The 72,089-nt window shown below is 31.0% G+C and overlaps 5 protein-coding genes and 3 long non-coding RNA genes across 10 annotated transcripts; all 8 read right to left on the minus strand.

Annotated features, from left to right (window-relative positions):
* Positions 1-1,881: 1,881 nt before the first annotated feature.
* Positions 1,882-7,862, minus strand: LOC128189972 (uncharacterized; the record flags this gene model as incomplete). Its single annotated transcript, XM_052861817.1, has 5 exons — positions 1,882-2,725; positions 3,131-3,313; positions 3,994-4,185; positions 7,025-7,077; positions 7,819-7,862. Coding segments are annotated over 5 exons (756 nt in total), but the record flags the coding sequence as incomplete, so codon positions are not given.
* A 2,731-nt stretch (positions 7,863-10,593) lies between these two features.
* LOC128186493 (cell death abnormality protein 1-like) lies at positions 10,594-13,962 on the minus strand. Of its 3 annotated transcripts, none has more exons than XR_008243958.1 (5): positions 13,837-13,962; positions 13,253-13,305; positions 11,708-13,081; positions 11,540-11,604; positions 10,594-11,453 (listed from the first exon to the last, which is right to left on the minus strand). XR_008243958.1 is itself a non-coding variant. In XM_052856283.1 (5 exons), exons 1-5 carry the CDS (start codon positions 13,929-13,931, stop codon positions 11,595-11,597), a joined length of 456 nt encoding a protein of 151 aa, XP_052712243.1. In that variant the 5' UTR covers positions 13,932-13,956; the 3' UTR covers positions 10,594-11,594. The 3 variants fall into 3 exon arrangements, 2 of the variants coding, with proteins under 2 accessions (XP_052712243.1, XP_052712244.1); XM_052856283.1 differs by having other exon boundaries at positions 10,594-11,604; positions 11,708-11,822; positions 12,899-13,081; positions 13,837-13,956; XM_052856284.1 differs by lacking the exon at positions 11,540-11,604 and having other exon boundaries at positions 10,594-10,934; positions 12,899-13,081; positions 13,837-13,956.
* Positions 13,963-18,084: 4,122 nt separating this feature from the next.
* On the minus strand, positions 18,085-23,353 carry LOC128186491 (uncharacterized). The gene is made up of 5 exons (XM_052856282.1): positions 23,173-23,353; positions 22,223-22,275; positions 20,404-20,595; positions 19,537-19,719; positions 18,085-19,131 (listed from the first exon to the last, which is right to left on the minus strand). Exons 1-5 carry the CDS (start codon positions 23,253-23,255, stop codon positions 18,848-18,850), a joined length of 795 nt encoding a protein of 264 aa, XP_052712242.1. The 5' UTR covers positions 23,256-23,353; the 3' UTR covers positions 18,085-18,847.
* A 1,528-nt stretch (positions 23,354-24,881) lies between these two features.
* Positions 24,882-26,570, minus strand: LOC128186494 (uncharacterized). Its single transcript, XR_008243959.1, has 3 exons — positions 26,427-26,570; positions 26,103-26,160; positions 24,882-25,254 (listed from the first exon to the last, which is right to left on the minus strand). It is a non-coding gene; the product is annotated as an uncharacterized LOC128186494 (long non-coding RNA).
* Positions 26,571-27,437: 867 nt separating this feature from the next.
* On the minus strand, positions 27,438-28,276 carry LOC128186495 (uncharacterized). The gene is made up of 4 exons (XR_008243960.1): positions 28,202-28,276; positions 28,011-28,096; positions 27,720-27,789; positions 27,438-27,555 (listed from the first exon to the last, which is right to left on the minus strand). It is a non-coding gene; the product is annotated as an uncharacterized LOC128186495 (long non-coding RNA).
* Positions 28,277-28,455: 179 nt separating this feature from the next.
* LOC128190546 (uncharacterized) lies at positions 28,456-29,423 on the minus strand. Its single transcript, XM_052862630.1, has 4 exons — positions 29,298-29,423; positions 29,089-29,163; positions 28,757-28,963; positions 28,456-28,595 (listed from the first exon to the last, which is right to left on the minus strand). The coding sequence occupies exons 1-4, from the start codon at positions 29,404-29,406 to the stop codon at positions 28,456-28,458; spliced, it is 531 nt and encodes a 176-aa protein (XP_052718590.1). The 5' UTR covers positions 29,407-29,423.
* Positions 29,424-55,134: 25,711 nt separating this feature from the next.
* LOC128190555 (uncharacterized) lies at positions 55,135-56,182 on the minus strand. Its single transcript, XM_052862639.1, has 3 exons — positions 56,156-56,182; positions 55,700-55,808; positions 55,135-55,586 (listed from the first exon to the last, which is right to left on the minus strand). The coding sequence occupies exons 1-3, from the start codon at positions 56,180-56,182 to the stop codon at positions 55,288-55,290; spliced, it is 435 nt and encodes a 144-aa protein (XP_052718599.1). The 3' UTR covers positions 55,135-55,287.
* A 13,829-nt stretch (positions 56,183-70,011) lies between these two features.
* Positions 70,012-71,001, minus strand: LOC128190741 (uncharacterized). Its single transcript, XR_008244386.1, has 3 exons — positions 70,825-71,001; positions 70,407-70,456; positions 70,012-70,203 (listed from the first exon to the last, which is right to left on the minus strand). It is a non-coding gene; the product is annotated as an uncharacterized LOC128190741 (long non-coding RNA).
* Between the last annotated feature and the right edge of the window lie 1,088 nt (positions 71,002-72,089).

Here is a 72,089-nt window from a genome sequence, read left to right on the forward strand (position 1 = left end):
TCTCGATGTAAATTCAACATACTTGATTTTCCGAGGTCGGTAGCGTGTTTCGGAGAAGGTCTGATATCCGAATTTTTCAGACCCGGAGCTACAGACCTGCAGCTAGCCTAATTAGTTCATGACATATACAAATTACATTACCAATTATGTGAAATTTTAAAAAAAAAGTGTAAAGTTTAAATATATCTTTTAAAGAAAAGAGGTCGCACTGTTTGATTAGGATTTTTTATCAAACAGATGCAAATTAACAAAAAACAAATCTGACTTTTAACCCCGAGCTTTTAACGATAAGGGAAAAGTTTTATAGATTTTATGTACGGTGCCCCTTATTGCCGAGAGAGATGCTGCGAACGTTAACTTAACCGCCTATGGAAATTGTATTAGTGTGATTATACCCATATAACTGTGTATGCAGTAAATAGGAAGCGAACCAATGTAATGTTTTAGTCACGATGCAGAATATTTACAGTTCCTAAAACGTTTCACTTTCCCACTTGAACGGTGAGTGAACGGTGAGCGCACTCAGAGCGAACGGTGAGCGCACGCTTACCGGAATTTGGTGTAGACTAAAGAACGGTGAAGTATCAGGCACGTAGCATCGGGGGGGGGGGGGGGAGGGGGCAGGGGGGCCTCCCCCCCCCCCCACACACACACACTTTTTATCGCAGAAACAAATTTTTTAAAATTTCTATATAAGAAATTGAATTATCATGGAGTTTCCCCCCTCCACTTTTTTGGGAGCATGTATTAAATTATATGAAAATAAGGAAATTATGATGGAAATAGAAGTTATATGCGATGCCCACCTCCCCCCCCCCCCTGGATTAGGATTTCGACGATTTTGGGAAAGTCATAATTTCCTTTTTCTTTTTTGCTTGTCAAGATTTTAGGATGAGTCGCCCCCCCCACCCACTTTCAGTAACGATGCTACGTGCCTGAGTATGAGCGAACGCAGAGCGCAACGTGAACGGTGAACGCATGGTGAACGATATGTGAACTCTTTGTGAACGCAAGATGATCTATTTATTCGGAGTGCATCCGGAGTTATCCTTAATTACATTGTATTTCATCGGTAAGCAGGAAAAGAAAAACCGCATAAACTACATGTACACTGCTTCTACATGTATCGTGAAAGTTTGCGAATCAATCCTATCCTATCCTTTATCTTGTATCCTTCATATTATCAACAAATAATATCTATCCTATCCTATCTAATGCCATATATGCTTAGGAATAAGAGTTAAACAAAACGAAATTGAAGACAATAATAGATTTAGCAACGAATTATCGAAAAATGTGATTATAAAAATGTCTAATAAATACCTAAATCGAAAATCTTTAGTACAAGGTACATATACTTAAAGACCTGGGCATCGGAAATATCAAATCGCGAAGTGTACACAGTTACGTTAACAAACAAATAAGTGATTACATTTTTGTTTTCATTATATATACATGTATGTATTATAACAAATAAAGCAGATAGAGAACCTTTGTTTATTGTTAAAACAAACTTTTTTCTAATTGTAAATCATTTTAGTTGATTTGTAATCGGCTCATTCGCTCAACGATTAAAGTAATCATGATTTGGGAAATTATTATTTTTTTATGAAACACTTTAAAACATCGCATTTATCGATAAATCGTAAACATGTTAGCGTGAATTATTGTATTGGTACATCTGGAATAACTTTGTTGTATTGTCATGGTAACGTAATGACTCTAGGCATTTGATTTGCCTCTGTTTCATAACTACAGTGGCAGGAGAACCTTTCGATTTTCAAAAAGGTCGTTATTTTTAAAATTTCCTAATATCTGTTATACATCAAATTTGATCAAATATTAATGGTTGGGATTGCTCCACAGGTGGCACAGTCTATGCTTTGCAGTCTCATGCCGGGAAGTGATTGATGGTAATGAGTGACATGTGGTATGTTATACGTATTTGTCAGTATAATAATCTTTAGTTCAGATGTTTCTTTTACATTTTGAATAAATGTAAAACAATGAACGAAAAAGAGAAATAAATACTTTGTAAGAGAGTATGCTGTATTAAAGACAAGAACATTTGTGAAACACCCATAATGTTGGTTGTAAGCTGCGCTCTTAGTTAACATATATAATAAAAGTTACTGTATTTATAGCTATTTTAAACTTTAGAATGTACAGTTTTTTTCATATTAATTAGTCAACAATCTATACAAGAATAAAGCATCAGCCAAGCAACAAATATGTACATGTATAAACATAAACAGAGATATAAGCGACAATGTTGTTTTAATCGAGACTTTAAATATTCTCACACTTGTTTTATATTGTTTTACAATATTATTGTAAGACGATGTTTGCACTATTACAATAGGCATTATTGAAACATAATTCATGATTACATATATTGAATCAAATCAACAAAACGAACGATGTTTCAAACTAAAGTGCATCTAAGATGCAATGTCGTCAGTGCAGACATCTCTCTTGTGGATAGGCATACTTGCCAAGCTATATACTTGATCACTCATTAACGTTCCGGTAAAATCTGCCTGCATTTCAACCAGATAAACATCTGGTGAGTTTGGCATAACGTTTGATTGGAAGAACAAAGCAACTCCTTGATCTCTGAGTGAAAGATTGTCGTACGGATATGTGGAGTCAGGTTCCTCATACAATTGATTCTCTCCGATACAACTTCTGCTACTCAAAGATGCAGAAACACGGCTTGTTTGGTCTAAAAAGAAACATAGTTTGATGAAAGTGAAGAACATTAATGAGATTTTAAAAAACAGGAAATTGAAACGTCATTAATTTACATTTTGCATATAAAATGTAATAAATTGTTTAATCTATATATTTGTGTAAATCTATTTGAAAACTTTACTAAGAATATATGATGTAATGTAAGTGGATACATGTATATTCTAAGTAAATTACATTGGAGTATTTACTCAATAAAATTGTTTTGTGTTATATCAGAATCAGAAAAAAAACCATTTATTTCAAACTTACTCTATTTACGATACGCTTGGATATTCTTTAGTTCCACTCATTAACGGAAATTAATATATCTAAGATATATTTTTTTTGTATAGCCACATGCACTTTTTTTCAGGGAAAGTTGTGTTTAACATCCCACCTGTTTCATATACAATTGATGCGTTTTCATTGCCTGTTCTGTGTCGAGCTTTAGTTTTCCCATTAAAACCCGATACAAATCTGGATTTGATCTGAAGAGCACCGATCATAGCAATAAGTATCAACAAAACCCAAGCGAGAATGAATGCAGTGTTGCGCCATGCCAAGTCTTCTTGGATGTTCCCTAAACATAATTATCATCGTAAAAAATTAGAATCGTTTAGCATTTTGATAGCAAAACATAATCTACAGTACGAGAAAAGTAAATCATTAACACAAGAAAAAGAACTGCAAAAAAAAAAAAAAACCCAAAGGACACATGAAGAAAATATAATGAACAGTAAAGCAAAATCTAAGAAGTGAGTAAAACTTGATATTAGTTTAAAATTTGGAAAATAAACATTTTACATCTGAAACAAGTTTATAGCAAAAATAATAAGTAATGCTCTGAAATTAATTGTAAATAAAAATTTAGCATCTCATTTTTTTACTACATATTTTTTTACATATGAAAAATTTAAAAAAATCAGTGATTTTTTAAAATGTGAAACATGAGATAAGTAGAAAAAGTGTAAATCACCGTTATCTATAAGGCAAATAACGGGTTGCATTTCACGTGTTTCTAAAGAAAAAGTTATAATTCAAGTTTTACTTAAGTATCATTTTCCTATTGATAAAAGACTAAATCACATTAAACCAACTAATCTTTTATTGCTAAGTGTTGCAAAGTGGCTTATGTCTGTAGCACGTTTATGGTATTGAGTAAATGATTAAATTAACATTTATTCTATCAAGTAAATCACAATGATGAGTTTAATCAAATGATAAATGATTTGTGTTTTTAAAAAAAAATCAATATCATACCAACATCAACGGGTACATTAGAAACGTTTTGTTTAGTAATCGAAAGGCCAGAACTTGAATTGTTAAGACACCCCTTGACGTTGTCACAGTATTGGTCAACTGAACTCATACACTTCGCCAAGCAGAGTCGACCATAAAAATTAGTTTTGCAGGGGCTGCTACAATTCAAGCCAAACCTCCCAGCAGGGCATTCTGAATATGTAAAAAAAAAATTCTATTTTCCTGCTACTTAAGAATGAAGATCGGACATTTGGTCAAACTATGTAAACTGAAAGGTAGCTATTTGTGATAGACAGATCTATGTCATTTTTTCACCTCCCCGTTGTCTATCAGTCAAACGTTTGCTGGTTGAATATAAATTTAAAATGACAATTACAAACTGTCAACCATCTCAAAAATCCGCAAAGCGACATAAAAATTTAAATCAGAGCAACATAGACCTCTTAAAAGATAGAGGTGGAATCAGGTGCCTAGGAGGAGTAAGCATACGCTGCCGACCGGTCGAATTCTCCGTTTGCTCAGTGTCAAGATCATAAAAAACGAAAGAAACCGTAGTGAATCCGGTGTATAAATAATGGTCTAGCAAGTATAAAAAACGTCAGTCATCATTTGTCATTAAAAAGCATTGTATTTGCTAACAAGGTCATTGCATGAACCATTGAACTTGCATAAAGATGATTTTAATCGAGGTTCTTAATAATCTTGTCCCAAAAACTTGTTTGTAAGTAACATGCCTCGTTTAATAAATTGTTCGTATGAAGAGCAGGCTCTGGCATAACGAATAAGCTGAGAGACATAAACCCCATAAGCAGATGATGATGGTACATTGCTACATAAGTAAGGGAAGTTGACGATGGAAAAACTAAAAGCATCACGTTTATCAGATAGTTTTCTTATTTGGTTACTATTAACGTCTTTTTCTGGTAAAATATCCAAATATGAAAAAAGATGTTTTGGAATCTGTGTTATATTTTATTTCAAGCTCACTGGGATTTATTGAGTTAACATAAGGGTGAAAATGATAGTTGTTAATGGATAAAACATCATTAATAAATCTAAACGTAGAGTTTAAGGCCACACCAAGAGCTTAATACTTTTCTTTCTGTAAAAGTTTAATCGTGTTTTACCCTGTTTACGTCTTCGTTAGCCAGGGGTTTTAGGTCCGCAAAAACTCGGTGACAAGATCCGTTTAATGATTGGCTGCAACTGCAAGTAGCTGATCCAATCGCATCGTTGTAAACAGCGCTAATAGATAAACTTTCAAAGAAACAAACATGTGATTTTTGGTAAAACATTCTGCACTTTTCACAAAAGTTGAGGCTAAAGTGCTACAGACAATTGTTTTCAAAAACCCCCCGATGGCAGCTTTCAAGCGCCCTAGAAACCTTAAGGACATGGTGGTAAGAACCAAACTAAAGAACCCTCTGCCTAATGGTGGCTTTAGAACTTGTTCTGACACCAGATGTCTGTTGTGCAAACACAGCTCTGGTGCAGACGACTTCTCTAGCCCCATTACTGGCCGTACTTACAAAATTTTCGCAAATACTTCTTGTCGTTCGGACAATTGTGTATATCTCATCAATTGTAAATTTTGTCAGAAACAATACGTAGGGGAAACAGGAGACCCCCGCAGGCGCATCAATAATCATCGTTCCACCATCAAAACTAAGAAAATTAAAGAACCCGTCGGGGAACATTTTAATTTAGATGATCACAAATGGGAGGACATGATGGTTTTGGTCATTGATCACAACCCTAACTGGACAGATGCGGAGAGAAAAAATAAAGAAAAATTTTGGATGCATAGACTGAAGTCATTCCGCCCTGACGGCATTAACAAATTAAGTGACTTCACCAAAATGAACATCAACTAAGTACTGATTTGTTTTCGTAGCAATATCACCATCTTCATCTTTTTCGGTCCATGTACAAACTATTAATCATGTTACTTATTCAAATTATTAGCTATTTCCTTAATCAGTTTTGGTTTTTTTTTTGCTTTATTTCACTTCCATTAGTTTTTACATTCATGATTATTTATGTGGTCTTTTACAGGGCCAATCTTCCCTACAAACTTTCACTACGAATTATCTTACTAGTACAACTTAATTAACAGCAACCCCCAATTAGCAAGTTAATTCGTTCGCGTTATCTTTCAGCACTTCTTCACAGACCGTCCGCTGCGTCGGACGGGATTTTTCTTTCTCGGGCTCGAATTCTTAAATATAAAGATGTAGCTGCCACGTTTTGATCCGGTGTTTAAACATTATCTAGTTTTTATATATTATTTAGTTTATTTTAGTGCTAGTTTTGTAGATGTTTTTCTTCTTTCTTATGTAGTTTTTATTTTGTTGTCCTGAAGAAGGGACGGGTTGTCCCGAAAATTTGACAATATTTTACTTTATTGTTCGTGTCGTTGGTTATTTTTAGTGCTTTTTTATATTTCATCTTATAACCTTGTATCTTTTGATCCGACACTTTAGATAACGAGTGTTGTTGGTTTGCTAGTGCTTCTTATATATATATATATATATATATATATATATATATATATATATATATATATATATATATATATATATATATATATATATATATATATATATATAGATAGGTTATATCTAGTCAACATGTTTTCAAGTTGTATTTATTCCGGAGTGTGTATATAACCCGTTGTTTCATTCGATGCTAAAAAATGTAAATATACAACGGGCGCAACTCAAGGTGCTCGTTAGATAGCGCCACCGCATCACCAAGTTTTCGTAATGAGATCTGCCAAGGGCTTATGGGGAGAAAAGTAGACCGAAAACCCTTGGCTATCGAAGATGCTCTGTTTAGGATAATGCATCCAATATGTATAAGCTTCATTGCGCGTCTTATCAAAACTTGAATTGATATTGATTATATGTAGGAAAGTTCAATATGTTGAATTCCCACATTTTCAAAACAAAATACAAACAATTCCGTGATGCTGGATTTTATAAATTGATACAAACACTTTAAACTAAGATTGAAAAACAAGATTAAATACCTTCACACGTGCCATTAACTCCAAGGTAACCAGCACAGCATCGCGTTTCAACACTAAAATAAATCAAGCTCATTAATCAATTTTCCTCTCATTATTTTTGTTTAATGAATTGGCTGCAAATACTGTAAAATGGCTTTTTTAAAATCATTTAGAATACAATCTTTGTGTGATTACTATTCTAACTTCTCTATACAAATAAACAAATTGGAATATATTTGTATGAAAATGGTCATTACTTCATTTATGAACAATGTTCTTTATTTACCTATTTATTTCTTTTTTGACAGAGATATATAAAGGTTAAACAAATTCTGTTTAAGGTTTATTATACGACTCATTATTTTGATTGTACATCTATAAGGAAAGCATGATAGAAGGTTGAATACTTTAAAATTTTGAACTAAAAAATAACTTAATTAACGTACCTTTTTTCTTTTAAAATGCTTAGACATTTTTTCTATAATTCAGCATCTAGTTTATCATTTTACTAATAATCTGTGATTTGTTTATCACTTATCAATATATTTATTTGAGCAATTATCTAAGAAACAGAAATACATATAGCACAATACTATAGATAAACTTTTAGGCAATAATTACTAAATGGTAATAAAATTGAAAAAAAAAATGCAATTTGATTTTTATTAGGATTCAGACATCGCGAGAAATAGAGATATTGCAAAATTTGAACTCCCGGTTAAAAAAATAACCGTTGTTTACCCAATCAAGTTAACGACCATTAGGCATGAGGAAAATCTATCTGTCTCGAGACATATTACAAAAAAATACATTACCTCCCTTCACATACTGTGCTTTTTCCATTACTGCTGCAGGTAACCGTTGTGTAGATTTAAGGAAGGAGTCTTTTTATTATCAAACATACATCTTATAATAAGAAATGCATGAAATTTTGACACAGTCAAACGGATCATATTACTTAATGATTCTATCAGTTTAATTAAATTTGACCTTTTTGTTTTCGGATAAAGGTCAGGTCAAGGTCACTACCTTTTTCCTCAACGTAAAGAGTGATAAAAATAAGTGTAGCTCTTTATAGTTCTGTAGACATTTGTTTAAGATTTGAAGATTCAAATCTTCAATGAAATCATAGACCATGAGAGTGTCTATCAGCTTATACTACTAAATTGGAATAAATGTTTATACTAAAATTGATATTGCTTAGCCCGCATTTCCTCTAATTTTCTTAAATTTTGAAGAAATTTTGATTATTTTTTTATGCTTCCAATAATACAATATTTCTAATTTTTATGTATTATGAAGACTTTATATAAAGACATAAATTGACAGAAAAGCTAATATATTGACCGTTTCATAAGAGAGAAAAACTGATTTTAGTGATTTTTTCACAAAAATCAATGTTTAGAATGGGCGCTTTAAAAAGCTAATAAAAATGTTAGGCAAATCATATTTTAAAAACATATTCTGAAACCCAAGTATCATATTATTAGTTCACATTTGTAAAAAAAATCCAACATTATTGTTATTGTTTTTAAAATGATAAAACAGACTCATTATATATATATAATTTGCAGCAATTCTGAATTGCGCAACATGTGATATTTTCCTACGCTAAAAATATAGTCCTTGTTCCATTCTAAATATTGATTACATTTTTCTATGCCAAGTTGTATGATAGTGAAAAAGAAAGAAAAATATACTATTTTAATTTCCTTTCATCTTGATTTAATGAACAGTTAATCAAATTTACGTTTGACAAGTCGAAAACCAGAAAAGACTCCTTCCTTAAAAGCGTTTATTTCTCTTACTACTAAGGAAAAAGTACTTTTTCTGTTGCGATAGTCAAGTCCTCTTTCTGACCATATTTAGGACTATATTTGGTATGGTCGAATATCTGCCCCCAATTTTAACCAATTTCTAAGTAGTGTGACATTAGTTTCGGATGAAAATCAAATCTTCATAATTCATTGTACAGAAGATGCCTATTATTTTGATCTTGATTTTAGTCATCACTGCTCAGTCGCTGTCAATCTCTGACGTCACCAAAATAACAAAACAAATGAAAATATTGTCATTTTGTCTTTATATTTTGCTTTCGGAAGTATAGAGCGAAGGCCTGCTCAGCTTCGATTTTAAAATATTTTTTCTTTGTATAAATATACACATCATACTAAAAAATGGTACTTGAGCAAGCCTGCGCTCAGTGGTTACAAGTCGAAAAACCCTCGGAAAACACCCATATTTTGCTACAAAACATTGATTTATCAAAATAAGACAATCTTCATGACGTCATTTCTACATTATGACGTCACTGTGGTGACAACTTTTTACGCACTTTTTTCCACTATGATTTCAACTATCTTCTACATCATTTTTAAAATGCATTGAAAAATGGTATAATACCGCACAAAGTCCTTTGGAGAATATCAGGCTTGTAATGCGACAGGAGTAATCGCTACAGGATGTTGTTTAAAGCAATCTATTATCATATTTTAGCAATCTTAATCTAGTAGAGATCAAAACTTGTTTAACGTTTTCAAAAGATAACACTTTGTGAAAAAACAAATATGTATAGGATACAAATTTTACCAGCTGTTATAACTGGGATGATGAGTTTAGATATCTATGATTCATTTTACTTAATTTCTATGTGTTTATTTTGGTATTTTTAAAATTAGCACAAATAGAATATATTCCTGTTTCCACTATAAAGCGGAAAAGGACACATTTTGAACATTTCCCTGTCTCCTATATTAAGGAAGATTACATTCGGTGTCAAATATTAGGGTTAAGTAAAAAAACCCTTTTGGAAGAACTTGGCAAAGTTTTAGTCATCTTTTGCCCTGCTTTGATGTAATTTTTCTAAATTCTCACAATAAATTTAAAAGTTACATTTATTACACATATATACATTATGATTAAGAACCTATAACAAGGTTACCTAATTAGACTTTCACCGGGTAATTGTAACGTCATAAACAGTGCCTTTTCTCATCTTTTTCTTAAAACTGAACAGAAAACACCAAATCAGCAGTAGTTTGTTTGAAAAGAATAGAAAACAATGTCCGCAGCCGTTGACCAAGATAAAATTCACATTACAACTTAAACATGTTATCGTTGACAAAGTCTGAGGAGACATATTTTACTCTTAAACAATTATGAGACAATGTGTCGGTTTTCATCATTTTTGACTACATCTTGAAAATATGCCAACATGTTGGAGTCATTAATTATTCTTTTTTGAAAACAGGGTAAAAATGGCCTACATGGTATTTTATATACAGTCACGTTTTCAAGATGGTATATGTGTATTTTCATAAGATTTAAACACCTTTTGAATTTATGGGCAAATGTTGAAAGAAACTGTTTCTTCCTCTTTAATATTTATTAAATGTCAATGCTTAAAAAGTGATTGTTATCGTTCACAAATAAAACGCGGTTTGAGTTACATTACATGATGAACCATTGAATGATAAAAAAAAATCATGACATAAATGAAATAAATCTTACTTATTTAACGCCCCCCCCCCCCATTAAAGATAATTCAGTATAATATAATAATGTACTAAATTGGTATGTAACTTGTTTATTAACAATTTATTCATTTTAACGCATTTCATCATAATAGTCAATAAATAATATTATAATATTTGGCAAATATACACATAAACATCGTATACATGCAACAAAAAATCCGAGATGATTTTGTACATGACCAAAATATTATTTTCATTTTGTTTAGGTACATTGTATTATCCGCTATTATGAAACTGCAAAAACAACGCTATAACATAATCATTTACAAATGAAATTGATATTGAGGTATAATTTTTGATTGAAATCTTAAATATCTTGATATTTATGATATAAATTTAATATTTAAAGGAATATTACACATCGTGTACCAAACTACCAATATATCTCCCAATATCTGAAAATAAAAGAAAAATTTCTTATATATCATCACCATTGTCTGCTTTTTCTCTTGTTTCAATGATCTGCGAACAAGAACCATACTCTGGCTGACTGGCCTTTGAATTTTTTTTTTCATCAATACAAACAAATTCCACAAAGTCATATTCATCGTCAGTTTTAATCTTGTTTGGATCGTAGAGTTCTGCAGTTGACGGATCTAAATCAACTTTTAAAGACAGAATACTGTACTGAATAGGCACATGCAATTACCCATAACTTGATACTGAGCCATGTCCATCATCTGTTTCTATTTCCGAATCCAAATTCATTTACTGATGTTTGTATGTATTTATTATTTCCTTGTCTTTAAAATATGGCGCCAAATGAATACTTTCAGCGGCACTGATTAAATCCGTATCTATCGTTTTAGAAGTCCGTGAGTCGCCACGCAAATTATCCGAAATATATTTTGTTTTTCGTGGGGAATGCTCAAAAAATGATTGAGAAGCGGTTTCTTCAATATTCCTAGAAGCAACTTAAAAAGTATTCTATTGTATATAAATTATAATATTTCGACTCACACATTTATTCATTCTTATTTATTATTTGATTTGAAATTACCGCATTTCTTGTCATGGCCTCCCTTCACGAACTGAAATTGCGAATGGAATTGAATCTATTTTGCTCTACAACATAAACACAAGCACAATTTTGTTTTAAATAGCTTTTTGAATGCTAGTTCTTTTATTTTTCATATTTTTTAAAAACATTTCCTTAAAAATACTAGACCTTAATTTAAAACTGATTATTCCTGTCGTAGACAATCCAATTACAGTAGACAAAAGAAAAGCAAATATTGTGATTTTCCACCCAGAAGTGTTTTGGGTGAAGGCCTGATTGGTCGCTGAAAAAATTTTATAATAAGAATTACCAGTTGGTGCTTTGCTTATCAAAAATGTTCGATCAAGGTTTCTTACAGTTTGTACTAGCATGCTGTAACTAATAATACCGAGCGCAGCGAGAGGCGGGCGAAGCCCGCCTCGCGAAGCGAGGATTAATGGTAACACGTATATGTAAGAGAATCAGTGAAAAATGAATGTTGAATCAGGGGTACTAAGGCAAAAAAAAAATTCTTCCAGCCATGGGCGCCGCCATATTGGCAGCCATTTTGTTTTTAAAAAGTTAATTCGATCATTGATTGACTGGTACTTACCGATGTTTATTGCCCCTAAACTCGATTTAAGAAGTTCCAGTGTTTCAATAGAAGGTAATTTGAATTAAAAGAAATTAAAAAGGAAACCAGATAAGTTTCAATGGAGCTTTTATCAAGAAACACGACTTGTTCTATGTATGTCTTATCCAATTATCAGATGGAAAATAAAAACATTAACGTCAAGGAACTGATCTTTTAGACACTGAACAAAGTATGCAATTTTATTACAGCGGCATTCATATGAATTAAATTGATGAACAATAAATAAAGAAACAAAAAAAATTCGGAATCACGTAACTCTCTTCGGCTATTTCCAAAGACAAAACTTGACCGTTTTACGTCTGAAATATGACGTCATAATGTAGACTGAGCACGCGACGTTTAGTTTAACTTTGACGAATAATGGTATGAGTAGGCAGGCGGGTCCTACTGTGTGCGTTTTAAATAGATTTTATCATACAAAAATCAAACTGTACTGTGTTAAATCTGCGCTCGGTCCAACGGTCACACCGTTTACATATTAATAAAATGTATTTATCACCCGTTTCACTCCTACACATCGCAATTCAAAAATTAAAATAACAAATAGCCTGCATGGTGTAACAATTCCGCTTACATAAACACGTTTTCATATATAGTTTGTTCTTTAAATATTTCATGCAAGTTAACTGCAATTAAATTTATTGTCTTACTTATTCTTAAAAACTACTTCAATCATGTAAAGTTGTAAAACATATTTTTAGAATTTCGTAATATGTTGTTCAAACCTGCAGTTCTATTTGATACAAGAATAATTGACTTTTCTGTGACATTTTCTTTTTGTACACATCCAAAAGCCGGAGAACAGTATTGATGAATGGAACAGTTACACGATTTTTTACAGAATCGTCCAAAGTAATCTTGTGGGCACGCCCAGCTGCAGTTTACACCATATGTTCCTAATGGGCATTCTATACAAGAATATTGAAGAAAGTAAAGATCAATAGTAACATTTTAGATTATTGAAATATTTATTTTATTGGTTTTATCTCCTTTCCAATTTTCTTATGATTAATGTAAGTTCTTCAATAAGTTTAGAAAACATAATTGGTTTTATACAAGGACCTTGTTATTGCATTTACCTTTGCATTGGTGATTTTCTCTATAGTAATTCGCACAACACAAACCACTGATGCTGAAAAAATATTCAAAATGAATTTTAAACCTCAATCTAAATGAAATATTTATATCAATTCAAAGTAAAGTCTTTACTTATGTTACAGTAAAGACTTTTGAATCACTTCCAATCATAATGAATGTAAGTAGTGAACTAAATTAACGGGTACAATTCCGCCAATCTCAAGAATTTGCCTGCATTTTTTGTAAAATTCACTTTTTAACTTTGTTTTCCTATACTACAATTATTAAGCAAGTTTGTGAATTAAACTGAAAGCAGTGTTAGTTAAATAATTAATCTAATCATTATACACATAAAGTATATACAAGAAAGATACATTGAACAAAAGGCTAAATGGTATTTTCAGTTTTTCCATTTGAGTTTAAGGTACAGATAACCAAAGTGTGCAATTTAGTTTTACACAGACCATACAAAGACATCACAGGATGCAAAATGCAGGAAAAAAAAATAAAAAACAAGAAGGAATAAATTGCAAACTTGAATAAAATGATGGAATAAAAATAGAATGTTTGGTGTTCTTTTACTTACTTGTCACATTCTAGAGAGCCCGTCAAATTTCTGATATGAAATATAACAAATATAAAAAAAAGTAAGAGAACATGGGGAAAATGAAACTCCATCATACTTCTAGACACTGCCTGCACTATGTTTCATTTACACGGAAGGTATTGTGTTTAATGAAATAATTGAGGAAATACTAATAAAAATAAGTGTTATTTGAAAATCATTAATTATAGTTTATGAAAACAATAAAACTATTAAATTCAGTATCAGAACTATTGATCTTTAAACTCAGGACAAATCATTTCAAGTTGTAATAAAATTTCAAAATTTGAAATCAATTTAAAGCAATATGAGCTGCAATTTTGATGTTGATTTTTTATTTCATGAAAATGATATTTTCTTAACTGAACAAAAAACATTGTTTTTAAATTTCTTTTAGCCATATTTGTGTGGAACTTGCCATTAAGAAGCTTTAGTTTTGCCTTCAGAGCAAAATTTAATTATTGTATTTTTGTACAAAAAATTGATTTGGTATATATTCCTTAGAAGAGAAATCTTTCCTTCGACAAAAATTAATGATGTTTTCAAATCTTACTTATCATAAGAATTTAAATTATATGCAGACTTAACATACTAGCAGGTTTTTACAGCAAAATAATATTCTAAAAAATACAGCTCATATTGCTTTCAATTTTTATTTTAAACCGAGATTATTTTTTTTCGCGCATGCTCACTATGTGATACGATTGAAATGTTTCGAGGGGTGCATATTTCTGCCGAAAAAAACAAATTTTAATGCATTTATTGATCCCAAAATAGTAAAACTCATGTTGAGAGATTAATGTAATGACTATGTGGTGTTTTGCGGTGATTTTATGATATAAAACCTGATATAAAACCTCTGAATTTTTTTAACAAACTGAAGGTTCCTTTCTCCGACCAAAACGCGGTGAATTTAACTCATACTAATATTTCAATGTCTAACTTACAAACCAAAAACATAAACACAAAAAACAGAGCGCAACGGGATAGCATTTTCCACCAATAAAAAAGAAAGCGGAAGTCTCGAATGATGTCAACTAAATGAGATAATGGAAACTTATTTGGAATAATTTTAATTTTGAACTTCTTTGTATTAAATTTTCAGTTACACTAGATGAAATGGAAGACTTAAATTATTTACCAAAATTATTTAAAATTAGAAAATTGATAAATCAATGGAAGTCATGAAAATTAATCCTATTGGTCAAATAACGATAATCAAGACACTAATAATATCGAAGTTAAACCATCTAATACTAGCATTACCAAACCACAAACCTGAACACCTAGTTCATTTAATCAATTCTTTTAAGATGCATTATAAGGTAGTTCTTATTTGGTTGAACAGTAAAACAGACTGTTTTAAAAATACATTTTGTAGTGTGTTTTTGATTTATAAATAAAAATCAAACTGTACGACTGATTTACTTGAAACCGCCTGACTACGCATCATCAATGAATAGCTTAACCAAGTGAATTGATCTTGTACCTTCATTTAACAAAACAGATGGACATTTAAAAACTCAGTAGTTACCCGCCCTTTTGGTCATGTTTGCTGTGTTGTTTAGACTTTGAGAACACTGACACTCATCCTCACAACACGACCGGAGAAATAAACTGGACACAGGGCGCTGGAGTTGTCATCGTATGTTCCCGCCGGACACTCTAAAATAACTAGAATTTGTGCTAGAGCTGCAGAAGTTGGAGCTTACAATTGTGCAATCAACAAAGCCCGTACAAACTTGAACGCAGGTATGGCGGGCTAAAGATTTTGAAAACCAATTAGAGAAATTTAGCGTATAATTGTGATTTAAGTTGATAAACATATACTGATAGCCCTGTTTACGTAGGGAAAAAAAAGTTTTTAAAGGTCCAATTGAAAATATGAGATAAGGCATATTAACGAAACCACATTAATTTTTTTCCTAGGATACAACGCTTAGACGTATAATATAATCTTGGATGCAGTGGCGAATGAGTAATAACTAAAAACGCAGGTTTTGAATTACTGTTTTGTTTAGAGTATAATGTAGAATAAAATTAAAAGAACCAGAAATTATACATACACGTCTTCATCAGTGAGGGAGAAGGAGGTACATACCCTGAAACGTACTACTACACCACACGCTTGCTGCACGCTCGCTACACGCTCGCTAAACGGTTCACACGAAACGCTGAACGGTTTACACGAAACGCTGCACGCTTTGCCCGAAACGCTAAACGATTTACACGAAACGCTGAACGGTTTACACGAAACGATTCTCGCACGAAACGATTTGCTCGCTTTTCACACGCTTTGGACACGCTTTTATCCTGATTGATTCGGTTCCTCTCGGATTTTTACCCTGACTCTGTTAGTAAGAATTAATTTGAAGAAAACACGAAATAATAGAAATACCGATATTAGAAACATATATGTACATAAGTGTTGAATTGATTAATTAAATTAATTTGGTACTTATATTTAAAGCAAAAATTATTTATTCACAGAATTAGCCAAAAATATTACTTCTATAAATATATTTATTGCTCAAAAGAAATATCCATGATTCTTATTAGTGCCGTTAATAATAAAAAATTCCAGAGAAAAAAGTTACCGTAACACAATATTCAATACCAAAAATAAAATCCGTATGATTACAAATTGAAATCGGGTTTTCAGCATTCGGCGGGATTTTTTTTTCTTCTCACATTAATATTTTTATTGGTTTCAGAGAATACAATGTAAAAATACTAACAGTAAATAAACCTGTAATTATTTACATTGATAATTTTGAAAGTTATGTAAAAAAAATTTAGTCACATGAGTTAGAAAAATGCTATAAAACAACCGATCAATTTTTTTCTTATGTCAAATCATTCGCGTAAATAAATGTTCCGTACATAATATCACAGAAAAAAATCAATCGATTAAACAATAAAGAAAGTTGTCATTACTGTTTCGGATAGAACAAAAAATAAAAAATGATTTAATTTTTTGTCTCAATATTCGTATACATAACGGGCGCCGCGCATAACGGTGTACAATATACATCTATCTATCATAATCTACTTGAATTTAGTCTCCTTTCAATACGCGTACTTTTCTTTTGTTTGTTAAAAATTAATTCAATTTTGTGAAAAGATAAGTATATCATTTCTTATATTTTTTTTCACGAAAATATCTCATAGGAGTTTTGCCAATCACAAACAGTTTTAAAGTAATGTAAAACACGGGCGCTATTTTGAAACAATTAAATTGTCAGCGAGTTCCGAATGAAATCTGATGAACGTTTCACACGGTTCTCGCACGCTTTGCCCGAAAGATTTACACGCTTTGCCCGAAACGCTGCACGCTTTCCCCGAAACGCTAAACGGTTTACACGAAACGCTTCACGATTCACACGAAACGCTAAACGGTTTACACGAAACGCTAAACGGTTTACACGAAACGTTTCTCGCACGAAAGTTGCACGCTTTTTTGGTGTAGTAGTACGTTTCAGGGTCTGTATCAATCAGCGTGCTATAGAAAGGACCAGAATAGTTACGTCCATAGTGGATACTCTTCTAATAATGTATAGGGGGAGTGAATCAGATACGCTGAACTCTGTACTCCGTATAAAGAAAATATTTACATACTTTGCAAAGAAAAGGTGCAGGTTTCCAAAAACGGATATGTAAGCAAATTTCCTGGATGAATTACATCCTGCACTGCAAGCATTTTTGAGTGATTTAAGTCAAAGTGTCGTTTAGAGTTGTGCAAACTAGACAAAGGTTGTGCTATAACTATTTTCTGGGTCATAAAACAGCCTAAATCTACTTATTTTACGATATTTGGCGAAATATAATTTTTCAACATGTTAGCGTGAATTATTGTATTGGTACATCTGGAATAATGTTGTTGTATTGTCTTGGTAACGTAATGAGTCTAGGCATTTGATTTACCTCTGTTTCATATCTACTGTGGCAGGACAACCTTTCGATTTAAAAAAAAGTTATTTTTAAAATTTCCTCATATCAGTTATACATCTAATTTGATCAAAAATTAATGGTTGGGATTGCTCCACAGGTGGCGCAGTCTATGCTTTGGAGTCTCACCCCGGGAAGTGTTTGATGGTAATGAGTTACATGTGGTATGTTATACGTTTTTGTCAGTATAATCATGTCTATTTCAGATGTTTCTTTTACATTTTGAATAAATGTAAAACAATGAAGGGAAAAGAGAAATATATACTTTTTTAGAGAGTTTGCTTTATTAAAGACAAGAACATTTGTGAAACAACAATAATATTGGTTGTAAGCTGCGCTCTTAGTTAACATTTATGATAACAGTTTTGTATTGATGGCTATTTAAAAATTTAGGTCGTTATTTTTAAAATTTCCTCATATCTGTTATACATCAAATTTGATCAAATATTAATGGCTGGGATTGCTCCACAGGTGGCACAGTCTATGCTTTGCAGTCTCATGCCGGGAAGTGATTGATGGTAATGAGTAACATGTGGTATGTTATACGTATTTGTCAGTATAATAATCTTTAGTTCAGATGTTTCTTTTACATTTTGAATAAATGTAAAACAATGAACGAAAAAGAGAAATATATACTTTGTTAGAGAGTATGCTGTATTAAAAACAAGAACATTTGTGAAACACCGATAATGTTGGTTGTAAGCTCCGCTCTTAGTTAACATATATAATAAAAGTTACTGTATTTATAGCTATTTTAAACTTTAGAATGTACAGTTTTTTTATATTAATTAGTCACCAATCTTTACAAGAATAAAGCATCATCCAAGCAACAAATATGTACATGTATAAACATAAACAGAGATATAAGCGACAATGTTGTTTTAATCGAGACTTTAAATATTCTCACACTTGTTTTATATTGTTTTACAATATTATTGTAAGACGATGTTTGCACTATTACAATAGGCATTTTTGAAACATAATTCATGATTACATATATTGAATCAAATCAACTAAACGAACGATGTTTCAAACTAAAGTTCATCTAAGATGCAATGTCGTCAGTGCAGACATCTCTCTTGTGGATAGGCATACTTGCCAAGCTATATACTTGATCACTCATTAACGTTCCGGTAAAATCTGCCTGCATTTCAACCAGATAAACATCTGGTGAGTTTGGCATAACGTTTGATTGGAAGAACAAAGCAACTCCTTGATCTCTGAGTGAAAGATTGTCGTACGGATATGTGGAGTCAGGTTCCTCATACAATTGATTCTCTCCGATACAACTTCTGCTACTCAAAGATGCAGAAACACGGCCTGTTTGGTCTAAAAAGCAACATAGTTTGATGAAAGTGAAGAACATTAATGAGATTTAAAAAAACAGGAAATTGAAACGTCATTAATTTACATTTTGCATATAAAATGTAATAAATTGTTTAATCTATATATTTGTGTAAATCTATTTGAAAACTTTACTAAGAATATATGATGTAATGTAAGTGGATACATGTATATTCTAAGTAAATTACATTGGAGTATTTACTCAATAAAATTGTTTTGCGTTATATCAGAATCAGAAAAAAAACCATTTATTTCAAACTTAATTTATTTACGATACGTTTGGATATTCTTTAGTTCCACTCATTAATGGAAATTAATATATCTAAGATATATTTTTTTTGTATAGCCACATGCACTTTTTTTCAGGGAAAGTTGTGTTTAACATCCCACCTGTTTCATATACAATTGATGCGTTTTCATTGCCTGTCCTGTGTCGAGCTTTAGTTTTCCCATTAAAACCCGATACAAATCTGGATTTGATCTGAAGAGCACCGATCATAGCAATAAGTATCAACAAAACCCAAGCGAGAATGAATGCAGTGTTGCGCCATGCCAAGTCTTCTTGGATGTTCCCTAAACATAATTATCATCGTAAAAAATTAGAATCGTTTAGCATTTTGATAGCAAAACATAATCTACAGTACGAGAAAAGTAAATCATTAACACAAGAAAAAGAACTGCAAAAAAAAAACAAAAAACAAAACCCAAAGGACACATGAAGAAAATATAATGAACAGTAAAGCAAAATCTAAGAAGTGAGTAAAACTTGACATTTGTTTAAAATTTAGAAAATAAATATTTTACATCTGAAACCAGTTTATGACAAAAATACTAAGTAATGCTCTGAAATGAATAGTAAATAAAAATTTAGCATCTCTTTTTTTAACGTATTTTTTTACATATGAAAAATAAAAATAAATCAGTGATTTTCTAAATGTGAAACATTAGATAAGTAGAAAAAGTGTATATCACTGTTATTTATAACGCAAATAACGGTGTTCATTTCACGTGTTTCAAAAGAAAAAGTTATAAATAATTCAAGTTTACTTAAGTATCATTTTCTGTTGATAAAAGACTAAATCACATTAAACCAACTAATCATTTATTGCTAAGTGTTGCAAAGTTGCTTATGTCAGTAGCACGTTTATGGTATTGAGTAAATGATTAAATTAACATTTATTCTATCAAACATTTTATAATGATGAGTTAAATCAAAGAATAAATGATTTGTTTTTTTAAATAAAAAAAATATCATACCAACATCAAATGGTACATCAGAAACGTTTTGTCTAGAAATCGAAAGGTCTGAACTTGAATTCCTAAGACATCCCTTGACGTTGTCACAGTATTGGTCAATTGAACACATACACTTCGCCAAGCAGAGTCGACCATAAAAATTAGTTTTGCAGGGGCTGCTACAATTCAAGCCGAACCTCCCAGCAGGGCATTCTGAATATGTAAAAAACATAATTTCTATTTTTCTGCTACTTAAGGTTGAAGATAGGATATTTAGTCAAACTATGTAAACTGAAAGGTAACTATATGTGATAGGCAGATCTATGTCATTTTTTTCACCTCTCCGTTATTTATCTGTCAAACGTTTGCAGGTTGAATAGAAATTAAAAATAACAAACTGTCAACCATCTCAAAAATCCACAAAGCGACAAAACAAAAAAATCTAAAGCAGAGCAACATGGACGTCTTAAAAGATAGAGGTGGCATCAGATGCCTAGGAGGAGTAAGCATACCCTGCCGACCGGTCCCACAATTCGTGTGCTCATTGTCAAGATCATGAAAAACGGAAGAAACTGTAGTGAGTCCGGTGTATAAATAATGGTCTAGCAAGTATAGACAACGTCAGTCAGCATTTGTCATAAAAAAGCATTGTATTTGCTGACAAGGTCATTGCATGGACCATTGAACTTGCGTAAAGATGATTTTAATCGAGGTTCGTAATAATCTTGTCCTAACAACTTTTTTGTTAGTAACATGCCTCGTTTAATAAATTGTTCGTATGGAGAGGAGGCTCTTGCATAACAAATAAGCTGAGAGACATAAACACCATAAGCAGGTGATTATGGAACAGTGCTACATAAGTAAGGGAAGCTGACGATGGAAAAACTAAAAGCATCACGTTTATCAGATAATTTTCTTATTTGGTTACCATTAACGTCTTTTTCTAGTAAAATATCCAAATATGAAAAAGATGTTTTGAAATCTGTGGTTTATTTTATTTCAAGCTCACTGGGATATATTCCGTTAACATAAGAATAAAAATAAAAGTTGTTTATGGATAAAACATCATCAATATATCTAAACGTGGAGCTTAAGGCCACAACAAAAGCTTAATACTTTTCTTTCTGTAAAAGTTTTGTCTTGTTGTACCCTGTTTACATCTTCGTTAGCCAAGGGTTTTCGGTTCGCGAAAATTCGGTGACAAGATCCGTTTAATGATTGGCTGCAGCTGCGAGAAGCTAATTCAATCGCATCGTTGTATACAAACGCTTATAAATAAAATTTCAAAAAAATACACGTGTGATCTTTGGTAAAACATTCAGCACTTTTCACAAGTTGAGGCACAAGTGCAAGAGTACAGAAGCTCCACAATGATGGTCTAACCAGATTATTTTAAAAACGATATATTTTACTGGATTAAACAAAGTTTTATAAATTTGTCAAGGCTCATGTGATCGTAGCATGGGAAGTAAATATGGCAAATGAAGAGGTTGCCTATCGCTTAATACATACATACATACATACATATATATATATATATATATATATATATATATATATATATATATATATATATATATATATATATATATATATATATATATATATATATATATATATTCACTCCCAGTCACAACAAACGCTATAGATACCCTGTCTAGGATAATGTATCCAATATGTATAAGCTTCATTTCGCGTCCTAGTAAAGAATTAATATTGATTATATGCAGGAAAGTTCAATTTGATGAATTTCCCCATTTTCAAAAAAATACAAACAAATCCATGATTTTATAAATTGATTTACACCCTTTAATCTAAGATTAAAAACAAAATCAAATACCTTCACACGTGCCGTTAACTTCCAAGTAACCAGCACAGCACCGCTTTTTAACACTAAAATAAATCAATCTCAATAATTGAAACATTTTACCTCTCATTAATTTTGTTTAATGAATTGGCTGCAAATACTGTAAAGTAGCTTATTATTATTAAGAGTACAATCTTTGTCTGATTACTATTCTAACTTCTCTATACAAATCAACAAATTGGAATACATTTGTGTGAAAATGGTCATTACGTCAATTGTGAACATTGTTCTTATTAACCTATTTCCTCCTTTTTTGAAAAAAAAAAATATAAAGGATAAACAAATTATTTTTAATGTTTATTATACGACTCATTATTTTGATCGTACATCTATAAGGAAAGCATTATAGAAGATTCAATACTATAAAAATTTTGAACTAAAATTAAACTTAACCTACCTTTTTCTGTGAGAGATTTAAAAGGCTTAGACAGTTTTTTCTATGATTCAGCATCTAGTTTATTATTTTACTTATAATCTGTGATTTGTTTATCTCATCAGTACATTTATTTGAGCAATTGTCTGATAAACAGAAAACATATAGCACAATTATATTATCAAGTTTAAGTTATGAAATTGTGGTATGTGCATTATTACAGAAAAAGCAAACGCAATAATTACAGTAAAACTGTAAAATACATGCATTAAAACATCAATTTAGTATACATTATTTAAAACTGATCAATTTATTGATGAGTTGAAATGCATTATTTTTAAGTTTGCACATTTCATATTAGGTAAACTTAAATATTGATCACATGTTGTTGTACCAAAAAAAGTGAAGTGGCAATATACCATAAACAATACGTTCTCAATGGTAATTAAATTGAAATAAAACTCCCGGTTCAAAAAATAACCTTTGTAACGACCATAAGACACGAGGTAAATCTATCAATCGCGAGACATATTACAAAAAAATGCATTACCTTCCTTCACATACTGTGTTTTTTCCATTACTGCTGCAGGTGACTGTTGTTAAGATTACAGCATTTATGAAAACAAAGAACATTTTATCCGTCGGTCGACAAAAAAAGGAACTTTATCAAAAAAGATATTTTCTCTATAAATACGAAAACTTAATTGCACATAAGGAAATCCTTCTTCTATTAAATAAATCCTTGTATGTGAAAATAAACAAGAACATGCGGTCACAACAAGGAAATGACCATATTGATAAGGTCGAAGCTAATTCTGTTAGATTTATTATATCAAGAGAATACTCATAAAAGTAAACATGCTGAAGAATGCAATGCACGAAAAATACTTTTGTTAGTTTTTAATTTAATATTTGGATAAAAGTCTTGGATGTTGTCTTATATTTTGTTAAACATGATATAAAATTAAATTGTAAAATTTAAAACCAAAGAACCGTTTAAACCACATTTAAACTTACATCTGTGATGCTTCATTATTCTATATTTATTGTTAGATTTCCTGCATGGTTCTCTATTTTTCTAAATAGTATAGTTCCCCTTGATAACCAGATTCTAATATGTTATAACGCATATTTTTACTATTACATGCAGTGAAGTAGAGAATTAAAAGATGATTGAGTTTATTGAAGAGAACGCCTATTCAGTTTTTTGGAAATCAGGGGCTCGTAGCATAAAGCATGCTAAGATTTTGACTTAAGACGGGTCATAAGTTGAATTTCGAGGAATCCTATGACCTGCATAAGTCTTTTTGAAGCATGTTATTTACCATAACAAAAAGCGAAAGTAAAGTTAATATGATTATGTTAAAAAGTAAAACGAATTGTTTCTTTCTTTTATGTAACCTGAATGTACTGATCATAAATCATTATCTTTGGTTAAGGTACTTCACTACACCAAAATGTTATTTCATTTTTCATTACAGTACCAATAGTTAGACAGATATCAAATATCCATGTGATGATAGTAATATCTTAAGTATTTTGAAATAATTTTTTAATGTTTTTAGTGATTTTCATTCTAAAAAATATTTCCAGTACATAGTCAATAAAATAGAAGAAGTAATTGTTTCAAAAGATAGATCATTTCCTAAGACACTTAAAAAAAATACAACACCTCATATCATTCAAATATATTTTTATTAAAATTATTTGTGTTTTTCCTCAAAACAATCAATGTTCGTATCTTCTTAATCTGTGAATGAATAATTTAGAAATTTTGTTAAAAATAGTAAAGAAGTGTAAAAAAAAATGAATACAATATGAAAAATTGAATGAAAAATGTTACAAATAATTGAAATAATTTTTCAAAAAATAATATGGTATGAAAGATCCACTTGTAAGAGTTATCTTTCCTAATTCTACGGACTGAATCACCATGGGACTTTTTCATGTCTAAAACATACTATTTTCAATACTTTGTTTGAAATGATGTAAATTTGCTGCATTTTTTGTTTAATTATTTGAATATAAATCAAAAGTATATGACTGAAAATTACTGGTAATTGAATTTAGAAATTAAACCTTTTGATTGTAATAGAAAATAGAAAAGAAAACAATATATATATATATATATATATATATATATATATATATATATATATATATATATATATATATATATATATATATATATATATATATATATATATCCTTCACACATTAAAAGAAATTTACTTACATATTTCAGCAAGTACTCTTTGCAAACTATTGTACAATGAAGGATCAATAATATGAGTTAAAAAATTATTAAAGAAAATTTTATTCTAAAAAAAAACTCTCATAAATTTACACACAAATGCATGCAATGGACAATACAACAGAAAAAAGGACAATACAAAAGAAAAATAGGAATTATAATAATACTGATATATATTTTATATTTAAAAAGCTTGCATGCAACTACATGTACTACAGACACAGACACAAAGAACACAAACAGTACACCACACATAATACTTACATGATGAACATCAAGTTGATACGCTATAGAAACACAAGCTTTTCAAACCAACATGATCGACATACTTACAAATAGTGTGTTTTTCCTCAACGATGTCACTAAACATGTTAAAATCTGCAATTGTATAATGCATCTAAAAATTTATGGAACAAATTAAAAAATATGTATACATTAATAAATTCTACATATATTATTAAAATCAATGTTCAGAACAAGCCTTAACTATCAAAGTAAGTTTAGCAAAAGTGATCATAAATTTTTCCAACTATAGTTTTGTTTTTTGTTACCCTAACAGTGCCCTGCTCAGTTTTTTCTCCTAGAACCATCTTTAAACTATCAGCACCACCCCTTTCAATAGCAAGTCTAAGATGGTCATAAGACAGTCCAGACAAGGCAATTTTTTAAGCATGTAGCTATAGGGAGATATGCATGAAGAGAGGGGAGCTAGTGTAGCAATCAATTCATTAGTTTTACTCTTGCTCTCAATGGAGGAAATAATAAAGTCTACACCAAAACTGTGCTTCAGCATAATTTCATATGAAACTTTATGATGTAGAACCAAAGATTGTAAGGCCTTAACATCCTCCAATGCTGAATGGGCATTGAAAGCCAGTCCCATAGTATCTTGTACCAGTGTCTGTAGTTTATAGGAGTGTTGTTCTGGCAATATTTCTCTAAATACATGAAGACTGTCAACAAATCCAGCAATTGTTGATTTTAGTCCACTCTCTGGATACTGCATAACAGATCTCATTAGAATTACAGAATCAAATACCTTTCCGTTATGACAAACTAGGATAGGATTTGGAAAATTTTTCAGCCATATATTAAACTCTGTCAAACAAGTCTGAATGTAAACTGAGTTCACTTTTGTTTGTTGGTAAAACAATTGTCCACTGGCAACATGGAGACCTGTAACTGCGGTTGCTTTGGCAGAAATGGGGGATTTGGGAAGAACGTACCTATTAAAGGTTTCTTCTTCAAATATGCAAGCAAGCTGTGTTATTTCTGCTGATGTACCTATGAAATAAATTAATTAAAATGTAGTATATGAGCTATGCTTCCTTGAATTAAATTTTAACAATAAATAATGTAAAAAAACCAATGTTACTTAAAGCAAACTGTTCACATGTGCTGATAAAATTTAGTTTTACTGTAAGTGCCCAATAACAATAAAATACATGTATTATTTTAATGCAGTGAACATATAATAATAAGTAAAATATGTCTGCATGATTCATTCATGAAATGTCATTTCCAGTGTTAAAACAAATGATTGTTCAAACCTAGTCCAGTTGTTTCCAAGTCAAAATAAAGAAGGTTTGAGTCTGTATGGGTAGGCACTGAAACAGGTTTGGAAGCAGGGGTGCAATCTGGGATTTCTTCTATTACAGCATCAGCACAAGACAATCCAACACCTGATTCATAGGTTTTCCCTTCTTTTATTTCTGAAGTTGATTTCTATTGATAAAAGTTTACAATGTGAGTTAATTTGACATTGCTAATAGATCGTTTAAAATATAACAATGTTAATTGATTGTAAAAAGAAATTAAATCTTTACAATTAACAAGAAAAATTAAATAATTACATTTCATATACATATTACATGCATACATTTCTTATTTTGTAACTAGCTGTTATAATGATATATACTATAGTATTATATAATTATTCTATGTAACATCTGATATACCTTTCCAATTGTCAGATGTCCAATATTCTTATGTGCAACAGCAGCTGCTACTCTAAAGAATGTGCTCTCAGATCCACTGTAATATAATGCTTTGGGATTTTTGCAGGCCACTATTTTGTTGAAGTTTTCATTTGCCTGAGTGCTTCCAATATTGGAAAGTTTACTTGCATTTTTTGCTAAATCACTGAACAGATGCTGTAAATCTTTGAGTAAATCAACTCCAGAAAGATATTTTCCATATGGTAAATTTATGGGTTTATAATTTTCTGGGTCCTGTAGATATTTACACCACTTTTTTTCACATTTCTTGTGGTTTCCAAATACATGGAGAGGAATAGAGTCTAAATTTCTCTTTAAAGTGTCTGTGTCTTCGTTGGATTTAACAGCATATGAAAAACATTTTAGTAAATGTTGAATGGATTTTGGACCTAGAAGAGGATACTTTTTCTCCTTTTTGATGTCATAGAGTTTACTTGCCAGATTTTTTTTGTATGATTAAAATCCGAAATTTTTTGGATATTTGGATCAAAAGACATTTTTGCCTTGGCTAAGGTTGTTGAGTCATTATCCATTATAAGATGTTTTACATGGAAGTCACGCTTTTAAGTCATGCAACATTTCTAAAGCCATATCTGGTTCCATTGCCTTTGAGGATTTTTCCCAATTTCTTCTACAATCATGTTTATTCACTTCTGCTGATACTGGTGCTTTATCACAGAATCTGTATTTTAAAGAAATCAATTTATCAGTACATGTTTTTATCTGATTACATCTAAATTCAAGAGAGAGAGAGAGAGAGAGAGAGAGAGAGAGAGAGAGAGGGGGGAGAGGGAGAGAGAGAGGGAGGGAGGGGGAGAAGAGAAGAGAGCACACTAAAAGCCCTACCTGCATTTCTTGCACTGAACAGCATATGAAAGAATTTTTCCTGTCTTCTCTCCAATCATACTCGCATGCCCTTAAAAAGCAACAACACTTTGTCTTATTGCTATGTTTCAATACCAGTAAGTCCAACAGTATACATGTACATGTATTTCCTACTTACAAGACTGTTTATTATCTCCCCTTAAGGGAACTACTTTGTTTTAAATACAAAAACTGCTATACTGTTAGGTTTTATGTAGCATTGGGATGCTTGAATAATTATGCAAAATATAAAAAATGAATGATGGATGTTACCTGACAAACTTGCATAGTTTCGACCGCTACCTCTAGTCTGCCATCCAGCATCAAAGGACACAGAAAATTTTTCGGCATCTTGTGATCTATGTTGAAATTTGTATCAATTTATAAATAATCTTTAACCTATCAAGTCACTGACAAAATATCATATGTTGAAATAAAACAGTACAAAAACTTTTCTACTGAACCTTTTTTTCTCCTCGGCAAGGGCTTCATTACAAGTCTCATTTGCAACAGCTTCAAAAATACTGCCAACCTCCCTCCCTCGTCTTTTAAAAGTTACAGAAGTTACAGTGGGAATATTCAAAGCAGCAAGGAAATTGTTAACGGTCATTTCTCCAAGTCCACAAAATACTACAGCTGCAATGAAAATAATTTTTTTTTCAAGATTCGATATTAGAAATCCATTATTAATTTTCTTTCATGTTTTATAATTTAACAATTATCTATCAATCAATAGAGTTAATATAATACCTGCACCCAATGTTGTATTAATATCCCATGTATTTTGACAATGTCTCTTGCCAGTAGGTACATTATTAATTTCATTGCAATTATTGCAATGGATTTTGAGGAGACTGCCTATAATAAAAGAAATGTTCAACAACTTGTGTATTTTGAAACTGTAAGTTATATACCCTCTCTTATAATTTTAAAGATTGATATATTTTAAATTAAATGATATATTGTCATCTATTCAGATAATTATAAATAGGAGGAAAACTAATTAATGTCTTAGATACCTAGGCCATATCTGGTTTCTCCAACACAGGATGAAAGTTTTAGCTCTGCAGAGCAATTACTGCAGCCTTCATCTAATTTTGCAGCCAAAACACTCAACTCTACAATCCTGCGACCTCCAAGAGCCCCCTCCTCTTCTTCCTCATCCTCATCTTTTTCACTTTCAATCTCTGATTGACATGCATCATAGTTGTCATCAAAGCAATCATCTGCTATGATATAAATCAATATTCAGTCAGATCGAATTTCAGTTGGCCATTTAATTCATTTTTGTGTCTATCATAATACTCAGTAATTGCAAAAATCATGGTGCATTCAAAAGTAGTTAATTTACCTGGTGACAAAGACTGGTTATGTTCTTGTTGACCATCTACATCATCATGTAGTTCCAAGTATTTATGTTTTAGACCTAGATAGAATTTTAGCAAAATGTAAATTTCATGGTTTTCTCTGAATGTATCAAATGTTATGATAAACTAATGCAATATTCTTTGTGCCTATAATTATTTAAAATTTCAAACTTATTTTATATACACATCATACCTCTGCTATAACAGTGTTCTTTACTTATATTCTCAAGCTGTCCATCCGTAACGTCACCTAAAGTTAGTAAACACACATTTCTGTTTGCCGACTCCGTGGGCGTGTCCATATTTCATTGCCGTCTTGTTGCTCTCAATGTAACTTTGTTCCTTTTCGTAATCAATATCTCCCTTTCAAAAACGTTTTAAAGATTAAGATCTCTTTTAATAGTTTTCTTCCTCTTTTTTAAAAGAGCTGTACCTATACAATTCGTCCCCGACAAAAACAACCGTTCCCGGAAATACGTTTTACGAAGTGTATTTTTTTGTGTACTGCGTCATCAAAAACTGATGTAGTGCAAGACCTTAATATAGTGTTTATTTATAGATACTAGTGTTTTGTATCTCTGATGTTAGATGGTGGTAGAGTAAATGTACAGACACAAAAGTCATCCTGGCATACGTATAGTGTACCCTAACAATTTTGGTATAGCCCAAAGCGATGGATCTAAAGCAATTAGTTTATTGTTGTTACTTCTTTGTTGTGCGAGTGTTTACAAGTTTAGTCGTCCTCAAAGACTGCTCATAGCGTAAATATTTATCAGAACTTTTTTTTATTTTGCTCTTTATCACAAATTCACATACTTTGAGCATAATTTCTATATTAAGCCTCCGTTTTGAAATAAGACAATTGTCTTCTTTAAAATAACCAGGTTTTGTTTTTCGTTTTTTTTTTCTTTTAGCGATCTTGTTTATTTTCTCAAGTTTCGCGGGTATATACATGTAGAAAACTTCTTGTAAATTGACAAGTATATATACGTGTTTATGACCTACTAAGCAGCCCCCTTGCATTACATAGAACATGATAAGCTCATTACGATCACTGGTAATATTTGTATAAATAAACCAATATTTTTTTTTATCTTAATAAGCGTCTAAATATGAAAATTATGTGATTAATACACGGTATCTTGTTGAATTGCAATAATAAACAATGGACTTCTAAATGTATTTTAAACAATCCTTAAGATATACTCAAGTCACCTCTCCGGCAGCTTAGGTTTTGGAAAAAAAATTCCTAGCTAAGCACTCTCCTAGTTACGGACTTACTAGTAAGTCTAAGCATCTATTTAAGTCCTTCTTAAGCACTATCTTAGACTTTAATACATTTTATGTTACGAGCCCCAGGTTTCCCAACAATCTGTTGTAATTCTCATGGGTACCAATTGCGCCCAACTGTTAGCAGACCTGTGTGTCAATTATTTCATATTTTGATATTTTTACGAGAAAGGGACATTGATAATAACTCAATTAATCAATTTAACATTGTTTTTATAGTCAACTTTCTTTTCTTGTAGCAGTATACCTTCATCACTTGCGTACGCAGTTTTTCCTCGGTTAATTCGATATGCAAGGACATATTCTACATACAGTTTCTAAAGCAAGGTGAGCTACTGACAAACAAGTTGATAAAACAGGAATATCAACAGTCTCGACTAAAATCATTTTTTCGTATGTTCTATGGTCGATAGAGCGACCTTGTCAGCAAAGTCAATCTTCCAGTGGGTTGCATACTGATTAACGTTTTTCGAAACAAATTGTAAGATCATGAAAATGATTATTGTCTGTCTGCAGATTGTTTTCGTTTATCCTGATTACGCTATTCTTTTTTTTATATTCTTTATTTACAAAAGTAGGTACACACAATTAACAGGAAAATGGCAGAGGGTTCTACATGTTATATACACAGATAGGCTAACGATGTACAATACTATTAATATTTAATCTATATGTAATTATAAATAAGACATGTAAGGGAATAAGGGATTAACATATTAAATTCTCTCTTAGCTTCAAAGCTTTTCAACAAATATTGACAAAGTTTCTGAATTAAAAATACAGTACACGGCTGGTGTGACTGGTCAGCAGAGGATGCTCTTAGACACCTTGTCCTACCTCTTCCTAATCACCACATGTCAGACAGTAACAGCTTCCGAAATTAGTAAAACAATTTTGCTTGTTAATTTAATATTTGCATCTATCTATCTATCTATCTATCTATCTATCTATCTATCTATCTATCTATCTATCTATCTATCTATCTATCTATCTATCTATCTATCTATCTATCTATCTATCTATCTATCTATAGCTTAATGCATGCAGCGTAATGCTTAGCATTACATTAACTGAGCTGACCAATGGTATTACATGCCGATCATTCCTTTAAAAGGAATACCTATTTACACACGCACCTTAAAACTATATATGCATACTGAGATAAAAAAAAAAAGATTGGTCACTGCGCTGAATAAATACTGTCTTCTTTGGATTTAAAATCTATCAACTATTAGGACCTTGACCTCTTGTTATTAGATATTCGAAACAAAAACCGCAATTTCTAGCAGAGTGTTATTTGAAAACATACACTTTTGTCTTTTCATTAGTTAGATTGGCTGTGTTTCTTATGTTAGTCCATTCCATTTATAAACAATATAATAATAAGCCCATTGATTGCAATGCCGAGCATTTAAAACAACAATATAATCTTATAACGTGTTGCCTTGTTTAACACTAAAGAAAAGACAACTGAGATGAGAATTGAAAAATAAATGATCGGAACGTACTTAAAATCAATTTTTTTTTCTACAAACCTGTTGCATTCCGAAGACATTCCATAGCTTGATAACAACTATAACACAAATAACATTAACATTATTTTTTTGGAATATTCGGCATTGTTTACATACCTGAAATGTATATGCGCACTAAAATACATTATATATTAATTATCTAACTTTAAATGTTTTAAAACACTTAATACAACTTGTAACAGGTTTATTTTTTTAATTAGTGTATTTCTTAAAAACAAAAATCAAAAAACGAATTAAAGAATTATAAAGTTAATTGCACTTTAGAATTGCCTTTTATATATGATTATATCTTATTCAAACCAGACAAAAAGTGAATTATATACATCTGACACTAACGTTTCGAAAAATTTGTAAAGTATAATTACACCATAATTAACGTATCCGTTGATTTTTTCAAGAATTTTTTTTATCATAATCCAGGATGTTATTTAAAAGCTAGCCCTTAAAAGAAATTTATTTATTAAAAACAGACGTTTTCTGAGTAGAAAAATAAAGAGGATATTTTTAATTTCATTAACATAGAATGAAGAACCTCTACAGTATTCATTTAAAGGGTATTTGTTTTAAAACATGTCTCTACAATAAATGAATAATATTATAGCTATAACTTGAGATTAAAGTATACAGGAATGAAAAAAAATAACTATCATTTTTAAAAATGAAATTATATATTTTTTAAATACTCATTTGAATGATAAAATATCAAATATTAAGTTTTTCTCTATATAATTTTGAACTTAAAAAAAGAGCAATTATTATATTACTTTCTTAGGATGTTTTTGCAAAGATCATTTTTTAAAAATTTATTCTGAAAGGAATCTGTAGATGATATACCTTATTTTCATTTTTCTTATAAATATTTGTACTGTTACCTTTGAAATATTTACTAGGTAAAAAAATGCTATTGTTAAAAAGATTGTGAAAAAGTCAACATATCAATTCCAAAAAAGTGACAACGATCTGTCTTGATATAGGGACTTTATCAGTGGTAATTCTAAAAAGCTTTATCCGGCATGCTGGTGTCTAGGTTAATAACAGATCAAACTGTTAACTGGTAATGTGTGCAGATCTATTTTTAATATAACCCTGTGTTTGTTGTAAGACTCTGCAAGTAGCATTTCATCTTTTTCTTTAATAATGTTGCAAAATTAGCGTTATTTGTGAATAAATCTTCTCAAGAACAACAAAGTTGATCAATGTTTTACATAGAAATATTTTGAGTAGATTTTTAAAAATCTTCTTCTCAAAAATCAATCAGCCAGGGAAGCTTAAACTTGTGTCGAAGCATCCTCAGGTAGTGTAGTTGTGAAAATCATGACCTCCGGGGTACGGTAGGGCCACAAAGGGGGGGATCACATTTTTACATAGGGGTTTATACAATAAATCTTTTAAAATGTTCTGAAGAACCATTTGGTCAGGAAAGTTGAAACTTATGTAGAAGCATCCTAAGATAGTGTAAATTCAAAAATGTAAAAAATTAAGACCCCCGGAGGTAGAATGGGGCCACAATGGGAGTCGAATTTTTAAATAGGAATATATTGAGTAAATCTTCTTCTCAAGAACCATTATGCCAATAGAGCTGAAAATTGTGTGAAAGCATTTTCAGGTAGTGTAGATTCAAGGTTGTGAAAATCATGACCTCTGACGGTAGAGTGGGCCAACAATGGGGGATGAAGTTTTACATAGGAATATTGAGTAAATCTTAACACTATATTTTTCTCAAGAATCGTTTGGCCAGGAAAGCTGAAACTTGTGTAAAAACATTGTCAGGTAGTGAACATTCAAGTTTATTCATATCATGATTCCCGGAGGTAAGGTGGGGTCACATGGCGAGAGGAGGGGTGATTCGAATTTGTTCAAATTAAAATCAAAAAGTGCAGATCCAGTTGTACAAAGGAAGACATTTTAATGATTTACAAAAATTGAAATGTTACAATATATACTTTTATCTATGTGCAATCATGTTTACATAATGCTGACTCTTTAAAATTGTTTAAACTATACGATTACTGGGCCTCACAAGAGGGGTTCATAGTTTGATGGAGGTTCATATCCTGTATATAGTACTACTGGCTCTGAAAACCCCTGTCCGTATGAAAATCCCCTGTCCTTCCCTGTCAACTCATGTGTTTTCCTTGCCTTCCCTGTGCACCCCTATCATCCCCTGTACACAGCCCCTGTTAACCCTGTAACCCCCTGTCAGCCACTGTACACATCCCCTGTGTGCCACTGTAAGCCCCTGTCACCACCTGTAAGCCACTGTATTTCCATGGCTTTGCTCCTGATACCCCTTGTGCGGTATATAACTGCTTTCTAAAGTAAAAATTTGATTTTAAAAATAAATTTGGGTTTTCTTAAATATATAATAAGCATTTATGATACATAAGGAAATAGAAACCAAGAAAAGTATTCATGGTTTAGACGGTTTTTGTTCTTCTTTGTTTTTCAAAGAGGCCTATATTATTCCAAATGTAAATAATTTTGACTGAACATAGACATAAATGAAGATATCAATATATACCAATTAATCGCTTATTTTATTACATATATTTAAACAAATGATACTGTTTTGTAATTTGTAAAAACAAAATCTAAGTGGAGGAGGGGTGCGGGAAATCTGCGACGTGTTATGCCATTAAACAAGAGTTAAATTGCTTAATAACACACCATGATTAGCTCGTGCAGATAATCACACACTGATCAAAATGAATACCTATATTTGGTGTAATGATTCATATAATAACATCGTCCCAATGACATGCATATTGATTCTATTTAGCACGAAGTTAATTACTTAATATCAAAGTCATGTAAATCGGAATCGATGTTATTTGATGTCAGTCATTTGTTTCTGATAAATTATGAGAGAGCGAGAGAGAGAGAGAGAGCGAGCGAGCGAGCGAGCAAGAGAGAGAGAGAAAGAGAGAGAAAGAGAGAGAGATTTTAAGGAGGGGAATTAGTCCGGACCTTTGACACTTTTAACTTTTTGGAGGGAGCATTGTCCAGTTTAGTAATTCATGTGCATTATTGAATTATCCTCATACATATAAAGCAAAGATACAGTTCATGAATAATTTAATACATGTATAAAAATACCAGCAACGGGTAAAATAAAGACACACATGCATGATCTCAAAACAATATGCCGGGTTTTAGATTAGAAAAATATCAAATGTTTTTTTTATTTGATTTGAAAAATGAAGCATAAAAAGGCAATACAATATATCCATATGATTGTGTCAAATGAAGTTCCGCATTTAAAGCTTTTCCTTTTCATGTTTAATATTCTCAGAACTGATAAATCAAAATTTGTTTTCTTCATTTGACAAATTGGAAAAGAGAGGCATAAGGAGCGTTTAAACAACATATTGCATAATTGTTTAGCAATACCGATCATTCAGATCTTAGGAAGAGTGTGCATATACAGGTACATGTGTCTGTCACCTCATTGTTCCCAACCTCGTTAACGTGCACTTCAAATTGTCAAGAAGGGCTCTGTACAGTAGCTATTATATAATAACTGACCGACCATTCAGATCTTTGTGTATATACATGTATACGCATGTCTGTGATCTCATTTCCCTACATCACTACCGTATTCTACGAATAGTCAAGAAGGGCTGTGTACAGTATATATTACATAACCACTGACCAAGTGAAAAAAAATAATGTTAACATGATCCTCTTCTTTGAAAAGTGTAACTTCAATTTATCAGTTGTTAATCATGTATTTTCAAGTTCTTTGATCTTTGATTTGGGGTAGAATAAGACATTGTTGGATTAAAAATAATATGATCGCTTTAAATTAATCTAAATATTGATGAAGAATTCGTAATGATTTTAGGAATCCATGTTAATTTGATTGGAAATTTATTCCCAGGTAAACTTTTAGTAACTTTAATTCAAAATCAATCCAAACTGGTTTTTGTTATTCACGAGAAAATAAATAAATAAAAATTACAAAAACAGAAGACGTCCTCTACCGTTACATGGCTGCTTATGCATCCACACTCTACATTTTCTGACTGATTACTAATTTTATTATAGTTGCAAATAGTATAATAAATGCAAAAAATCAAGTGAACACCTTTGCTGTGCTTGATCTGTGTAGAAATTATTCACTGTATTTCTTAAAACATACATATTTTTTAAACATTACAATGTAGTACTGTTTCCGACCGTTAAGGACTAAATGCCGTGAATAATTTCACACCTATCGAAAATAATCCCCGCCATAACCTGAGATTTACCAACCGGTGAATCTCGAGTCTTTAGTTGTTAGCATGATTATTAAGTATCAATAAATTATTAATGAAAACTTATTATTTCTAAAATTACGATAAAAGTGTGTCTTGTGAGTCGGCGCTTGTAAGGTGAAAAATATTTATATCTTAAGATATAACAAATTAGAGTTAAATGATTCAATCAAAAAAATAATATTGAGTAAAATAACGGAAAAAACTGTTATGAACAGTCAAAAACCGTACAGGGGATGTCAGGGGCATGTGCAGGGAAATGCAGTGGCTTACAGGCGATAACAAGGGCGTACAGGGGGTGACAGGGGATAACAGGGTGTACAGTGGCTGTGCACACTGGATGACAGGGAAAACACAGGGGGTGACAGAGAATGACACGGGATTTTCATACGGACAGGGTTTTTAAAGATAGTAGTGTAAACAATTGTTTAGGGACTTTTTGAGAACTGCAATGCTGAATGTTATATGACTATTAAATCATCCTGTTAGAAAAGGGACTTGATTATAAATATAAGATTACCCAAGGGAAACGGATTTTTTAATTCGGGATCTACATGTACATGTATTATACCACACTGTCCAGATATTTTATACTATGATTCCATGAAGCTGATTTTATCATGCCTATTGTTGCTTAGGTGAGCGATTTGGCCCATGGACCTCTTGTTTCATATTATGTTTTATTTAATGACGTTCATAGCCGATGTTATAAAAAAAAAATGCTATTTTAAAACTATATATATTGATAATTGTATTTAAATGAGAGAGAGAGAGAGAGAGAGAGAGAGAGAGAGAGAGAGAGAGAATGGTAGAGACAGGAACAGCTTAGAAAAGAGAAGTAAACAGCAGGAGATCGCAAAAGATTGTCTATAGTAGAGTATTTAATGCTGTAATATACTTGTTACATTCAAAGCATCTTGCACAAGTCATGTATTGTGATGTTACAATGATAAAACATTCGCCATGCACTAAATACATTTCACTCTGTGTGTAGCTACAGGACAGAGATAGAGTACATACTGACAAGGAAGATATCTACAGATATAAAACCATTAGAAATGATTTCCTTGCATGAATTTACAAATTGGTAAAAATATTCAATTATATGTTATTGCTCGAAAAATATCTTTAAAAAAGGAACATTTCAAGTTTGATATATAAACGGACTTTGAATTCCTCATTTAGCAAAACAAAAATATCCATCTCCTTCCCTATAATGTAGTTTTAAATTAATAATTTAATGAACTCTGATTTGATGATTTTGGGTAGATTAATACAAATTGATATGAATTTTTTTTTCAGGAAGAAAACCACTAGACAGATACAAAGGTTTCATTCTTACTATTGCTTTTTAACTTAAACCGTGTATAGCAACATCGTAATAATTAAATTTCAATAATATCTTGAATGAGAGGCACACTAAATTGATTAAAGGCTGATGGTGAAATTAACTAGACACCGAAATTGATAACAGTTTACAGCGGTATTCTTAAATATATGAATAATGGAAAAAAATATTAAAGAATGTGAAGTGATTTCTTCGTTCAGCCAAAATTGTTGGTGTTCCTGCAGATATCCTTGACATAATAATATTAATATCTTGTACAGCTTAGTATAAAAAATAATAATAGTATATATAACAAAGGTAAAAGCATTCTAATTATTTATTGTAGTAAATAAGCACTAGCAAGCAACCCAGTCATCAAAAACTCTTGTATAGTAGTTTTTGGAACGTTTTACACCTTTCAATAATATATAGCTTTCTTGGCTCTACTGTTCACTACCTTGTGTAGTTTACAGGCAAAAAGTCTTTGATTATAATTAGGTTTTGTGTTCTGTATGTCTTTCAACATGTAATTCAAAAATGCACCACCAGTATATATATTTTTTTGAAAACGGGGAGGTATGAACTCTATATCACTTTAAACGTACAGATCTGCCGTGGATTGATCTATGTTTCTCTTTAACGACAATGTATTGTATTGGGACGACATTTGAAATAGTTGTACATAATTAATTGGAAGATCCTCTTCCCTTTTGGTTTTTATTAAGCGTACATCTTGTTACTGACACGTAGATATAAGTCCAGCATTATTGATATTGAAAAGTTCATCGTTCTGTTGCTGTGCTTATATTCTCTGTAGTTCTATCTATCAATTTTTAAAATCTTACTTTTTTGTATTGATGATTTAATTATTCTGACGCCCTTCCATGCTTTGACGTTTTGTTGTGCAACTGAAAAGGGAATAAAAGACCCCCCCCCCTAGAATATTAATACATTTATAAACTTATGTAAAGACGATTACAAAAATAAAAAGAGTTATATGTTTTCCATTACGATCATTATCTCTTGAATTCTCCAAAGAATATCTTGTAGATGGATGCATTTTACAACTTTTTCAGTCTACAAAATAAGCTAGAGCTGATTTTTGTATTTAATCTAAAAATAATGACATTTCAATTCCTAAAAATATTTTTCTGCCAAATTACATAACCTTGATCTAAAAGCAATTACTATGTGATAATGAAACCAATAGACGCAAGGAGACTGTTTTCACCACAAAAATCGCTGAAAAATTAATTGTAATTGTATGCTTGGTTTTCATTGATTTTACAATTTTATTCTAGAAGAGGATATATACAGGTTGTGGCCTTTGCAAAAACTTAATGAGATTATAAATAAAATTTGTTTAAATTAAAAAAAAAGGATGTAATTTTATCGCTTGCATTTTAGACAATTTTATTTAATGTTTTCATGAACTCATGTTCCCTTTGTAGAAAAGTAAGTAGACAAGCATACATTTTGACTTAAAACGATTTAAAGAGTCCCTGTATGGTTTCCTTTCCTCTGTTTACGTAGCGAAAAAAGAAATATTAAGTTTATACTGTGAAATCATTTAATTTTGTGGGAGTCAATTTTCGTGGATTGTGGGTTTTTCGTTTATTCGTTGGTATGTAGTTTATTGGATGCGTTGGTTTTCAGTTTCAGTAAGTAAGATAACTCTACAAAATTGATATGTTACGTAAACTTCCATGTTTTACATAGCCTTTCGAATAAGGCATGATCAGTCTTTTAAGGTTCAATTGAAAATATTAGATAAGGCATATTAACTAAATCGTTAATTTATAACCACATTAATGTTGTCCTAGGTAGGAACGCTTATACATTATATTCCTGGATGCTGTGGCTATATGAGTAATCACTCAACAAATAAGAAGGTTTTGAATTCCTGTTTGGTTTAGAATATAATGTAGAACTAGAGACGAGCTCGTTGCAAGCAACGATTAGGTCTTCCGTCGTAGCTGCGTCATACTTGTGACGTAATACAAAAATTGATACCTGACCATGGTGCAATATTAGATGTGTAAACACTGTGTAAAAGAAACAAAGTACATGTATATAAGCAAATACAGATCTTTCAAAGTTGTCTGAAGTTTGATTCGCCGCATATTGTTTTTTTTGCATGTGCATTTTATTTTGAGAAACTTATCTAATCATCATAATTGACTCAATATACACAGAATATGGACGACGATTATAATCACACAGTGGCTATGCCCGGTATGAACGTAAAAAGACCAAACATTTTACTCGCATTTTTAATCGAAAGCAAGGGCCAATGAATCTTTTAGAATGTATGCGGAGATCCTCGGAATTTTACAGGGGGTTCTGAAGAATAATTTTGTTTTTTGAGGGGGGGGGGGGGGGAAGGGGCATGCGCGGATAAGAAAAATTTTCCTGGGGTGGGGGTTGAGTGTCTGACGGTTATTTGAGTTTGCCTGGAGATGTCCGAGGCATTGTAATTTTTGTTGTACATGTAATGGAGAGAAATTTTGCGGGGGTTAGGGTTGGGTCTGGAACCATCACCCTACTCTTCTAGATTCGCGCATGGGGAAGACCGATGCCGGTAATTTAACGGTAATTTTAACCCTTTTTATTTAATTAATCATTTTCAAAATTATCGGAATTCCAATATTACCTTTAAACGCAGTTAAAACTTAAAATACGAACCATTTAGTCTCGGTGAGTAATCGGCCAACATGCGTCCGCGTACGAAAGAAATGGCAACATTCAAGAAATTTGGATGGACGATCTGGGTCCTAGGTCGTCCATCCGATTCTTTTTCAGACTAAGAGCTACAGAACTGCACTTAGAGAATGTCAAACTGATTATGTCAATTTATTTTGTCTCAAAGAATCAGGTTTTTTTAAACAATAAAGATTTACCTTAAAAACAAAAGGAATCGGGCACAATTTTCAATGTTAGCATTTTACAATTTAAAGGTCTAATAAAATTTTGAATGAAGTTTCAAGATACTACTCTTCGTTGTTTTATACGAAATATTGCATGGAAAAAAGATTTACATCGCATATATATTATAGAACTAATTATTTCTCTTTTTAATTTACATCAAAATAAATCCAAGAAAAAATCTAAATATTTTTTTTCCTTTATATGTGTTAATGAAAACGTTGGTCAGCAAGGGCCGGTTCTATGTCGTGCAAGCACCTACTTAATAGAATGTTACACGGATCTACCACGATGACAAATATCGGAAAGGCAATATTGTGGGTGAAGGATAAAAGTGTAGTTTGTTTTTTAGGTTTATTTTTGATAATTATATTTATCTGGATCAATTTCCGTTATGAAGTCAAGCATATATTTTCATATTATTATTGACTTAAAACATGTTGGAGAAAAGAAATATTGTATCAAGCAGTTAGTTATTATGCGCAGATCATGCATTCCTCTATGGTTTTCACAATTGCATGTATCAGTTACTACACGTTTTTGCTTACGGAGAAATAAATTTCCAAAGAGATGATATAGTTATCAGTTAAGTTCCAGATTGTCTTCTGCACATGCAAGCACGTGTGTAATCCTGATTTAAAAATAGGTATAATGGCCGGAGGGGGGGGGGGGTCATCGCAACAAAATTGTGTATTAGCGTACTAGAGTGTACATTGTTAATTAATGATTGATGTTGAATTGTTATTAACAAACAAAATCATAAATTTATAATAACATACACTAAAATGCCAGGGAGTTCTGCTGGACGCGATTTCATTTGTCTTCAATTAATAGGGTGTAAGGATGCCCGCCTACTTAATACATATGCTCACGCGTCAACCGATTAAAAATGACTGTATTTTGGATTTATAAATCGTTCTAAAACATTCGATCTGATATTTCGTTGTTAACAATTCAAAACTTTGAACGATTAAATTTGTTTTTATACCTACCCCGACCCTCACGGAAAAATCCATTCAGATCAATGGAAATTTCATTTACAAGACTCCGCGCCAGAATCAGAATGTCTCATTCATTAATTTTTTTGAAGTTAAAGTGGACGAGTCCAAAATAGGAATAGAATAGGAATATGAATACCATGTGAACATATGCCGTGAATGCAGTTTACTTTGCGTCTATTTTTTTTATTTTGAGAGTCCTTTTTATCATGTTTATCATGGCTTGAAAATGACGGAAGGCCCTTGAATGTTGTTATCTTTATGCAGGCACGTAGCATCCTTTTTGAAAGTGGGGGGGGGGGGGGGGGGCAGACTCATCCAAAAAATCTTGACAAGCAAAAAAAAAAAAAAAAAAAAAAAAAAACTTTCCCAAAATCTTCAAAATCCTAATCCGGAAAAATTAGTTGCTGTGAGAAAAAGTGTGGTGGGGGGGGGGGGGGGGCACCCACAAGCTTAAATTAATAATTGCCTGACGATGCATCTTTAATGTGTCAACATTTATATTCATAATTGATGAAAACGTTATATGGGATGTAATAAGCAACAATGAGCAAGATTGTTCAATTAAAAGGGCTTTTCACATTGCACGTGTGTAATCCTGATTTAAAAATAGATTGCCATATTTGAAAGGTCAAAACAAAAAGAGGGAGGTGTCATCGCAACAAGATGATACACATTGTCTAAGTAGTACAATGTAAGTAATAGTTGGTGTTGGATTATCATCATTAACAAAGAATCATCAGTTTGGATTAATTAAAACAAATATAAATTCATATAATTGGAATATTTACTGGAGGGGCTACGTACAAGTAATTCGCCGAAGTGGGGTACGTGTGACCCGATTTTCGATCAATTGGGCGATTTCATTCATCTGGAAAAGGGTTTCACTCGCGTGTACAAATGTAAATGTACATCAAACAATTGCTAGTCAATTAAGTGTGTATGTTAATTGGATTGATTTCTTCTAAAACATTCAATCCAAAGTATAATATATGTAGTTATTAGTTGACACCCTCCCAATGGATCTATGCCGATGGATCTATCTGAGATCTCAGCTGTTGCGTGAATGGTAAAGAAAGACTTCGCGCCATAATACGTCTCATTCATAATTTTGGCTCGCCGATTAGTGGGCGAGTCCAAGTAAGGCAAGAGCACATGATGTGTAGATGGTCTTACCCACTCTATTTTCTATAAATAGAGATATCATGGATCTTTCACTTTTGTCGGAGCATGTAATAAATGGAACTAAAAAATAAAGTAATTCTAATTGAATTAAATTGAAGTTAAAATGTGAATACCCCCTCCCACCTAGGGATTAGGATTTTCAAAATTCCCCATTTTTTAAATTCCTTGTCACGATTTTTTTTTGGATAAAGCTGCCCACCTACCCCCCCCCCCTCCCCCCCCCCCCCCCCACACACACACACTTTCAAATAACGATGCTACATGTACGTGTTTGAATATCCTTTCCTATATGGTTAGAAATAACAAAATGTCTTTGATTTTGCATCTAATATATAACAAATTCAATTTTCAATTTGGCTGTTTGAGATTATTCGATACATGTACATTCCTAAAATGATTTAAAATAATGAAATGATTTAATTTCCAGTGATATACAGGTACATGCACTCGATCGAAGAAAAAGATTGAAATTGCTTCTAAACTCTGCACGTTCATTTTAATAATTTATGATCCGCAGCGAAAATTAAATTTAATTTCTTATAAGATAGTCTAATTGATACATGCATGCTTCCATTGAATAAATTTGGGTAGTCAGGCAAGCTTTTTGGAAAGCTATTGCTTGTATAATATTAAGGTCAGACGCGACCTTCGTGTATCTTCCATTTTTTCCTATCTCCACAATGTGAATTAAGATTTCCACTTTGTTATTTCATAATTAAATTTTTAGGTAATATGATTTTTTTGGTTTGGATATAAAGTGTTCAAATTAAAATATATAGTATGACTTAACTTATAAGCATTCAAATGCATTTTGCGTGCTATTTTAAGGAAAGTTCGAAATATTCTAGCTCCAAAACGAGCCTGGTAATGTACTCTAAATTTTTTGGAATTAACAGGTTTAAATGTTTATAAATAAGGAATGAAATATCAAGGAAAATTATATAAAATTGAGGAACGTCTCGTCTGTCCTTAATTAAAATAATATAAATAGACATCATAAATCCCATATCAAACGACATATAACCACTTGAATCTGCACGTCTTTAAATGAATTTATGAACAGCGGGAAATTCTAAGGTAATGTTAGCTGCAAGTCTGTACAGCCCTTGTATGAAAAATTTCGGATGGTACTCAATTTTTCCAGACGGAGAGCTACATATATGCAGCTAAGGTAACTAATAATGCTTCCGATGAAATACTTTGTTTAGTAATGCAAGGTTTTAAGAGAGCAATACTTATTTGTTTAAAAAAAAACACCCTAATACTTTGCATTTTATTCGCTGTTTGTAGAACGAACAGAACCAGTATCAGTTCGATCCCTACCGTATGTACATTGTTCGAATTTAATAGCCCTTGCATTGCATTGCTTTGCATGTACAAAATATCTTTTAAAAATTCAACACTGAAAGTGTTTATCTATATGGCTATTAATCTATATGTACATGTACACATAGCGTACACATGTGATTCAAAATACCCCAAACGGAAAAATTCACTTATTGAGTCTACATTTTATAGAACTTGCAAAAAATACATTGCGGGTCTGAATGTTTGTTAATGTGTCAATCTATCAATATATAGTTTGTTAATTTTTTTCGATTGCTAAGGCTACATCGTTTTTGATGAACATTGAACACATTTTTCCATGCCATTATTTCCACGGAAGATAGCGAGTACAATTATAAAGCACAATTTATTTAATTATCTCTTTAATATTGTGTACTAGTATGTAATAAATAATTTATAAATTGCTGCCGAAGGTTGTTTGGTATTTTCGTTTGTAGATGCATTGCAAGTAAAAAACGTGAAACGCGGGGAAAGTCATAATTAATATCCCTAATAACCGTTACTTAAAAATAGCGGCTTTGGATTCAAATATTATCGTATACGAATATTAAGTTCACTTTTTAAAATCATCTCCACGATGATAATGTTATATCCATCGGAAATCAGTATTTTGTTTTGCTTTAAAAGAAATGTTCTATCGGGAGCAATCCCGCGTTCGTTTAAATTGCCAGCGTACATTTGTCATGTCAGTAATACACATTGTGCTTTATATGACGGCCGTGTATACGTACTGTAGAAAAGTTGAGTTTAATTACCATGCATTCGAACCATTTTATTAACACATCTCCCAGTACTGAAACAATTCAAAATGTCTCTGTTACAGTAACACAGTGGGGCGTTAAACATGTGTACGTCCAGCTCTACAGGCATATGCACTGTCGTCAAGGCGACGGCCTGAATACAGCTAGCGACTCTTCTATCGATCGGTTACCTGAGTCTCGTAATGCATCTAAATATAGAAAGGGGCACAGTTATGAAACAAACAACAAAAATAAGGTCAAAGACGTTCATCTTTATGAAATGAATATGTACATATGAATAAAAACATTTGGGAATTTTATGTAGAATTATTTTTGCGCGCTGCATGTATCAGTTAGTGCATTACAAAAAGCCCTTTCATAACCTCCTAAACGTGCGCACCCCCACAAAAATGGACCGAACTGACAACAATTGTTTCTGCAAATACTGGCTATAAATTACGAAAACATTAAAAACTTTGCTTCAATAATGCATTAGAAATTTTTATTCCTTTACAAGTTATTGACAAGAAACTTTTGACGCATCTAACTCCCTTATTATAGGGGCCAGCCCCTTTTTCTGTATACCAAATGAAAGGTCTTGGTAAGACCAAGATCTTTTAAATTACATGTTATAACACATTTTTATCAGGTAGAAAACTAACACGGAAAATACGCGAATTTTTTTGAATTTTTTTCGTACCTTTGTTTCAACATCTATACCACCCCTTTTATTTGCATTTAAATAATAAATAAAATATATCTCGCACAAATTCAATGTATTAGCTTCCAAACCAGCCCATCTTTGAGACTCTGCCAGTCATCGTTATAGCTAAACCCCCCTGGACAAAAGAAGTCGTTAAATTTTACTAAAAGGGGAATAACTCAAAACCGGATGGGGATTTTCCTCAACTAAAATATGCAACGACAACATCACGCGGCATGTTATCAGTCCTGAAAATTTCAAAACAATCGGTGAACAAACGAGCGAGATATTAAGGATCAAAGTTGGCGTCTAGAAGAAAAAAAAAAATAATAAGAAATTTGAAAATTTTTCAGAATAATAGTAAGGTCTTCCGTTGGAAACGGAAGACCTTAATTAAGTTAAAAGAACCAAAAATTGAATTTACAGGTACCTACCGTGAGTTCTTTTTTCTTACAAGAATATCATAATCATCGTAAAAAAATTAGCATCGTTTAGCATTTTGATAGCAAAACATAATCTACAGTACGAGTAAAGTAAACCATTAACAAAAGAAAAAGAACTGCAAAACAATTTTAATAAAACCCCAAATGATACACATGAAGAAAATATAATGAACAGTAAATCAAAATCTAAGAAGTGAGTGAAACTTGAAATTTGTTTAAAATTTGGAAAATAATCATTTTACATCTGAAACCAGTTTATGGCAAAAATACTAAGTAATGCAATATGTATAAGCTTCATTGCGCGTCTTATCAAAATTTGAATTAATATTCAATTTGTTGAATTTCCACATTTTCAAAACAAAATACAAATAATTCCGTGATGCTGGATTGTAAAAATTGATATAAACCCTTTAATCTAAGATTGAAAAACGAAATTAAATACCTTCACACGTGCCATTTACTTCAAGGTAACCAGCACAGCATCGCGTTTCAACACCAAAATAAATCAAGCTCATTAATTGAAACATTTTCCTCTCATTATTTTTGTTTAATGAATTGGCTGCAAATACTGTAAAATGGCTTTTTTTTTTTATTATTTAGAATACAATCTTTGTGTGATTAATATTCTAACTTCTTTATACAAATAAACAAATTGGAATATATTTGTATGAAAATGGTCATTACTTCAATTATGAACATTGTTCTTTATTAACCTATTTCTTTCTTTTTTGACAGAGATATATAAAGGTTAAACAAATTCTGTTTAAGGTTTATTATACGACTCATTATTTTGATTGTACATCTATAATAAAAGCATGATAGAAGGTTGAATACTTTAAAAAATTTGAACTAAAAGAAAACTTAACTAACGTACCTTTTTGCTTTTAAAATGCTTAGACATTTTTTATAATTCAGCATCTAGTTTATCTTTTACTAATAATATGTGATTTTTTTATCACTTATCAGTATGTTTATTTGAGCAATTATCTGATAAACAGAAATACATATAGCACAACACAATAGGTAAACTTTTAGGCAATAATTACTAAATGGTAATAAAATTGAAATAAAAATGCAATTTGATTTTTATTATGATTCAGACATCGCAAGAAATAGAGATATTGCGAAATTTGAACTCCCGGTTAAAAAAAAACCCGTTTTTTACCCAATCAAGTTAACGACCATTAGGCACAAAGAAAATCTATCTGTCTCGAGACATATTACAAAAAATACATTACCTCCCTTCACATACTGTGCTTTTTCCATTACTGCTGCAGGTAACCGTTGTTTAGACTTACAAGCGATCATTTCTCTTATTACTAAGGAAAAAGTACTATTCTGTTGCGATCGTCAAGTCCTCTTTCTGAAAGGACTATATTTGGTATGGTTGAATATCTGCCCCCAATTTTAACCAATTTCTAAGTAGTACTAGTGTGACACTAGTGTCGTATGAAAATCAAATCTTCATAATTCATTGAAGATACCTATTATTTTAATCTTGATTTTAGTCATCATTGATCAGTCGCTGTCTATCTCTGACGTCACCAAAATAACAAAACAAATGAAAATATTGTCATTTTCTCTTTATATTTCCTTTCGGAAGTATAGATATTTTTTCTTTATATAAATATACACATCATACTAAAAATGGTACTTGAGCAAGCCTGCGCTCAGTGTTTACAAGTCGAAAACCCCTCGGAAAACACCTATACGAGGGTCAATCAAAAATACGAAGACAATGCGGCTGTCTTTCATATATTTTTCATGAAAGTCATACTTAACAGATTAATCTGTGCACCAACACTTATGTTATTGATATGCGAAGTTTTAGTCCATTTGATGAAAGGGTATTTTTGTTACCCCTTTTTAAAAACAACATGTTTTGTCACCACGGCGCACGGTTACGTTCAAAACATGACGTCAAAATCAAACACGCACAGTTTATAGATATACCCCATCTTTATATCACGCATAGTCTCTTGTGCCTTTCTTCTTACAATTTAAAATGGCACTGAACCACTAAACATCTTATTTGCACACATTTGCTCGAGAATCATAAGTTAGTTCTTCAATGTTTTCATTTTCTAACCGTGTATATCTTAGTTTACAGTAAGGATAACCCTGAACGTCAGTTGACGTTACTTCTTTTATGACCAAATATTTACAGATATTCTACTCTCTTTTGGACTGTTTTATATTCAAAATACAATGACCACCACCCCCACAAAATTTATTACAGTTAAACACAAACTTGCAAATAATTGTTGACTTATTTTTTGCACCATTGAGCATTTTCACAGCTTGTATCGGCTTTTTCCCGAGTTAATTCCATTTTATTTGTACTTCTCGTTGCTCCGTGACGTCAGGCGACGTCGATGTTTTTAGTCAATTCTAAAGAGGACTATCTGACTTTAGTTGCTAATATCTGTTCGACAAAACAATATATCCCATCATTATTTGGTACATAGAATACCATGACTATACTAAATTTGAAGTTTCAATATAATTTGGTTTTAAGCCAAATTTATAGAGATAATACTTTCAACATTATATGGTTTATTGTTGACATAACACACATTTTGACCCTGCGCCGTGACCTCATTTTTGCAGGATTAAATTCTAAATAATTCTTAGAAATAAAGAAATTTATTAACTTTTCTTCCTGCAAATTGTCTGAAACTATTGCTAAATTATGTCTACCAAATTTAGTAATGATATGACGTTAAGTAACATAGCTATGACAAAAGTCTTCGTAATTTTTGATTGACCCTCATATTTTGCTATAAAACATCAATTTATCAAAATAAGACAATCTTCATGACGTCATATCTAAATTATGACGTCGCTGTGGTGACAACTTTTTACGCACTTATTTCCACTATGATTTCAACTATCTTCTACATTATTTTTAAAAATGCATTGAAAAATGGCATAATACCGCACATAGTCCTTTGGGGAATAGCAAACTTGTAATGCGACAGGAGTAATCGCTGCAGGATGTTGTTTGAAGCAATCTATCATCATATTTTAGCAATGTAAATCTAGTAGAGATCAAAACTTGTTTAACGTTTTTAAAAGATAACACATTGTGAAAAAACAAATATGTATAGGATACAAATTTTACCAGCTGACATAACTGGGATGATGATTTTAGATATCTATGATACATTTTACTTAATTTCGATGTGTTTATTTTGGTATTTTTAAAATTTGTACAAATACAGTATATTCCTGTTTCCACTATAGAGCGGAAAAGGACACCTTTTGAACATTTCCCTGTCTCCTATTTCAAGGAAGATTACATTCAGTGTCAAATATTAGGGTTAAGTAAAAAACCCTTTTGGGAAGAACTTGGCAAAGTTTTAGTCATATGTTGCCGTGCTGTGATGTAATTTTTAAAATTCTCACAATAAATTTAAATGTTACATTTATTACACAGAAATACTTTATGATTAAGAATCGATAAGTGGTTACCTAATAAGACTTTCACCAGGGTAATTGTAACGTCATAAACAGTGCCTTTACTCGTATTTTTCTTAAAACTGAACAGAAAACACCAAATCACCAGTAGTTCGTTTGAACAGAAAACAATGTCCGCAGCCGTTGACCAAGATAAAATTCACATTACAACTTTAACATGTTATCGTAGGCAAAGTCTGTGGAGACATATTTTACTCTTCAAAAATCATGAGAAAATGTGTCGGTTTTCATCATTTTTGACTACATCTTGAAAATATGACAACATGTTGGAGTCATTATTCTTTTTTGAAATTAGGATAAACATGGCTAACTTGGTATTTTATATACAGTCACGTTTTCAAGATGGTATGTGTGTATTTTCATAAGATTTAAACACCTTTTGAATTTATGGGTAAATGTTGAAAGAAACTGTATCTTCTTAAATATTTATTAAATGTCAATGTATAAAAAGTGATTATCTTTAACAAATAAAACGCAAGGTTTGAGTTACATTACAACATGAACCATTGAATGATAAAAAAAATCATGACATAAATGAATTAAATCTTATTTATTGCCCCCCCCCCTTAAAAATAATTCAGTATAATATACTATTGTACTAAATTGGTATGTAACTTGTTCATTAACAATTTATTTATATTAACGCATTTTAGCATAATAGTCAATAAATAATATTATAATATTTAGCAAATATACACATAAACATCGTATGCATGCAACAAAAAATCCGAGATGATTTTGTACATGACAAAAATATTATTTTCATTTTGTTAAGGTACATTGTATTATCCACTATTTTGAAACTGCAAAAAACAATGCTATAACATAATCATTTACAACTCAAATTGATATTGTAAGAGGTATAATGTTTTGTTGAAATCTTAAATATCTTGATATTTATAATATAAATTTCATATTTAAAGGAATATTACTCATCATGTACCAAACTACCAATTTATCTTCTAATATCTGAAAATAAAAGAGAAATTCCTTATATATCATCACCAATGTCTGCCTTTTCTCTTGTTTTAATGGTCTCCGAACAAGAACCATACTCTGGCTGACTGGCCTTTGAAATTCTTTTTTCATCAATACAATCAAATTCAACAAAGTCATATTCATCGTCATTTTTAATCTTGCTTGGATCGTAGAGTTCTGCAGTTGATGGATCTAAATCAACTTTCAAGGACAGAATACTGTACTGAATAGGCACATGCAATTGCCCATAACTAGATACTGAACCATGTCCAGCATTTGTTTCTATTTCCGAATCCAAATACGTTAACTGATGTTTGCATGTATTTATTATTTCCTTGTCTTTAAAATATGGCGCCACATGAATACTCTCAGCGGCACTGATTAAATCCGTATCTATCGTTTTAGATGTCCGTGAGTCGGCATGTAAATTATCCGAAATATATTTTGTTTCTCGTGGGGAATGCTCAAAAAATGATTGAGAAGCGGTTTCTTCAATATTCCTAGAAGTAACTAAAAAGTATTCTATTGCATATAAATTATAATTTTTCGACTCATACATTTATTTATTGGTATTTATTATTGGATTTTAAATTACCGAATTTCTTGTCATGGCCTCCCTTCACGAACTGAAATTGAGAATGGAATTGAGTCTTTTGTGCTCTACAACATAAACAAAAGTATAATTTTGTTTTATAGAGCTTTTTGAATGACAGTTCTTTTATTTTTCATATTTTATATACACATTTGCTTAAGAATACTAGACCTTCATTTAAAACTGATTATTCCTGTCGTAGACAATCCAATTAGAGTAGACAAAAGAAAAGCAAATATTGTGATTTTCCACCCAGACGTGTTTTGGGTGAAGGCCTGATTGGTCGCTGAAAAAGTTTTATAATAAGAATTACCAGTTGGTGCTTTGCTTATCAAAAATGTTCGATCAAAGTTTCTTACAGTTTGTACTAGCAATCTGTAACTAATAATAATTAAATGTATTTATCACCCGTTTCACTCCTACACACCGCAATTCAACAATTAGAATAACAAATAGCCTGCACGGCGTAACAATTCCGCTTACATAAACACGTTGTCATAAATATTTTATTGTTTAAATATTTCATGCAAGTTAACTGCATTTAAATTTATTGTCTTATTTATTCTTAAAAACTACTTCAATCATTGAAAGTTGTAAAACATATTTTTGCAATTTAGTAATAGGATGTTGAAACCTGCAGTTCTATTTGATACAAGAATTGACTTTTCTGTGACATTTTCTTTTTGTATACATCCAAAAGCCGTAGAACAGTATTGATGAATGGAAGAGTAAAAACATGATTTTTTACAGAACCGTCCAAAAAGTCTTTTGGGCACACTCAGCTGCAGTTTACACCATCTGATCCTAATGGACATTCTATACAAGAATATTGAAGAAAGTAATGATCAATAATAACATTTTAGAATATTGAAATATTTATTTTATTGTTTTTATCTCCTTTCCAAATTTCTTATGTTTAATGTAAGTTCTTAAATAAGTTAAGAAAACATAATTGGTTTCATACAAGGATGCGAAAAATTCAAAATGAATTTTAAACTTCTAAAGTGTTATTTAGAAAATCATCAATTATGGTTTATTAAAACTAGAAAAATATTAAATTCAATATCAGTACTATCGATCTTAAAACGCAAGATAAATCCTTTCACGTTGTAATAAAATTTCAAAATTTGAAATCAATTTAAAGGAATATGAGCTGCAATTTTGATGTTTAATAATTTTTAAGACAATGATAATTTCTTCTAAACTGACAACTAATCATGGTTTTTAAATTTCTTTTACCCATATTTGTGTGGAAATGAAGTTAAGAAGCCTTAGTTAGAGCAAAATTGAATTATTGTCGTCCTGTACCAAAATTGATTTGTGTAAACAGATAGCCATGCTATGACCTTGAATTGCTAGTATTACATTATGGTCACTATGATATTTATGTGTACCTAGGTGCTGCGCACTAAATAGTGTTAATGATAATTAACAGAATGAACTCTGTGAATCTTGTAGCACTGCGTAGTATTCCTAAATGATGTTATAAAACCAGGATGGTGAATAATACGGACATAATGATATCTAAATTGAAAGTTTAAAAACAAGTGTCTTATTTGGCGATTCTGTGTCTGCAACGATAGCTCTGGTACTCTATATTGAGCCATGTATTGTGTATTCTATATATTAACCTTTGTAACCTTGTATGCCACGTATGAATGAACGTATTATGAGTAAGTGATGCCTCATACATAGGTGGGGGACTCCGAGACTCAGTACTCGGAGACTCAAATCCTGCATCCGTACTCTTTGATTGGCAGTTTTTGACGGTTTTGTTACTTTATTTAGAAATAAAATATAAATCATAATTTTGAACACTAAATGTTCACTCATGATCGTCGTAAATGGGCCGAACTAGTAAGAACTGTCCATCATAAGTAAAATCTTAAATATAACCATGTGAACTGGGGTTGAGTCGATTCTTTGATTTGGGCTGCTTTTAATCGTTGTAATTTTGACTATATGATCACGCTTGTTAATAAATTATTGATGAAAGAAGTACTGGATTTTGTATTTTGAGTAGCATCTCCAGGAGATAACTAAAGTATGAAGGCTTATATTTGGTATATATTCCTTAGAAGAGAAATCTTTCCTCTGACAAAAATTAATGATTTTTCAAATCTTATTTATCATAAGAATTTTAATTATATGCAGAGTTACCAAACAAGCAGGTTTTTACAGCAACATAATATTCTAAAAACAATACAGCTCATATTGCTTTCAATTTTTATTTTAAACCGAGATTAATGTTTTTTTCGCGCATGCTCTCCATGTAAGGCGGTTGGGATGTTTTGAGGGGTGCTTTTTTCTGCCGAAAAAATAATGCATTTATTGAACCTAAAGAGGTGGAACTCATATTGAGAGATTTATGTAATGACTATGTGGTGTTTTGCGGTGATTTTGTGATACAAAACCACTGAAGTTTAATTTTTTAACAAACTGAAGTTTCCTTTGTCCGGCCAAGGAGCGGTGAGTTTAACTCATACTAATATTCTAATGTCTAACTTACAAAACAAAAACATAAACACAAAGAACAGAGCAATACGATATAGTGTATTTCCACCAATGAAAAAGAAAGCGGAAGTCTCGAAGGATATCAACTAAATGGGATTATCTCATGAAGGAGAATACAGAATAGCTTAATATGCAGACGACACACCATTTATAATGAATGGTACATTGCAATCATATGACGGCATTCTAATAAGGTTTTCGACTTCGTCGCACAAGTACAGGGTTAAAAACCAATTTTACAAAAACAAAAATGGTTTGTATTGATAACAAAACATTTTCAAAGATTGTATTTCGTCACTCACGCTAAAAACACTTCGTTGGAATAATTTAAATTTTGAGCTTCTATGTATTAAATTTTTTGTTACACTAGATGAAATGGAAGACTTAAATTATTTACCAAAATTATTTAAAGTTAGAAAATTGATAAATCAATGAAAGTCAAGAAAATTAATCCTATTTGTCAAATAACGATAATCAAGACACTAATAATACCAAAGTTAAACCATCTAATACTAGCATTACCAAACCTCAAACTTGAATACCTAAAAACTCCTAAAAATGATTTTTTTTAACTTCTTATAGGTTGTAAAATTCATAAAGCAAAGAAAAGTATTGTCATACAAGGTTATAGTAAGGGAAGGGGGTCTCAAAATGGTAGATTATGGGAATTTCATCACATCACTCAAAGCTACTTGAATGAGAAGACGTAATAGAACTGACAGAAAATGTGTAAAGCCTGAGAACCTATTTTGAAAATCAGTATCTCTGAAATATGGAGAAATGGTCAAGAGAACTCGTACAATCTATACACAGTAGTTAATAAATCAATATTTTTCAAAAGATATGCTAATATTTATCTATGTTAGTGATCTACTTAATAAAGACGGAACATTCGTAAGCTTTGGTGCATTTAAACATATTAATCCAAGGACAAATTTTCAAGAGTATGCAGTTTTAAAAACTGCAGTTACGAACAGACTGCATACTCAAGATAAACATTTACCAAACTTACAAAAGACAATATAGACCAATTATCCCTAATCATATTTCGTTTTTTATTAATACATGTCAAGGCTGTAAACCTTGTACAACATACTGTTAAATAAAAGGGAGGAATATGTTCGTTTATATCAAAATGGAGAGAAAAGGGTTACAACTATTGACAAACTTCTTGAAATAAAATGTTTGGAACAACATTAACTACAATACCAAATACTTCATAGAACTTATTCATACAAATGATTAATTTTTTATATAACAAAATTGTTTAATATATAAAAAAGCAGAGACTGCAATATGCACCTTTTGTAAAACAGAGGAAGAGAGTTTTATCACTTATTTTATGAATGAAATATAGTAAAAGAAATGTGGTGTGTTGTTGAAGGGTGACTTTGACATGGTTTGAAACCTATATTACATTTTATATACAATCAGTTCTTTTTGGAAGATATAAAATTAAAGAAAGTTATAATTTTTCTTAATTTGATAGTTCTTATTGTGAAGCGTAACCCCCTCTCTCTCTTTCTCTCTCTCTCTCTCTCTCTCTCTCTCTCTCTCTCTCTCTCAGCTTCACTTCATATGGACTGTACAAAATTGTATCATTAAATATTAACAATTGATAGATTATGTAATCTCTCTCTCTCTATCTCTCTCTCTCTCTCTCTCTCTCTCTCTCTCTCTCTCTCTCTCTCTCTCTCTCTCTCTCTCTCTCTCTCTCTCTCTGAATCAGCTTCACTTTTTATAACATAAAAGCCTTTCAACAGTCAATATTAGGGTTTTATGCTTCATTTATGGAATTTGGGGACCCTGGATTTGTTTCAAAATCTTCTGATTTATTAACCTCTTCTAGATAGCAAACATTCACAGCATGCTATTCATCACGAGGGCGTTCCGGATAAAGTCGAAGAATATTTGTATTAATAGGGTCAATATTTGTTCGTAAAGACAACACATCGTAGTGACCTGTGATTGCTACATGTTGATACTCGTTTACAGATTCCTCAGCTGAAATATTTTCGGTAAGACTGTCTGTGTTGTCATCGTTCAAACCAGACGAACCTAATTCGTAATAAACATTATTTGAACTATCCACTGTCTCCCTGCGAGTGTTTGAATGTCCATTTAGAACTAATCCATCATCATCAGCTTCTATATTGTCCTGTTCAAAAGCTGTAAGAAACATGTCAATTAAAATGTAGCAAGTCAAAAGAACATAATTTCAATTAGATTTAATTAAACTGTGTGATCTTTAAGATATAATTTTTGTTTTTAAATGGCTGTACTTGCAGCATTCTCGTTGGCGGTCTGCGATTTTACATCGAACTGGATATATTCCAGCGATCTCCAGTCTATAAGAAATTGCTTTTTGTTAATTTCCCTCTTTTGTTTATTCTTAAAAATTAAATACAAATCATAAAATGTGAATCAAACAACTATTAACCTTGATTTTAATATCATTAGAAAAGCTACGGTTACTCCAACGCAGAACGATCCAATGAAAACAAATAAATTTATTTTCAACCTAGAAAGATCTTTAGTTGTCGCCGTGTCGTCTCTGTTCTTGCTGAAGTTTGTTGAGACTTGAAATACAAAAGCCATACACTTTACTTTCTTTTTTCAAATATTTATGTTTTAATGAGTATTATATATTTTGTATTGAACATCATTACAAATCAATAATAGAGAAATATTACTGTAAATAATTTGTTTAGAATTAAGTATGACATAACCCGACACACCTCTCCGATGTACTCTTCTGTTTGCATATAAGTGAGAGAAACTGAAAATCTGAGTTCTTCTTGCATAAAAAATAATAAAGTAAACTTAGTCTTCTGGAACCATACAAATGATTATTAGACCCAAATAGGGCCATTGCTGTTCAGTCGTATTGTATCAGTCATTTAGAGTGGTTATAAGTTACAATACCTACAATTTTGCAAGAAAGATGATAGTAAGTACTAGACCCGAATACTTCCTACATATTCTTCTGCCGCTGATCATCTCCATGAGCGACTAGTTTCAATCCCACCCATTCAACATTTCAACAACTTTTCAACTACGACCTTTCAGCAAATACAATCTTCCACTGGGTCACATGCTGACTGACGTTTTTATACCAATTGTTAGACCATAACCATGTAATTGTTTTTGGACTTTTTCGGGGTTTTTTTTCGATTACGACAAAGAGTACATGGTGGGTGTGACCAGTCAGCAGAGGATGCTCACTCCTCCATGGCATTTGATCCTATCTCTATTATTTTTAGAATTCATGTTTCCCTGTTTTTATTTTGTATTTCGTTTTTGTAGTTTTATGTTTCGTGTGGTCTTCATATCTTTTTTAAACAATGTTTAAGATTTCATTCTAATTAAAATCAAAAGGGAATATAAAATTTATATCCTAAATATTCTGATTGTGTCTTTTCTTCAAAAATTGATATATTGTAGTTGTATTAATTAAAATGTATATACATTGTGCATATTGAACATTTATTTATTAACATATATGTTCTTTATTAAGATAATCTAAAATTTCAATGCTTATTTTTAGAAACATAAAAACAATAGTTGTTTAACTAACACGATAAATCAATAAAAGTTTATGCAATATACAGCTGTCGACTAGTTTTAAACACATGTGTTTTTATACATTCTATAAAACGTATAACAGAATATTATGCTTTATATCATTGAAAGAAAAAAAAATGATGTTTAAAAAATTGCATGTAATAAATATTAAAACATTAAAAGCTTTGACAAAGAGCAAGATTTTAAAAGCAATGTTTAGATATTTTGAATGAAACAGCTTCTCATAGACATTTCGAGTGGCAGTCAATAAAACAACTATTTGTTAACAAAATATATGATTCTTACTGATTCTATGGTACAGTTCTTAACATTGACATATTGCACAAAATAATAGACGATGTGTGAATAATGATCTCTATTGTCACACTTTTGATAACATTTTATATTACCTGTTACTCTTATACTTTCAGGATCATATTGTGAAAGTGTTTTACCTGTACCAAGTGTTTTTAATTTACACTAATGAATTAGTACTTCTTTCTTTTTTTAAAAAAAAAGAATTCAAAGTTAGACATCTTTATTTGACACCATTAACAAGAAATTAACCTTTTTAGATATTGTCGAAAATAACAAAATCAATTGAACGATCAAAAAATAAGCAAACATTATCCTTTGCCAAATTCAATTTTAAATCATTGTTTACGTTTTGCATGATGTACATAAATGAAATTGCCACGTTCAACTAAAGTATAGCTATATGTTATAAAATTTGGTTATTTTTATATGAAAATTACTTGTCAATGTATAAATGCGTGGGGTGTGGAATATACATTATAAAAATTCAAAGCATATATAACATATCATATAGATATCATTCTACCTGTAAAATTGGGAGTTTCAGTCAGATGTTGTATTGATAGTCTCTCTGTGGTTACGTTTTTTTCAGGACATCCGATAACTGGGTCGCAGTGTTGATTTGATAAACAATTACACTTCTCGTTACAGTTCTGTCCAAAATATTCAGATGGACAGGTCATGTTACAGTCGTATCCAAATGATCCTCTTGGACATTCTACACCATTTATCATTAGGAAAGAGAAAGAAAGCTTAGTACTGTTACAATTTCAAATTCAATGCGAGTTATATTTCGTATTTTTGAATTTAGAAAAATGAATATAATATTTAAAAAATTAACCATTTGATAATTTAAAACAATTTACTAAATGAAAATAAATGAAAAAATGCAACATAAAGATAAAGTTTGAACAACAATACCAATGCATGTCCCATTTTCTTTGTAAAAATTCAAACCACAACTTCCATTGCTATAATATATATTAAATTGTTATTAGACATATCAATCAAATATTCATTTTGGTATGGAATAAGGTTAATAAAAATCCAATAATCCAAAAACTAAGTCATTATGAAACAATCTAAAAACTAAAAAAAACTTGTTAATCTAGAGATGAGAAATCCAAAGATCAATATCTCAGCTTCCGACATCCCATTATCTGACACAATGGTGTGTACAACGAAAAAATATTTCACTGTTTTTTGGAGTTTTTTTTTTGCATTTTGTATTCATTATTTGAAAACGAACTTTGTATTCTATAAGAAATTTTACAGAATGCTAATATGAATCACTTGAATGCCTACAAATCAGAAAAAAGAATATAAGAAAGAAACGTATTAAAGTCTACAAACCTTTTGCATATCAAAAAACAGCATATTTCGATAACGAGGCACACGAAACAAATATTGCAAAAACGTGTCAAATCAGCGATCCCCATGTCTCAGATATTTCCACTAAAATATATAACTTTGGAGTCTTACTTATTTCAAAGCCGTTTTTAATTTAACAGTTTGTATCTCAAGGCCATGAACCTAAATGTAATGAAAAAGGGAAACACCACCAAAAAAGATTAATCTGCTTATGAACCAATTGAAAAACGCCAATCATTTATTGAAATATTATTTTTAACTTTACACAATATAAATGCATAGGAGATAAACATCAAACTAAGGAAACTAATAAAAGAAGGGAAACCGACCAAAAAATAGATAGATTAATCTGCTTATGAACCAATTGAAATATGTCAATTATTCAATGTAATATTATTTTTAACTTTACACAATATGAATGCGTCGAAAATATTAATATAGTGTTTGACATATCATTCTGATATTAATCTAAATGCCACAACATGCTTTCAACATCATGTATCTATGCTAAGGCATTCAACATTTTTATTGAAAACTTTTCGTGAAATCGTTTCCTTTTTCAAAATAAAGAATACGAAGGCTTAAATTTTTATCCAATATGAGCTTAATAGGTGTAGTTTTCTTGTCTTGTATCAATCTTGTTTTTTATCAAAATTGTTATTTAGTTAAAAAGTTAATTATTTCGATCATTGAAGGGTCTTGCCAATCGCTGTATCATGATGGGAATTCCTTATGTTGCACTAATTATTTTTGGAGTTCTTAAAGAAGAATGTGAGTTCTGTCAGAGCTAACTGAATTTCTTCTTAGATTAATTATTGACATCACCTTTCACTAAAACGAGGAAAAGTCGTGTTTTGTACTTTTTATTGATTTTGATACCTCTAACAGTCGATGGGTTCAAATTGGTTATATAACATGTTACAACGTCTTAACTAGAAAGTATTAGATTTTTTTATCTTCAAAAAAAGTTTAAACTTTTTTACCAAAAAACGGATTAATGGTTGTAGACATTCAATAAAATCAAAAATAATTTTTTTTCAGGATTTTTGTATGATCATGATTGGACTAAAATGAAAGTTTAATCTTGATTTATTTTTCTTTATTTCCCCGTATGGGGGTTATTTTACCTTGAAGATCAAATGTTTTATATGTACTGTAAACAGGGAAAAGGGATATATATTATTTCACGTTTTCTATAAAGAAAAAAAACCCGGATACTCCGTGCCAAGCTATACAGTGATATGAAATAAAAATGTTTTTGATAAACTATGTAAACTTAAAAAGCGATTCGCTAGGGTGATTATAAACAAACTTATTTTACTCATCTACGTCAGAAATGCTACAACAATTGAATTGGATGCCTCTTGCAGATTACTCTGTGTACAGAACAATTATTCTTGTTTTTCAAACTTTACCTGATTTAACTCCAAATTATCTAGACATTTTTAAAAAAAACAAGATCCACCAGATTAAGCCAAAGTAATGCATTATACATTCCAAGGGCAAAGATAGAATATTTAAGAAGATCTTTTACAGTTTACGGTGCGCTTTTATGGAATAAAATATCTCTTTATTTAACGTGTCGACCACCTTTAAAATGCTTACCTCAGAGACTATAATGTATACCTATTAAACTCGCAGATATACATGTTTTGTATGTTCTATCAATTTCGGAATATAGCGGCTTTCTGTAAATTTGTGAACTAGTTTTGTAAGCTGATAGTACTAATCTGTATAAATAAAGGAAATTATCATTGTTATTATTATTAACGCATTGGTCCAATTTTTTTCTCTAAACAAAAAATACGAGATACAATTAAATAATCAAAATATATAATGTGTTGTTGTTTAAAAGCCTACTACTGTGTATTTTAAATATCTGAAGCTACATGGCATCAAACTATTTTGGCAGTAAAAGGACCTAACAACAAAAGTTTACTACAAAGGTCGCCGGCTACAAAGTTGTTTTGTCACTGATTGCATCGAATTTCAAGCTATTTGACCTTTAACCCGTCTATGTCATAATTGTTAATTTATATTTCGTATAGTACTGTACGTGAAAAAAATAGAATGCGTTCTTTTTCTGATGTGTTCTCAGTACATTAATTACTTTACTTGAGATCAGTCAAAATATCCAAAGTCATTTTTTCATGGACAAAACAGGAAAACTGTTTAATTCTATTTTCAAGGTGATCGAACATAAGATTTTGCTTGACATTTTTTTTTCATTTCTAACCAGATTATTATCAATCTGATCTAACTGAAGAACAAAAAACTGTATTGCTTGGAAATTTGCTGGTGTCCTTTGAACTTCCAACATTTCATAATTAGGTACCAGTTCTTTTCTTTGATGATACAATGAGTGACGGAGAAAGCTTCTCAATCTAAGTTTGGAATCCAAACAAATTATTTTAGATAAAAAGTAACTCTTTTCATTGTAATTATTACATTACTAGTAAAAACAACAATGAGAGTAATGTAGTACATGTTATAAAGATTTGTCTGTAAATATTATGTCTTCATTTTCTAGTCTCCTGTTGTCTGGGTTTTTTTGTTGTTTTTTTTGCATTGATGATCAATTTTAGCTCTAGTCCTTAAAGACCAAAAAAGCAATATAAATGCCCTATATAGTGCACAGCATTTAGAAAAGCAAATGCAACCAAATAGGAGCTATAGTTTCCTTATCCAGCTTCAATCTATCTTATAATGAATTGAATGTGTATGAAATATTTTTCATTTAAAAATAGGGAAACAATCATTTTTTATACTTTTTAAAAACTGTTTGGTGTTTTGTTTGTTTTTTGAATTGATATTGTAAAATTATTTTTAGGTATTTATATTACAATATTATGAAGCGTACGTTAATTTCAAACATCAAACTTTATCCCACTATAACACAGTACTGGTATTCCCAATACTTTATGCAAGTAACAGTCATGATATATTTAATCACAAGTCAGCATTTAACAAGTTTGCGGGGTTAAAAAATGAACACGTATTATACTAGTATTAAACACATGTTTAATGTGAAACTTTTAATATTCCATTATACATGCAGGATTGGGAAACAAATACGATTTTAGATTGATGCACAAACGCTGGGGCTATATTACACGTACATCTATTATGCATACTTAAATTGTATGTAAAATACCTATGGAAATTTCACAAATTCTAACAAAAAAGTGCTCGACATTGAATTGTCAAAGACAATGAAAGGTTGTTGATGTGAAGCAAACAAAAATGACAGTTCATTAAAAAGGTTTTTGATAAATTATATTTTATTTAACAATATATAATCAGACTATCACTTAAACATTAATTTTGTATTTCCAACAAATATAGAATACACCGTTTCTACCATTGATTATCTACAATATCTAATTGTTTATAACACTTGTAATTTTCAGGATTTTGTTTCATTAAATGATGGCCTTTAAATTTATACGGATAAGCGTACTAAAAAGCCAAAAATTCATCTTATATAAATTGTATCTTTATTTTCATTTGAATTTGATTGCTAACAAATCACCAATTGTACGTATATAGCAGTTAATGATTGTATCGCAAATTTGTATTTTGATCTTTAAAAATATACATTTTTAAACAATAAAATTTGCCACATTAATCAAGCAGAATACACAAATTATTATAATGTTAGGGAACAGTTATTTCCTTTCTTCTATATTACTATATGGCAATAGTATTGACGATAAATAATTACTCATAATGTGGCTTAAGTAAAAAATAACAATATTCTATAACATCGCTTTACTTTTTGAACAATGAAAATATACACCATGGGATAAAAAGCAATGTTTCCTTTGAAGAAGTAATCGACATATAATACGGATTTTCAGCATCATTTAATGGTCATATAAATGTTTGTTTTCCCTCGGATTGTGTTGTTACAACGTCATTGTTAAACTTGACTGCCGAAGATATCTCTTTGTCCATTTGGTGAGAATTAATATTTGGCAATATGTCCGTCATTGGCATACGCTTCAGCTGCTCATTTCAATTTTATTTCATATAGAAACCGCATTCGGTGAGCTTTAAAATATTTTGAGTAGTTGCCCTTTGATACTCTTTATCCACATTAGATTTTCGTGTGCAGGGGCTATGACTTTTGTAGTTTACTTGACGTATGACCAACACTACCATCTTTTGATACATACGCGGTTTATAAAGCGTAAAAAATCCCCGAACCATTCTATATCGTATAAAACAAATAAATATTGAATTCATTCCTTAAATAAAATAATATTAGGTAATACTACTACAGTACAATTGAAATTCAATTAAGTTATGTTACAATTATGCATTTAATATCAATATGATGTCATTATAATAAATTTCCAAAACATAACTGAAAGTCATATTCAAATATGAATTTAATGAATTAGCTGTATTGAAAAACTAAAATCAAAAACTGGGTACGTTATATCGTCAAACTAATTCCTCGTCTGAAAACGCGCTAATATACCAAATAAAAGTATATATGCATTACAATCACGCATAAAAAAAGAAAAAGAAATAAAAAATGAAAAACTAAATTAAAAAAAATCAACAATGGAAAGGTGAATGAGAGGTGACGGATTTTTAAAGATTTTTTTTTATTGAGTTTTTCACTTTCACAACATATATACATACATTCATGACTTATCTTGTACATGTATTTATATAATTATCTTGAAAAGCTTCTAAGTATATGATTATTCTATATTATACAGTTCTTATGTAATGAAAGTAAATTTTGAGAGAGAGAGAGAGAGAGAGAGAGTGAGAGAGAGAGAGAGTAAATGAAGGGGAGAGAGCAAGGGAAAGGTTTGGGGCATTGTTCACATATGGATATAAAACTCGAACCATAATCATGTGATAGAACCCTGTTCTACAGGGATACTTAAGGGAGGAAAAAAGGATAAAACACGAAAAAAGGACATCACAGTTCAAAACAAGATTAAGATGAGACACAATAAAGAGACAATTTAACTATATATAATACAGTGCTATAGCTTATCACATATTTTTTGCCAATGGCTTTCATACTCCTTATATCTACAATTTTTCATTAGCATATATTTTTCAGTCAAGAGCCTTTCTATTACAACATTTTTTAATCCATGTATATTTGGATTTGTATTACTTTTGTATTTACAAGAAAAAATATATTGCTTCACAATAAGAACCAACAAGTTAAAAATTCTATTTTTATATTTTCCAAAGAGAACTGATTGTTTATTAAATGTTATTTACAGCTCAAACTGTCGCAAAATCCAGTCTTCAACAGCAGACCATAATTCTTTTACAATAGTACATTCATAGAATAAATGTCCAATACTCTCTTCATCTCTTTTACAGAAAGTACAAACAGGAGACTCTGCTTTTTTATTTTGAAAAGATATTTATTATTTTTTCAAAGATTTTAAAGCGCATATGCGCTAATGGTTCGATAATGACATTCACAAGTCCAACCTCATCAATATTTCTTGGGCTGTAGTCATAGAACTGATCATGGTGTTTGGATGTGATTGTTACAATAAAGGTGTTACCCGTGGGGGCGCCTTGAAAGAAAGTGAATTTCCGCGTCTTTCGAAACAAAGAGAGTCGCAAGAAGGACACTACATGTAATGAAAAAGGGAAAAACGACCAAAAAAATAGATAGATTAATCTGCTTATGAACCGATTGAAAAATGCCAATCATTCATTGAAATATTATTTTTAATTTTACACAATATCAATGCATAGGAAATATTAATTCTAATCTTAATCTACATGTCACAATGCTGCCTTCCACATCATGTGTCTATGCTAAGGCATTTAACATTTTTATAGAAAACTCCGTGAAACCGTTTCATTTTAAAAAATGCTGGAAATAAGGCTTAAATTTTTATTCAATGTGAGCTAAATAGGTGTGGTTTTCTTGTCCCACATCACCCTTTTTTAATCAATTTTGTTTGCTTGCCAGTCGCTGCATTACGATTGGAATGTCATTTTATCCTTTGTTGCACTAATTATTTTCGGAGTTCTTAATGAAGTACATAGGTTTTTAAAGAGCTTACTGAATTTCTTCTTTGGTTAATTTATAACATTATTTTTACCAAAACGAGGAAAAAATGTGCTTTTTACTTACATTGATTTTGATACCTCTAACGGTCGATGGGTTCAAATTTCTACAAAACATGTTACTTTGTGTGCAAACTTTCAAAGTGTTGGATCAGTAAGGTTTGTTCCTTTTACGGACACGTTTCTAAACATTAAAGGTCTTTATAGAGAACGTTTTACATTTGATTTTTTAAAATTACAATTAGCCGTAACCTTCACCACTACAGATTAAGTGTTGTCGACATTGTATAAGAACACATATGAAATTTTTTTCATGATTTTTTGTATTCGTTATTTTTATTTCCTTGTATGTGATATATTTTTACCTCAAAGATCAAATGTTTCATCTGTACTGTAAAAAGGGAAACAGGATATATAGTATTTCACGTTTTCTATAAAGAAGAATAACAGATACTCCGTGCCAGCCTACACAGTGATATGAAAGCATTTTTTTCAATTTTTTTTGTCAAAACAAATAATGCGAGATACAATTAGATATTCAATGTATATACCGTGTTGTAGTTTTAAAGTCTACTATTGTGTGTTTTAAATGACAAATCATGATTTTACGATGAATGACAGAGAAAGCCTTTCAATCTAGATTTTAAAACAAAACGCATTCCAGATAAAATGTTAACTCTCTTCATTTATTTATACTATTGATATTAATTAATTACTAGTAAAAGCAATATTGAGTGTGATGAAGCACATAATGGAAGTTTGTCCGTAAAGATTATGTCTTTATTTTCTAGTCTGATGCTGTCTGATATTTTGCATTGATGATCAAATGTAAATTATGTCATCATTTTCACTGAAGAGTGACTTAACATGTGTATTTTACTGACATTTACTTTAAAAAAAACACATGTCACCATGTGTGCAATCTTTCAGTCTAATTCAAATTTCAGTAAAGGTGGTTCATTTGTTTCAATGTCATTATTAAGAATGTGTTAGACTTTTTCAAATCACGATAAGTCTTAATTCTGTACTATAGGGGTTTTAGTCTTGTCGACATTCTAGAATAGAAAGGAGAACGCATTCACGATGGCTGATTATTTTCCAGCACGTGTTTTAAAGATCAAATGTACTATTTGTAGCGTAAAATATAAAATAGGAAATATATTTTTTTGGTTTCCCTTTAAATAGGAAATTGATCTATTATAAGCAATATTACCATAATTTTTATCTGATGCGATAACAATGAATTTCACCAAAGTTTTGATTTTCGGACGCCCTATTGTCCGTCGTGTCCATCAATTGGTTATTGAAGATAATGATTTACGGTATGTTGATGATCTGGGTATTAACTCGCATGCGAGAAGGTACAAAGAAACAGGGGGTCGTACCATTGATTGTATTTTACGTCACAATGTACTTTCATTTAAAGATTCCAGCCTGATCATATCATGTTTATGGTTGGTGGCAATGACGTAACACGATTATATTCACCGGAACTGCCATGCAAACATTTAACAGTCGTATCAGTTTTACACAAAAGGTGAAGTGTTTTACATCTTCATGTATGTAAATTATTTTGGAATCCAAGATTAAGACAGTCATTTGGTTATCATACATTTGTTGATGCAGCCAAAGCATTTATCAAGAGGGACATAACCAATTTGGATTATGCATCCTTTTGGAATGTAATCGATTCCGTTTCTTTTTCTATACACATTTCTAGGAAAACTGGTTACTTGTTGCAAAAGTAGCGCATTTTTGTACATTTCGATTAAAATTAAAAAAAAAACCTTAATTTCTCATCAAATGAGCAGCAGTTTTCATTACGTACATGTAAAACGGAGAAAAAAACATACCAAGTTCAGCAATATCCATAGCCGCACTGTCCTTGTCTTTTTGCATTTAATTTGTCAATCAGGAAGGTCTCTCAAATCAATACACATTTCAAATGCACAAGTGATCCGAAAAGGGGAGATAACTCTATAAGCGGTAACTCTATTAAAAAAAGTCGCAGTGTCATTGTATCACCTAATCCGAATTTATTTTGAGATACATTTCATCTGTACATTATGCAAATGATTCTTTTAAACGTAGTGTTTCTGTTTTATTTATTTTAAAAGGGACAATATGGTTATTATTAATCGCCCGTATTTCCTCTGTTGTAAATAAAGATTTAAACAAAAACAGTTGTGTATCATTTTTAGGTTAATGCATGCACAGAGTTAGTAATTTCTTAGTTTTGGGGGAAAGAAAAAAAAAATATAAGCCCTAATTGTGAAAATTATTTAAGAGGTGGGTTGGGTTTGGTGAAACCCCTCTATAATACATGTAAGACATGACATGATTTAAATTTTCCTCATAATATAAAAAATAACCCCTACCTCACTATACACTGTATTATAAGGTCGGGGTATGTTTTGATTATAAGAATATTTAATGTCAGGTGCATGCCTGTTCCTTATGACTTCTTATCTATATATAACGGCAGCCTATACAACACTGTTGTCTTGAAACATTATCCGGGGGAGGGGGGTGGTACTAGGAATTTACTTTATTTACAGGTGGTCAAGGACCAAGCCATTTTACTATGTGAAGTGTGAATGAAATTAGAATTTCCCGGGTGATAGGAGCTATAGTATAGATCTACACATGAATAGTGATTTTAAGGTTACTCATTTTTTTTTTCTTTGAAGGGGGGGGGGGGGGTTGGAGAGGGGTGCATATATACTTATTCACAAAATAAATTCCAACTGCATATTTTACATTACTGATAATAAAAGAGAGTGTGTAAATCCTGCAAATGGGCAATTAAAAGCCATTCTTGGTTCACTTCAAAATATAAAATTTAAATAATTTTGAACTTTCTTTTGCGAAGAGATTAAGACTCTCTCACCAGCCTATTTTACATCATTTATGGATGCAAACAGCATATAGCAAATTAATATAGCTGACTTATGTATATGTCCCTCTTCGCCACTTTTTAATAAACTATGAACATGAAAACAATTATACATGTACTTGGTTTATTTGTTTAGTCATTTACACTAAGATGATAAATGACTTTCTGAAAGATTTTTTATGATAATCTTTTCAGTGACAACCTTATTTTAAACTTGATATACCGGTATATGCATGAACACTTAACAATTTCAATTTATTTATATACGATATAATTTCAATGTGTTCATTGTATGACTTCTTATTTTGACTCGTTCACCAATAAGAACATCATGTATGCAAATCCCGAAATATAGGAGGTACCAGCTGAAATGAATATGAATTTTAAGTAAGTTAAATGTTTAATTAAAATGACTGAAAGATTGAAATGGAAGAAATATTGTCTACAATTTGACAAACAATGGAATTTATGAATCTCAATAAGCATTTTATTGTGTAAATATTTGCATTTAGCTTAACACATGTTCAAACAGGTTTTTTATTTAATTTGAAATGATCGACACCTTACCACTGTTATGTGAATAATTACTGTGACCCCTTTACTTTACTGGACATAACCATAACAGTGCATGACTCTCTCTCTCTCTCTCTCTCTCTCTCTCTCTCTCTCTCTCTCTCTCTCTCTCTCTCTCTCTCTTTCTCATATTAATGATTTATGTAGGAATATAGGATTTCTATAAAGCTGGTGCAGTTAAATTTGAAATAATATAGGTTTTTAATTTAATCTCGTTTTCGACATGACACCATGCATACACAATGATGCTTTTTTTAATTGATACAAAGCAAACATATTAAGTATTATCAGATTGATCATTATTTCAGAGAGGAAATATTATACTTATAATATGTTATCAACAGTACACAAACGTGTACTTACATTTTCTTCAAGCCTTTTTTCAAATGATTCTGACAATTTTTAAATTGCTCTGTAAGTAGAAAAATTAATGGGAAATTATACAAATTTACATGCACATACATAGGCCTACATATCAACATCAATTTGAGCATTCTGGTAAAAGTCTTATTTGCTTGAATGTGTAAAATGTTCAATACTTTAACTATTATTTTGAAAGTTTCACATGCTCATTCTAAACAAACATACCAAGTCCATATAGATTACTCATTTAGATAAAATCAGAGGAGTATGTGACATGCAATTCAGTTATTTATATGTTATAAGATTTCAAACAGTGTTACGATAGTATTTTCTGAGAGATATAAAAAGCTAGTAATGATAATTAATGTGCATGAACATCTTTTAGCAATTTGATGAATATAATGTGTAAAAAAAATATTAAACAAGTAAACTATCATAAAAGAATTTTCAACACAGCAGAAACATTTAATTTAGCAGTTGTTTATCAACGGGTCAACTAATTTTCAGAAAATCAAATCAGCTGTATATAGTCCTTTAGCCAGTACTATTCTGATTATTAGAAAACCAAATCAGCTGTTTTTTTTTCACAGTCTCACTTTGTTTACTTACAAACAACTGTAGTCAGACTTAATGTAGTGTAAAGCTTAGCATTGTCTGTACAAATGCTATCGACTGATTTGATCGTGACAATTTAACTTTCTGAAGAAAATGAGTAACATTTTAACGGACAGACAAAATACCTATACATGTATATTGTACAGTATAAATGTAAACAATGCAGTCTTGTCTCATGTTTGGAACGAAAAAACACAATACGTTGATCAGAAATTCATCCACTGTATAAATACACAATAAAATAGTTATTTAGTTATCTGGTCCATTGCAAATACATTGATATCTATTCTACATACCTGATAAATCATCAAAAGATTGCTATCATCGGGAACACCAGCTACACATGTTTACATCAAATACAGCGTCTGACGAGCGCTTTTAGGGCGCAGATTCACATCCATATGACATATTTATTATTGAAGTTCTTTGTATATTCTCGTTGTTGTAAATTTATAGATACATCTATGAGTAATTTGTTGTTAAAGGTTTTCCCATGAAGTATTAAATCAACTGTTCATTTTGCTCAAACTGCTGTTTTCAGTATATTTTCCTTATATGGAAATACAGAACCGGGGTATGTATTGTGACGTCATATCTCAGTATGCCTTTATTATCATATCAAAGCGATGTGTAACCTCATCAGTACTGCGTTACATTACTTGTAAATTTACATCATACACTTAAACGATTTACCTATTGATTAAATGAAACTCGAACATTTCTTTACACTGATATCGTTTAAAATGATTTTGAAAGCGTTTACAGATAACAATAAAAAGAGATATTTTATATAAATTCCTAGCATACATAACTTTAGAAAATTACCTGTAACATTATGAGTTTCAGTCAGGTATTGTTTTGATAGTCTCTCTGAGGTTATCGATAGGTTTATTTCAAGACATCCGATAACTGGGTCGCAGCGTTGATTTGATGAACACTGACACTTCTTTCTACATTGTTGTCCAAAATACCCATATGGACAGGTCTGGTTACAGTCGTATCCAAATGATCCTCTTGGACATTCTACACCATTTATCATTAGGAAAGAGAAGGAAAGCTTAGTACTGTTACAATTTCAAATTCAAATGCAAGTTATATTTCGTATTTTTGAATTTAAATAAAAAAATATAATATTTAAAAAATTAACCATTTGATAATTTAAAACAATTTACTAAATGAAAAGAAATCACAAATGCAACATAAAGATAAAGATTGAACAACAATACCAATGCATTTCCCATTTTCTCTGTAAAAATTCAGAGCACAGCTTCCACTGCTATAATATATATAAAATTTCATTTAGACATATCACTCAAATATTCATTTTGGTATAGATTAAGGTAACAAAAATCAAATAATTTCAAAAACTAATTCATTATGAAACAACTTAAAACACGTCATGTTTATTTCGAAATAAGAAATATAAAACACAATATCTAAGCTTCCGACATTCCAACAACTGACACAATGGTGAATACAACGAAAAAAGACTTCATTGTTTTATTTTTTGCATTTTGTATTCATTAATTGAAAACGAACTTTGTGTTCTATAAATTTTTTTTACGGAATACTGATATGAAACACTTGAATGCCTTCAAATCAGAAAATAACATTTAAGACAGAAATGTATTAAAGTCTACAAACCTTTTACATGTACATATCAGAAAACAGCATATTTCGATAACGAGGCACACGAAACAAATATTGCAAAAACGTGTCAAATCAGCGATCCCCATGTCTCAGATATTTCCACTAAAATATATAACGTTGGGGTCTTTCTTTTTTCATAGCCTTTTTTAATTGAACAATGTGTATCACAAGGTCAGGAACCTAAATGTAATGAAAAAGGGAAACACGACCAAAAAAAGATTAATCTGCTCATGAACCAATTGAAAAATGTCAATCATTCGTTGAACTATTTTTTTTGAACTTCAGACACTATTAATGAATTGGAAATATTAATATAGTGCCTGTCATATAATTCTGATATTAATCTACATGTCACAATGTTGCCTTCAACATCAAGTATCTATGCTAAGGCATTCAACATTTTTATTGAAGACTTTTCGTGAAATTATTTCCTAAAAAAATGCTGAGACTACGAAGGCTTGAATTTCTATCCAATATGAGCTAAATGGGTGTGGTTTTCTTGTCCTGTATCAATCTTTATTTTCATCCAAATTGTTATTTAGTTAAAAAATACATTATTTCGATCATTGAAGATCTTGTCAATCGCTGTATCATGATGGGAATTTCTTATGTTGCACTATTTATTTTCGGAGTTCTTGGAGAAGAATGTTGATTCTGTCAGTGATAACTGGATCTCTTCTTAGGTTAATTATTGACATCATCTTCACTAAAACGAGGAGTAGTCGTGGTTATTTTTTATTTTTATTGATTTTGATACATCTAACGGTCGATGGGTTCAAATTGGTTACAAAGCATGTTACTGTGTGTGTAAGTTTCCAGTCTAAGTGTTTGATTAGTAAGGGTTACTCATTTTTCGGACACGTTTCTAAACATTGAACATTTTACTAACTTTAAGAATTTAAAATACAAGAAGAAAGTTTTATATTTTGTATCTTCACAATAAGCTTAAATCTTTTACCAAAAGACGGATTTAGTGTTGTAGAAATTCAATAAGATAAAAAAATTAAAAGTTATTCAGGATTTGTTATTATGATCATGTTTGGACTAAAATGAAAGTGTATTCCTCATTTTTGTATTTCCCTGTACGGGATTTATTTTTATTTTGAAGATTAAATATTTTGTATGTATTGTAAAAAGGGAAAAGGGATATATATTATTTCGCGTTTTCTATAAAGAAAAAAACCCGTATACTCCGTGCCAAGCTTTACAGTGATATGAAACAAAAATGGTCTTGATAAACTATGTAAACTTTAAAAGCG

This window comes from Crassostrea angulata, chromosome 6 (assembly GCF_025612915.1).
Source record: "Crassostrea angulata isolate pt1a10 chromosome 6, ASM2561291v2, whole genome shotgun sequence".
NCBI classification, from domain to species: Eukaryota; Metazoa; Mollusca; class Bivalvia; order Ostreida; family Ostreidae; genus Magallana; species Magallana angulata.

Bases quoted from the DNA above. Each gene is read 5' to 3' on its own strand.
- LOC128186493 (XM_052856283.1), bottom strand. From the start codon at position 13,931: ATGATGGAGTTTCATTTTCCCCATGTTCTCTTACTTTTTTTTATATTT. The intron at 13,306-13,836 runs GTAAGTAAAAGA...ATATTTTTTCAG, and splicing joins GGCTCTCTAGAATGTGACAA to CATCAGTGGTTTGTGTTGTG. The intron at 11,823-12,898 runs GTTTGAACAACA...AAATTTTTTCAG, and splicing joins TGTATCAAATAGAACTGCAG to CGACCAATCAGGCCTTCACC.
- LOC128186491 (XM_052856282.1), bottom strand. From the start codon at position 23,255: ATGTTCTTTGTTTTCATAAATGCTGTAATCTTAACAACAGTCACCTGC. The intron at 22,276-23,172 runs GTAATGCATTTT...GATTTATTTTAG, and splicing joins AACACAGTATGTGAAGGAAG to TGTTAAAAAGCGGTGCTGTG. The intron at 20,596-22,222 runs GTATTTGATTTT...TTACATATTCAG, and splicing joins AGTTAACGGCACGTGTGAAG to AATGCCCTGCTGGGAGGTTC.
- LOC128190546 (XM_052862630.1), bottom strand. From the start codon at position 29,406: ATGGACACGCCCACGGAGTCGGCAAACAGAAATGTGTGTTTACTAACT. The intron at 29,164-29,297 runs GTATGATGTGTA...AATTCTATCTAG, and splicing joins AGAACACTGTTATAGCAGAG to GTCTAAAACATAAATACTTG. The intron at 28,596-28,756 runs GTATCTAAGACA...CTTTTATTATAG, and splicing joins AGAAACCAGATATGGCCTAG to GCAGTCTCCTCAAAATCCAT.
- LOC128190555 (XM_052862639.1), bottom strand. From the start codon at position 56,182: ATGCAAACAGAAGAGTACATCGGAGAG. The intron at 55,809-56,155 runs GTGTGTCGGGTT...TTAATTTTTAAG, and splicing joins CAGAAGAGTACATCGGAGAG to AATAAACAAAAGAGGGAAAT. The intron at 55,587-55,699 runs GTACAGCCATTT...TGTTTCTTACAG, and splicing joins CGCCAACGAGAATGCTGCAA to CTTTTGAACAGGACAATATA.